This window comes from Physella acuta, unplaced genomic scaffold (genome assembly GCF_028476545.2).
Source record: "Physella acuta isolate Inbredline_101_S28 unplaced genomic scaffold, ASM2847654v3 ptg000106l, whole genome shotgun sequence".
NCBI lineage: Eukaryota > Metazoa > Mollusca > Gastropoda > Physidae > Physella > Physella acuta.
This window is the reverse complement of record NW_026731626.1, coordinates 140280-212368: the sequence shown is the minus strand read 5'-3', so window position 1 is coordinate 212368 and position 72089 is coordinate 140280. Positions and strand designations below refer to the sequence as shown.

The 72089-nt window shown below is 39.3% G+C and overlaps 2 protein-coding genes across 2 annotated transcripts; both read left to right on the top strand.

The window, feature by feature from the left end:
* Window positions 1-547: 547 nt before the first annotated feature.
* On the top strand, window positions 548-8990 carry LOC131933145 (uncharacterized). The gene is made up of 10 exons (XM_059289950.1): window positions 548-674; window positions 1181-1291; window positions 2659-2772; window positions 4761-5078; window positions 5415-5587; window positions 5996-6173; window positions 7169-7325; window positions 7547-7683; window positions 7939-7953; window positions 8575-8990. Exons 1-10 carry the CDS (start codon window positions 548-550, stop codon window positions 8637-8639), a joined length of 1395 nt encoding a protein of 464 aa, XP_059145933.1. The 3' UTR covers window positions 8640-8990.
* A 17017-nt stretch (window positions 8991-26007) lies between these two features.
* Window positions 26008-55998, top strand: LOC131933135 (uncharacterized). Its single transcript, XM_059289940.1, has 4 exons — window positions 26008-26111; window positions 51558-53225; window positions 53905-55035; window positions 55975-55998. The coding sequence occupies exons 1-4, from the start codon at window positions 26031-26033 to the stop codon at window positions 55996-55998; spliced, it is 2904 nt and encodes a 967-aa protein (XP_059145923.1). The 5' UTR covers window positions 26008-26030.
* Window positions 55999-72089: the final 16091 nt, after the last annotated feature.

Sequence of the window (72089 nt, the reverse complement as noted above, 5' to 3'; positions counted from 1 at the left end):
AAGGTTGGTGACATATCTCTCTTCACTATGAGACTGGCTAAAGACAAGCTGTTACTATCTGTGCTATTTCAATTGATATTGTTGATTGAAACGATCACGAAATACAATGAAACTACATGTGTAGCATATGTTGAAAAATGCAATCATACACATAAGATACGTGAGTATAAATATTTTGAAGTTATAATCACTCACTTAGTTAAGGTGTAAACTACAAATATATTCCATTTCAGGTTGCTGAAAAGAAGATTCATGAGTATCAAAACACTGAAAGAAACACATGCAGTTAAAATTTTAAATATAAAAAAATAATTGTTCTAAAATATTTTCTATCATGACCGTTTGTTCAACATTTTATTTTTCTGTTCATTGTCAAATTCAAATTTCAAATTCAAATTTATTCAAAAAAGGGTAACAATTGTAGGCACGAAGGCCTTTTTTCACATTGGCCGTTTAAAGAAATAAAACAACAATTCAATAACACATAGCAGTAACATAGCACTAAAAATGTCAGTGTTTCTTGTACATTTAAACAGCATAAGCCAAAATGGCTTCAAGGGAACTTCATTTGCTGATCACAGCTTTGATTTTGGTTGTGGGGGAATGCAAGGAAGACGAGCAGTACCAACTAAGGGCTAACGATTTAAAGAAAAGCGTTTTCGAAAAAAGGAAGAGTAAGGCATTACAAGTTAAATTTATACAATAAATATACTATACTGTATACTAAATTTACACAATACTCAAACTGGATGATACAAGTTAACCACTGCCTGATATTTATTTGGTCAGCATCAAGTTTCATGTTCATAAATTTCCTGATCACTCTCATATTCATAATAGATAAAAAGCCCAAGGTCAAAATATATTACTGAAAAATCTTAAGTTTAAAATATAAGATAGGTGTGGGCGGCTGTATACGCTACAGAATCTCCAGGATCTGATACATCAGTAATGTTTTAAAAAGCTGAACATATTTTATTTTAATTGTATATAATTATATTTTAAAAATTATAATTAATAAATGAGGAATAGGATTTTTGGTTTTAGGTATTTAAGTTAATGGCTAGGTTATGTTCGGAATTAAGTTTAAGGTTCCGGCTAGGTCTGAGATTAGTATATTGTGTCGTAAAGATTTCTGATACTTGAAATGACTAATGAATCAAGTGCTAACTCATCACAGATCCTTGCAAACCAGACGAGTTCAAGTGCGACATCGAGACCTGCTTACCACGTGACTCGACCTGTGATGGCCACGTCGATTGTAAGGACTCGTCCGATGAAACTTTCTGTAGTAAGTGTCAAAACGTCTCTGCTAGTATGCGAGAAACTCACAACTCTTTATACATAAACAACACACACACTCATACTTACATATATATATATATATATATATATATATATATATATATATATATATATATATATATATATATATGTGTATGTGTGTGTGTGTGTGTGTGTGTAGGGACAGAATGAGAGATAGAAATAGAGAGATAGTTACAATACAATCATACCGAGCAATAAGTTATTGAAGAAGTTAAAATTATTTCAACGACAATATTTCTAGAGCTATTATTTACTGACATTTAAATGTTAAATATTTGCTTAATTAAAGATTTGCTTCATTAAAGATTTGCTTAATTAAAGTTTACTTGTGTAGATAGTGTGAATGTGAATGTGAACGTGTTTAAAAAGATGTTTGGATATGAATGTTTGTGTCACTAACTTGCAGCTGTTGCTATGTAAGGATGTTTCTATCGTGTCAATAGTGATCTAACTTGCAGCTGTTACTATGTAAGGATGTTTCTATCGTGTCACTAGTGATCTAACTTGCAGCTGTTACTATGTAAGGATGTTTCTATCGTGTCACTAGTGATCTAACTTGCAGCTGTTGCTATGTAAGGATGTTTCTATCGTGTCACTAGTGATCTAACTTGCAGCTGTTGCTATGTAAGGATGTTTCTATCGTGTCACTAGTGATCTAACTTGCAGCTGTTACTATGTAAGGATGTTTCTATCGTGTCACTAGTGATCTAACTTGCAGCTGTTACTATGTAAGGATGTTTCTATCGTGTCACTAGTGATCTAACTTGCAGCTGTTACTATGTAAGGATGTTTCTATCGTGTCACTAGTGATCTAACTTGCAGCTGTTGCTATGTAAGGATGTTTCTATCGTGTCACTAGTGATCTAACTTGCAGCTGTTACTATGTAAGGATGTTTCTATCGTGTCACTAGTGATCTAACTTGCAGCTGTTACTATGTAAGGATGTTTCTATCGTGTCACTAGTGATCTAACTTGCAGCTGTTACTATGTAAGGATGTTTCTATCGTGTCACTAGTGATCTAACTTGCAGCTGTTACTATGTAAGGATGTTTCTATCGTGTCACTAGTGATCTAACTTGCAGCTGTTACTATGTAAGGATGTTTCTATCGTGTCACTAGTGATCTAACTTGCAGCTGTTACTATGTAAGGATGTTTCTATCGTGTCACTAGTGATCTAACTTGCAGCTGTTACTATGTAAGGATGTTTCTATCGTGTCACTAGTGATCTAACTTGCAGCTGTTACTATGTAAGGATGTTTCTATCGTGTCACTAGTGATCTAACTTGCAGCTGTTACTATGTAAGGATGTTTCTGTTTGAACCTCCCACCAGTTCCCTGCAGCCAGTCTAACAGTTTCCTGTGCACCAACAATAAATGCATTCCCACCTACAGTAGATGCGATGGTGCCAACGACTGCGGCGATGGATCCGACGAAGAGAAATGTAGTAAGTGTCAAGTATGAGACTACCGCGTTATCCGCGGGATAATGGTCTATCGGCTGAAAAAAACCCCTATTGTTACTCGCTCTACTCCCTTCCATATGTTTCTCTGCCCCCCCCCCCGCCCACCATCATACGCCATAACACCCGAACGAGCTGTGTGCTAAATTCGATAATTTAGAATAATAAATCAAACCAGAGGCGTAGCGAGGGGGGGGGGGGAGTGCGGATCGCACCAGGTGACACCATTTAGGGGGGTGAAACCAAGGCAAAAAAATAGCAAAATATATAGAGAAAAACTTGAGAGGGGGTGAAATTTGAAAGTTTGTCCCCGGGAAGGGTCGCTACGCCTCTGGGAGGTGACACTTTTAAGTGCCGCACCGGGCGACACCCGACCTCACTACGCCACTGAATCAAACATATTATCATTAAGTACAATCAGTGGGTTTAATAAAGTAGCCCTGTCCTTCACCTTCCTCTCCACTCTCCTCCATATACCTCTCCCCAGAATCCCCTAACCAATGGCGGCACGTTCAGCCAGCGTACACAAGGTCCTTCCGTGTACACATAGTCCTTCCATTTCATGTACATTAAACTCTCACTGTACAACCACGTGACCGCGTACACATACCGTACACACACGCATATGTACACGCACATGCATAAGTACACACACGTGCTCATGCACACGTACACGTACTCATAGACGCACGTGAACACGTACACGTACACGCTATTGTAATTTCCCGTATAGCTCAAGCTATAATTAAGAATTATATCTGTGTTGTATTGTTTACCACACTTCACGCAGAAGCTCAGGTATTAGCAGTACAAACACCTGTTACATCGCACTTTATATATTTTTAATTTAAAATTACAAAGAGATATGTTACTACCATTTGTTATAAAAAAAAGTGTCTAAAATTAGCTGTATTCGACTAAAATGGCGAAAAACTATCAGTAACTCCAGCTAAAACTACTACAGATGTGTTGATGGTGTACATGTAGACAGTGGCGTAGCGAGGTCGGGTGTCACCCGGTGCGGCACTTAATGGTGTCACCCCCCAGAGACGTAGCAACCCTTACCTGGGACAAACTTTCAAACTTTCGATTTGCACCCCACCCCCTCAAGTTTTTCTCTATATATTTTGCTATTTTTTGCCTTGGTGTCACCCCCCTAAATGGTGTCACCCGGTGCGGTCCGCACCCCCCGCTCCCCCCTCGCTACGCCTCTGCAAGTAGACCCTATCTAAACAAAAAAAAAACCAAGAAGGCCATCAATTCTCAATGTTTGTTATCTTCTGCCTTCTGCTAGTACGGTTGTAGAGAGGATTGGGGTAAAACGGACCTTAACATTACAAAAAAAAACGAGATTTCACTAGTTGGCCATACAGAGGTGTATGCAGCTTTGGGTTAGGGGGAGCGGCGAGTCGAAATAAGAGAATTAAACTTGATATCATGTTTATACCATGTTTCTGTGTGCCAATTTGGATATGATCCAAGCTTCCGCTGGTGAATCTGTCATATCTTTTGTATTGTTATCTTTTGTATTGTTAAAAATGTGTTGCTTTGATCCTCATTGCTTCAACATGTGGATGACCTATATCTAAGGTGATGTCGGTGCCCGATCTTTGATCAAATATAACCCTGGTCACTCCTCGACTTTCTAATAGCATGCTTTTGTGTAGAAACACTTTTGTTAGTCGTTAAAAAAAATACATTAATTTAAATTTGTTTTTTTTTGTTCTCATCATCGTCATTATTTACTTATATAAACCTCAGTCAGGGGATTATTATCCAGGGGGTTTATGTCGCGGGGGGGGGGGGGGGAGGAAGGGGTTGTCCAGGGGATTCATATCGCGGGGGTTAATGTCCGGGGGTTTATGTCCAGGGGGTTTTTGACCTGGAGCCTACTAACCCAGCCAAATAATATTTCAAACAATAATTCTAACCCCACATTATTTGAATCATAACCCGAATGTTTGTCATTCCAGATGTATCAATCGTGTCCTTAGAAAACGAAAGTGCCAATTTGACGTTCACCATTCCCAACACAAAACAAGCGAATGGATCCGTTTTAATTACCATCGGTAACGGAGTCCCCCCGGCTGGTAGCAATTTTGTTTTCCTGTACCCAATGACCTGGAGCTTTAAATTTAAGACTAACCACACGGTGAGGGTGGATCAGGCAAAGAGGAAAGTGGAAATACAAATTAAAAATGTGACTGCTAAGGATGCTGGTCATTACAAATGTTATGTGGGAGCCAGTGATATAGTTGTGGATGATTGTGGGCTGACATTCGTTGTACTGCGTGAGTATACAACACGATTTTCGCTGCTCATTAGCATATTGATACTTTTCAAAGTGTTTAAAAATCTGAATGTTTAATCTTTGGACTTTGACCATAATATAGTTAAATGATGTGATTGGCTACGTTTAACCAATGATCACCGTGTGAATTTTTTTTTATATTTAACGAACTTATAAAAACACTACTTGTTCTTCTTCTTTGTGGACCTCTTCCAAATGAACGAGCCACGAAATTTGATCAAAGAGTTATCTCCCTTATGTAACTATGAAGATTTAATTCCCTTTGATCGTGATGTAAAAGATTCTTCATGCAATTTACTTCTTCATTTCCTGACAGGCAAACCCAATCCCCCAGAGGTCATCGTACTGTCCAGACCGCTGGTTGGCGACACACTGAAACTCTCCTGCAAACCTCACTCCACGAGCCTACCCCCTGACCACGGGCTTCCCTCCCGTATTTGGTGGTTGGACCAGATGGGTGTTAGCCTGGTTCCAGGGTCTAATCAACGAGTACGATAGTTAATCAATCTTTAATTGTCCATTTGTAATTAACACATATCTACGTATTGTGTAGACCTATGGTAAAACAAATATGTTTTTAAAAATATAATAGAGCTAAAACATTTTGTTTGCAACACATGCTATATTTTATAGGGCTGGTAAGTAGGTCACCAACCAGTTCTATGGCTCATGCAGGTTTTATTGAGCCGTAGAACTGGTTGGTGACCTACTTACCAGCCCTATAGCCGAAAATTTTCTTTGAAAAAAAAATAAAGTTAAATAAATAAATACCATTGAACCTACACTGTTTCTGCAATCTTTAAAGCCAAAATATAAATCTAAATGCTTCTTTATTATTTTTAGCTAATACTGCTAGAGATAACCTAATATGGTATTGCATTAAGATAAAACTTCCAGGGTAATTCTCCACGCTCGTTCCTGGTAAATGCTAGAAATGAATTAGAGCTGAGTTCAATCAGTTCAACAGACAAAGGCCTCAAATTTTCTTGCAAGTCTGCGGACGGAAAACCGGACTATCCTAAAGAAAAGCTTCTGATGTCTGCCGCAAGTACTACGTATGTTTTGGTTCCAGAATGTAAGTATTACCAGAAGCAGCATGAATGTAATAAACATTTGATCACCCTAATGTAGGGAGGAACGTAGAACGATGTAAGGACAGCCAGACATATAGTTAGAGGCCATATTATATTGTTGGTCTGCCTAAAATTACATTGCTAATGTATGTTAGAAAACTAATATATTATAATGTAATAAATCGTTTACAGTTGAACCCCATAGCGAACCCCTCACATTTAGGATTTGTTTAAATTAGACAGAATATTGACAACGTTAAACAATTGAAAGTTGTAACAAATAAGAAAATGTACACAGTAATGCAATGAGCAGGACATACCCCAGCATTAATTACCTCCCCACCCTCGAACCTATACCCCCTCGACATTACCCCCACCCAAGAAATTACCCCCTCCCCCTCCTTGTCCGGAGGCTAGGGCTAGGGCTAGGGCTAGGGCTAGGGCTAGGGCTAGGGCTAGGGCTAGGGCTAGGGCTAGGGCTAGGGCTAGGGCTAGGGCTAGGGCTAGGGCTAGGGCTAGGGCTAGGGCTAGGGCTAGGGCTAGGGCTAGGGCTAGGGCTAGGGCTAGGGCTAGGGCTGGGGCTGGGGCTAGGGCTGGGCCAGATTTGATGGGAGGTCATGTTGGGGTGATGTCCTGGGCAAGGGTTAATTGACGGGCTTTATGTCCTAGAAACGAGAATGCTATATAGCTTTACCTCGTGGAGTAATGGGTGAAAAAATGTCACATTACAATACGTCAAGGTCACAATTTTATTTACATTTTGTGGAATTTTATCTGCCAGTTAAACCACTTGTAGCTAACATGACAATAACATTTGTATAATTTTATCTGCCAGTTAAACCACTTGTAGCTAACATGACAATAACATTTGTATAATTTTATCTGCCAGTTAAACCACTTGTAGCTAACATGACAATAACATTTGTATAATTTTATCTGCCAGTTAAACCACTTGTAGCTAACATGACAATAACATTTGTATAATTTTATCTGCCAGTTAAACCACTTGTAGCTAACATGACAATAACACCACCGGCTACTCCCAATGGGCAGATTTCTAAAAACATTGGAGACCAAATCAGCTACACCTGTGACATTCAATGTTCCCCTCCGTGTGAGGTGAAATGGTTGTTTAAACCCAACGACAAAATCAAGTGAGTACAAGTTCTCCCCTTAGTAAAAACAAATATAACTACAGATAAACAACATGCAAACACCATACGCATTTAGAAAAAAAGAAAAATAATAATAAAATAATGATGCATTACTTTAATAAGCTATTTAAACAAACCATTGTTTGCGATGATCTAAAGTAGACCACTTAAATGAGCTAAATTTGTCTTCCTTTTGATAAAATTTCATGAATTTTCTAAAGTTTTACCCAAGTGGTTTCACAAGTGGATACCAAGATTTTGAAAGTTGTGGTCAACTCTTCTTCGATTGGAGTCTACAGGTGTCTGGGATCCAATCCACATGGGTCTGTTCTAAAAGATTTCAATCTTAATGTCCAAGGTAAGTACTACACAGGTCGTTTTGTAGTTTAGCTTCATTTTTAATGATTTTGCCTCGCATATACGATTTTAGATAATAAAGTCAAGGTGTATTAAAGAGGTGAATTGATTGGCTGAGTTAGATTTGGATAAAAACAATTAATTGTATACAACTGTGTCTAATATACATATACATTTTTATACATATATATATATATATATATATATATATATATATATATATATATATATATGCTTTTCTTTTTGTCTTAAACAGTTCGGTGGGTTGCAGGTACGTAAGGGCTCTCAAATATATAAACCTACATTTTTCAGTGATTGCAACAACCTATTGCATATATATATATATATATATATATATATATATATATATATATATATATATATATATATATATATATATATATATATATATATATAGGCCCCTATATATATATATATATATATATATATATATATATATATATATATATATATATATATATATATATATATATATATATATATATATATATATATATATATATATATATAGGCTATATATATATATATATATATATATGTGTGTGTGTGTACGTATATATTATATAATTATATGTGTATGTTGGAATTTAATTATGTTTACATGCATTATATTTCATGGGTACGCGAAAACCTGTCTTCAAAATGAATGTACAATAATATTCAGACACACACACACATATATATATATATATATATATATATATATATATATATATATATATATATATATATATATATATATATATATATATATATATATATATATATATATATATATATATATATATATGTGTGTGTATATATGTATATATATATATATATTTATTTATTTATATATATAATTATACATAAAGTTATGGTTTTTACATAGATCTACCTGAAGTTGTGACGAGGCGACCGGGTGCCAATGGACAGAGCAAGGAGATCATTGCGTGATAAACTGCGTGCAACACTTCTGTTGAAACATTTGCTTTTGGAACAGTTTCTATTATTTAATGTCCTTATTTTCTGTAATTATATTTAGGAAATCAATTATAATTTTTAATAATTGAGAGTAAAACACCAGAATGTAACATGTATGAAAAATAAAATTTAAATCTTTTATCCTATTATATGTGTACTTGCTATAAAGCCAATCCGAAAACAGGCAGCCAAAAAATGTTTTCAGTTTTTCATGGTCATTTACGAAGGATGTTATTTGATGTGAAAAAAATTATACAAACGTAACAATTTTATTGTCAATTATTTACTACAAAGAAACAAACTAATTTATAATCGATGCCACACGTAACTTAATCCTGATTTTTCGGAGCCCAAAAATTTTCTCTACCAATCGTAGTAAATTTCACTATGCAACGCCATTGTTGGTTTTTATTATAAAAAACGTTATTTTAATGTTTGAATCACAAGTTTATTTCATTTCTTAAAAAATATCAAACACCGGCACACACTTCGGTATAATAACCAGCTGTCGCCACCATCTATTAGACATTGTTTACATCAAGCGTAAACTCCATAAAATAACCTAAGCTAGACAGCGTCTACTTGTGTCAATACAAATCAACATACACGCCAGTTATGTAAGTGTCTTTACAGCATTTATCTTACGTGCGTAAGACATCGAACTGAAATAAATATCCATGAGAATGTCAAGGTCAGAGAGCAAACGATAAAACCTGTTGGCATTTCTTTAATATCCAGACACCAATATATATATATAAATATATATATATATATATATATATATATATATATATATATATATATATATATATATATATATATATATATATATATATGTATGTGTATGTGTGTGTGTGTGTAAAAGTCTGCATGTATGTATATGTGTGTGTGCGTGTATATATAGATATGATATATATTACAAGGGATGCAACTACTGCAACCATTTAGTATTTTAAAAAATAATGGATTATGTCCCTTACTTTATTTTAACTGTTTAAAATGAAATGATGACCTACTGATTAAATTTCATTGATAATCAACAGTATTAACTGACACATCCAAATCAAAGCACCCACCCCCCTCCACCATCACCTCCCAACCTACCCCTACACAAAACGAAATAAACCACGATCTCTAATCACCGGCCCTAAATTCATAATAATTAAAATTTTAAAAATTATTATAAAAGCATTAGTTGTTTTATACCTACTTTAGACACATTTTAAGACAGAAATTCATCCACCGGCTTGCGACATTTAGATGAATATCTAAAGCTAAAATAGTCTTGCATTGAACACGAAAAATGCTAATATGTGGTTATTTTATGGTAACGACAACGCCACCACCTGATACGTCAGACATTCCTTGGTACCTATAATGAGGTGCAACATTTTTATCCTAATTATCGCTTGTAGTCAATTAAATTCAGGGCCTCATTAGGTTACGTGAACAGCGTGTATCTTTTTTAAACTTCGTCATGGGTAAATATTTGGCAGTGACCGATATGTCAGTGTGACATGGCAGTGTCTCCTTGTCAGTATTAGATGTGACTGTCATATGAACAAGATCAGTATGATGAATTACGTAATCAAAATCAACTTCATAGTTTATTCAATATACAAACAATACGTCTTCATCATCATCATCATCATCATCATCATCATCATCATCATAATCATGATTATCATCATCATCATCATCATCATCATCATCATCATCATCATGATTTTCATTATATCATCATCATCATCATAATCATGATTATCATCATCATCATCATCATCATCATCATGATTTTCATTATATCATCATCATCATCATCATAATCATGATTGTCATCATCATCATCATCATCATGATTATCATCATGATCATGATCATCATCATCATGATTATCATCATCATCATCATCATCATCATCATCATCATCATGATTATCATCATCATCATCATCATCATCCTCATCCTCATCCTCATCCTCATCCTCATCCTCATCCTCATCATCATCATCATCATCACCATCATCATCATCATCATCATCATCATCATCATCATCATCATCATCTTTTCCTTTTTGTGCCCAAGACACACGGGGCCGCCAATACCTGATCACATATATCCCAATCATTACACCTGATAGCATGAGCTTAAGGCATGAATCTGAAGCCATACATCGCCATTGTTGCAAAACTTGAAACCACCCAATTTGGAAGGACAAAACCGACCAAGTGCAAGCATATGAACAACCAATAGAAAAAAAGAACATTAATGGAAAAAAAAACATGTATTAAAATATACTCTTACGTTTCTGCTAGTTTTTACAATTTTTTTTTAATTAGATAAGAACGAAAATTTGAAATTGTGTTTTTACTGGTTGCAATGTGAAGGTAAAATAAAGAAAAGAAAAGACAGTTATGGTAAACAAAGCTGTTTCAGTGAATACGTATATTATATTACATGATTTTAAGTTCTGTGTAGGATAGGACGGGTAGTGTGTTGTTGAGTTGTATGGTGTGTGGGTAGGGTAAAGTAGGAGGGCTGGTGTGGGGTAGGTGTAGTGTGTTGTGTGGTGGGGTGGGTTGGTGCGTAAGGACTATGGTTGATGTCAAGTATGAAGTCTGGTGCGGGGTATGGGGGGTTATTGTGTTGTGGGGGTGGGGTTTGATAATGTGTAAGGACTAGTGTCGGGCGGGTGTGGGGTATGAGGGTAAGGCGACGGCGTGGTGTTGTAGTGTGGGGTGTTGTGATATAGGAGAGTGTGTGAGGGTAGTAATGTGTGGAGGGGTGTGATGGTGAGATAAGGGCGGGTGCAGTAAAGCCGATGAGGTTGGGTATGTAGGTAGGGTGTAGTAGGGTGTAGTAGGGTAGGGTGGGGTAATGTAGTAGACTTGGGGGGGGGGGGGGGTAGAAAGGGTAGGGTGGAATAAAGGACAAGAGGGCGGGTTGGTGTTGGGCAGTTGGTCGGTGTGTGTGGGGGGGGGGTGGTGGTGGAGGTGATGGCGTTGGATGGGTGTTGTGGTATTGGGCAATAGGTGTGTGTATGGAGATGGTAAAGTTGGGTAGGAATGGGTGGGGTGGTGTGGGTGGGTAGCACAGGACAGCTAAATACTTCTTCGTCCCCGGCGATATTTTTCTATCAATGTATCAACACTCACACACACGTGACTAATGCCTAGAGGTTACCGTGGGGGGGGGGGGGGTCGTCCTTGAATCACACAGACACGTTTAGCCACCAGTCAGCTACCGGACAGTGGGACTGGCCAGTGGTCACCTGACAGAAGTCACGTACTACCCCCTAAGGGTGTTGGGGGCGGGTGAAAGGGGGTGGAGTCACTGCTCTTCCACGCATCACTGAGCAGAGAGCCAGCACTTGGCCAAGGTCACGCTCGAGTGAACACACGGAATCCTCCACACGCTCCACTCCAGGTGGATAAAATTTACCCCCACCCCCTCCCCCTCCCCTAGCTCACTGTACCCTAGATTCAAAGACATCCTAGCATGTATACACTGCTACTTATTTACCCGAGCGGCTGGGATATAGATCTATATGTGTAGACGCATCAAGTGAATACAGTCTTTAGAACCACTGCAAACTTTCGCGTGACCGACTCTTCTATAAATCCGATTTCTTAATTTCATCACTGAGACATGGATTAAAGCGGATATTACGTAATGTTTTTGAGCCTCCTCAGGCATATCAGGTAAGTCAATTTCTATATTAAAGTAGCATTACGTAACCACGTATCCATTTTACCAACTCAGTAGAACTACCAAAAGCTGATAACCAATATTTAACCATAGAAAGAAAAAAGTCATATGTCTAGGTAAATTTGATAGTAATAGTTAGATCAATAATTGGGATTATATTTTTCTCATTTCAATGATGCACTAGAAAGACGGTTAAATTTTGTATAAAATGGAGGATCAATTTCAGGCAACTCATTCTGGTTCTTATTTCTTAACAACATTAGATTACGATTAATTAATTAGAGACATTAAAAAGTGACATATTTATTTAAAAGTTGATAAAATATCAGTAATTGGTCTCACAGTTCAATAGTGCTCCAACTAGTTGGTTAAAATCTGTACAAACTAAAGATGAATGGACGATAATATACAATTTAATCAACAGAAAGCCTTAACAATATTTGAGGTTATGACTATTTAAAACAGGAACAAAACACACGCTTACGTATCCTTTTACATAGTTAGTATTTAACTACGCACAAATATAGAACTAGTTGTATAAAGTAGGGCCTACCTTTTTCTGACTTTATATAATTTTTTAATATCTTTATAACACCAAACCCTAATCTTGGGTTTTACATCTGCATCGTCACACTTGTGAGACATTCCGTACTTCCAATATCCTCGCGTCTTGACCAAAACGTTCGTTGTTTATTCAGCTTACGTGTGTTATTTAGCCTGGGCTGCTTGTGATAGATACATTACAAAATTAATCAAATTTATATATTGTTTTCTCATGTTATCAGACACTTTGAATACAATTTTTAGACCCACTAACGTTAATCAACATGCAATTCTAATGGACTCTACTTTGTAATTTTTCTTTGACTGCATTACTTTTAGGCCAAAGCTGTTTCCAGTCGACTGGGAATAGACACTTCGTTAGGCTACTAATTCCCCACACTAATTAAACAGTATCACTCTCTTATTTATAGGGTGTTAGATATACCAAACTTTTCTAACCTGATTTCTAGACGCAACACTATGAGAAGTGGCTGTGCTAATGACTTGACACCCCCATTTCTCGACATTCCGTGTTTCGGATCGGGTTATTTAGAAGTCAGTCATTCAATGATTTAAATACTGGCGTAGGAATGTTTTAATGCAGGGGGTGGGGGGAGGGAGCTATCCGGGTCTTAGTTCATACTTTAAGAGCAATACCCCTTCAGGATATACACACATTGCACAAATCAGGGCCAAACAATGTATGCCAAACATATCTCAAACTAGTTCAAGAACTAAAGTTGTTTCTCTACTACGCAGCGATATTATTATAATGTATACAAACGTAATGTTATCAGTGAATGATAAAATACAATCTAATGTTGACAAACACAAGTTTATTGTGACGGTTGACCGAGGTTGGATATAATTACAAGACAGCGTAATGAATAATCGTACACAACCGTATATAGTATATAGTCATATCATACATCCATATCAGTGTATTTTAAGTAAGGTGGTGTATACAAAATGCTATAATAGGCCCATTATACACAACAGCATATAGATCTAGGTCTAGCATATCATAAATTGTTGTGAGTGTATTTTAAGTAAGGCCGTGTTTACAATATGCGTGAATACATTCATCATACACAACAGTATATAAGCCTAGCAAATCATAGATTGAAATGAGTGTGGTTTAAGTAAGACAGTCGGCACTGTCTTCAAGACAAATTAGACTAGTGTAGTTGTGGACTTGTTGTCTCCAAGTTACCTTGGAGATAAATAATAGCGGCACCTTCCCAACATTTTCATAGTGTATATTTCCTCTCCATGCCTGTGGACAGCATACCTACAAAGTCGCGGGTCATTTACACATTTAAATTTACTATATAACAACAACAAAGACAAATGTGAATAGTAAATTGAATGAATATTTAAAATATAATTAAATCACTAATAGACACTAAACAGCGCTGATCATGACGTCACCCCACCTCTGATTGTGTGCAGGAACTCAACCAATACTCCTCTGAGGCTACTCACACTTCTAGAATATTCTCAAAACCATTCAACAGTCACATCACACAGTACAAAGATTCAATCACACCCCCATCACATCCCAATCATACCCCAATCACACACCAATCACCCCTACTATAGACTCGGCCTCGACGGCTACGTAATTAGACCTTTCTTACGCCACTGGTCAGTAGCAAAGCGCTAGGTGTTTATGACACATTGATTAACAGAAAGCGGTCGTTGTTGGATGGTGTCGATCAGTAAGGCCAAACGTTGATGTGGCTGGGGAAACCAAAAGGTTTGAACGGTAAGTGTAAACCTACAACAAGGTTTGAACGGTAAGTGTAAACCTACAACAAGGTTTGAATGCTAAGTGTAAACCTACAACAAGGTTTGAACGCTAAGTGTAAACCTACAACAAGGTTTGAATGCTAAGTGTAAACCTACAACAAGGTTTGAATGCTAAGTGTAAACCTACAACAAGGTTTGAATGCTAAGTGTAAACCTACAACAAGGTTTGAATGCTAAGTGTAAACCTACAACAAGGTTTGAATGCTAAGTGTAAACCTACAACAAGGTTTGAATGCTAAGTGTAAACCTACAACAAGGTTTGAATGCTAAGTGTAAACCTACAACAAGGTTTGAATGCTAAGTGTAAACCTACAACAAGGTTTGAATGCTAAGTGTAAACCTACAACAAGGTTTGAATGGTAAGTGTAAACCTACAACAAGGTTTGAATGCTAAGTGTAAACCTACAACAAGGTTTGAATGCTAAGTGTAAACCTACAACAAGGTTTGAATGCTAAGTGTAAACCTACAACAAGGTTTGAATGCTAAGTGTAAACCTACAACAAGGTTTGAATGCTAAGTGTAAACCTACAACAAGGTTTGAATGCTAAGTGTAAACCTACAACAAGGTTTGAATGGTAAGTGTAAACCTACAACAAGGTTTGAATGGTAAGTGTAAACCTACAACAAGGTTTGAATGCTAAGTGTAAACCTACAACAAGGTTTGAATGCTAAGTGTAAACCTACAACAAGGTTTGAATGCTAAGTGTAAACCTACAACAAGGTTTGAATGCTAAGTGTAAACCTACAACAAGGTTTGAATGCTAAGTGTAAACCTACAACAAGGTTTGAATGCTAAGTGTAAACCTACAACAAGGTTTGAATGGTAAGTGTAAACCTACAACAAGGTTTGAATGGTAAGTGTAAACCTACAACAAGGTTTGAATGCTAAGTGTAAACCTACAACAAGGTTTGAATGCTAAGTGTAAACCTACAACAAGGTTTGAATGCTAAGTGTAAACCTACAACAAGGTTTGAATGCTAAGTGTAAACCTACAACAAGGTTTGAATGCTAAGTGTAAACCTACAACAAGGTTTGAATGGTAAGTGTAAACCTACAACAAGGTTTGAATGCTAAGTGTAAACCTACAACAAGGTTTGAATGCTAAGTGTAAACCTACAACAAGGTTTGAATGCTAAGTGTAAACCTACAACAAGGTTTGAATGCTAAGTGTAAACCTACAACAAGGTTTGAATGCTAAGTGTAAACCTACAACAAGGTTTGAATGCTAAGTGTAAACCTACAACAAGGTTTGAATGCTAAGTGTAAACCTACAACAAGGTTTGAATGGTAAGTGTAAACCTACAACAAGGTTTGAATGGTAAGTGTAAACCTACAACAAGGTTTGAATGCTAAGTGTAAACCTACAACAAGGTTTGAATGGTAAGTGTAAACCTACAACAAGGTTTGAATGCTAAGTGTAAACCTACAACAAGGTTTGAATGCTAAGTGTAAACCTACAACAAGGTTTGAATGCTAAGTGTAAACCTACAACAAGGTTTGAATGCTAAGTGTAAACCTACAACAAGGTTTGAATGCTAAGTGTAAACCTACAACAAGGTTTGAATGCTAAGTGTAAACCTACAACAAGGTTTGAATGCTAAGTGTAAACCTACAACAAGGTTTGAATGGTAAGTGTAAACCTACAACAAGGTTTGAATGGTAAGTGTAAACCTACAACAAGGTTTGAATGCTAAGTGTAAACCTACAACAAGGTTTGAATGCTAAGTGTAAACCTACAACAAGGTTTGAATGCTAAGTGTAAACCTACAACAAGGTTTGAATGCTAAGTGTAAACCTACAACAAGGTTTGAATGCTAAGTGTAAACCTACAACAAGGTTTGAATGCTAAGTGTAAACCTACAACAAGGTTTGAATGCTAAGTGTAAACCTACAACAAGGTTTGAATGCTAAGTGTAAACCTACAACAAGGTTTGAATGCTAAGTGTAAACCTACAACAAGGTTTGAATGCTAAGTGTAAACCTACAACAAGGTTTGAATGCTAAGTGTAAACCTACAACAAGGTTTGAATGCTAAGTGTAAACCTACAACAAGGTTTGAATGCTAAGTGTAAACCTACAACAAGGTTTGAATGCTAAGTGTAAACCTACAACAAGGTTTGAATGCTAAGTATAAACCTACAACAAGGTTTGAATGCTAAGTATAAACCTACAACAAGGTTTGAATGCTAAGTGTAAACCTACAACAAGGTTTGAATGCTAAGTGTAAACCTACAACAAGGTTTGAATGCTAAGTGTAAACCTACAACAAGGTTTGAATGGTAAGTGTAAACCTACAACAAGGTTTGAATGCTAAGTGTAAACCTACAACAAGGTTTGAATGGTAAGTGTAAACCTACAACAAGGTTTGAATGGTAAGTGTAAACCTACAACAAGGTTTGAATGGTAAGTGTAAACCTACAACAAGGTTTGAATGCTAAGTGTAAACCTACAACAAGGTTTGAATGCTAAGTGTAAACCTACAACAAGGTTTGAATGGTAAGTGTAAACCTACAACAAGGTTTGAATGCTAAGTGTAAACCTACAACAAGGTTTGAATGGTAAGTGTAAACCTACAACAAGGTTTGAATGCTAAGTGTAAACCTACAACAAGGTTTGAATGCTAAGTGTAAACCTACAACAAGGTTTGAATGCTAAGTGTAAACCTACAACAAGGTTTGAATGGTAAGTGTAAACCTACAACAAGGTTTGAATGGTAAGTGTAAACCTACAACAAGGTTTGAATGCTAAGTGTAAACCTACAACAAGGTTTGAATGCTAAGTGTAAACCTACAACAAGGTTTGAATGCTAAGTGTAAACCTACAACAAGGTTTGAATGGTAAGTGTAAACCTACAACAAGGTTTGAATGCTAAGTGTAAACCTACAACTATAACACGAGCGTTGTTGCTTCAGTTTTCTGACACCGTGGTATAATTCCTACACAATACATATTGGCCTACATAATTTCAAACGATTAGAAAGTAACACACAGAAAGGTCGTTGTGAGGGGGGGGGGAGGGGGGGGAGTGTGTTCCTTCCACCCGCTCTTGACCCACTTTCAACCCACAACAAAAGAAAACATGGCTCAGGCTCTTAAGTGTAGTAATGACGTCATGCCGTGTCTCAACGAGCGCGCGCACTGTGACGTCTGAGTCATAGCTCTTGAGGGTTCAAACTCCATAGCCCCCTTCATATTCAGACCTATCGAATCACCCCACCACCCTCTTAACGGCTTCCCCCCACCCCGTCACCATCAGGACAAAGGTGAAGCAATCAAGGAACTCCTGGACAATGTGACCAGTAGTAAGTGGGGGAGGCTGGACGAGGGGGGTGGGGGATAAGGCTTGACTTAATCTAATGATTACAGGGACCACGACACGTTTCCCCAAGCCGTCGTCACAGGTTTCATCTCTACTTCAGAAAACCCCACTCCCAAACCCACCCCCACCACACACACACCATACCAAAGTTTCTACGCCCGCCACACTTCAGAAATCACCCCCAACCCACCTCACACACACACCATAATTAACTTTCTACGCCCCTCCACACTTCAGAAATCACCCCCACCCCCCCCCCCCTCCATCACACACAGACCATACTTAAGTTTCTAGGCCTACAACACTTCAAGAGAAATCAACCCCCCCCCTTTCACATTATAAATGTATATTCCACTTCAGATATAACCCCAAACCACAACTCCCACACGCGATTTCAATCTAGATCGTTCTATGATTCTGTGTGTACTAAACTATCATCCCACCCAGAAGTGATTTGTACAAACAAAAACCTTTGACATTAATGCACGTATCAGCCTGTATCGACGGTCAAGGTAGCTTCTTTCAGTTCATCCATTATTTATTGCAAATGCTCCTGCATTATCCACTAGTTTAAACTACTCGTACCCACATATAATTAACAACATCCACTAGTTATTGTAAACCTATATGCCATTGTCTAATATATTCAACGTTACCGTACATTTATCCTAATCAGTGGCGTAGCGAGGTCGGGTGTCACCCGGTGCGGCACTTAATGGTGTCACCCCCCCAGAGGCATAGACACCCTTCCCAGGGACAAACTTTCAAATTTTCGATTTGCACCCCCCCTCAAACTTTCGATTTGCACCCCCCCCTCGAGTTTTCGATTTGCACCCCCCCCCTCAAACTTTCGATTTGCACCCCCCCCCTCGAGTTTTTCTCTATATATTTTGCTATTTTTTGCCTTGGTGTCACCCCCCTAAATGGTGTCACCCGGTGCGGTCCGCACCCCCCGCCCCCCCCCTCGCTACGCCCCTGATCCTAATATATAAAAGGCCATGTGCGCTCTTCTCTCTCTCTGTCCGCAAAATATTTTCGCCGGACATCACGTCAGAATCGGCAGCGATATATGGATACCTTTATACGGACTTTTGTTGAAAATAATATGTTAGATGTTTTAAATGTATAACCTTAATTTTATTTAAAGAAGAAAAATAAAAAATAAAGGCGTATTCGAATGTAGAGAAACAGTATTATTTATGCAACCGGAAAAGCATTTTTAGATGTGAAAAAGAACGCATAAAACTGTGTCGTCACTAATGTTTATACATTAACTAATGACGTCATCTGCCGTGTTTACAATAAAAAGTAATGAACTATTTCATTCAAATTTGATTTAGATCTACGTACACTATGAAATGTATACAATACAATTTTTCCGGCCTAAACTCATAAAATTTATTTTATTTATTTGGATTCTAGATCTAGAATCTCTAGATCTAGTCTAAATCTACGCAATAACTAGACGTAGACGCTAAGATCTAGATTTAGACTCTTAACTTCTCTAAAATCTATTCCAAAAATAAATTTCTATATTAGGACTAAACTATTTCAAGACTTATTTATTCTATACAAAATCTTTGTTTGGAACTGGCTAATTTGGGATAAAAAAATTAATTTGAAAGAATAGGCATATTCGCGTAAGTTAAGATTTTAAAAAACGTGTTTCATTCTCCGTATTTTATAAGGTGCCTAAATCGCGGAAATGTTAGTGTACTATAAACCACGCAGGTGGTTCGGGTTCGAGACACACCAAGTCAACTTAGTTAATGTATTTTTTTTATTATGCTCGGGCAAAATTTAAAAAAAGAAAGACTCTATTAGGATTCTAGACTTACACAGATGTAGACCCTACCTAGATCTAGAATCTATTCAAACAATACATTTCTATACTAAAGTATTTCAGGCCTTAATTACTTTATTGAAATCTTTGTTTATCTTTGTAATTTGCTAATCTCTATAATATATAAAGCAAAGTTGTCAGGTGTCCGATAGGGCACTTCCCGGCGCCGCAGGCGCTTCAAATTTGGCAGTATCTTGCCTTGGGGCGACAGAACACGGGGGCCGGTTGGCCGAAAAGTCTACGATGAGGGGGTCAAACCTGACCTCGACTGACCGGTGCCTTATATGAGCTATAAATCGAAAAAAAATGTCCACGGAGGAACCTCTTCATAACTCTTGAGGTCGTAGACCGACCCTCGGGCGAATTAATTAAGCATTCAAATTCTCAATGTTTTCGAAAGCCTAAGCGAAGCTGGGCAGCATGCCTAGTTAGAAATAACCATGAATCCATTTTTATAACACCCACATAACGCACAGTACCCACTAAATTAGATCTACATTCCACAGTATCCATATTATCCATTATTGAAATATCTTCACCATATAATTTATATTATCCATTTTTTATGACACACGGACCCCCCCCCCTCCCACTACACATCGCATAATCCAACATATTTTTTCAAAAATCCGTACACTCAGTACCCACTACATTTCTATTACTTAAACAGCTGACAGATCGAATACAGATTTCACACATTGATAAAAACAAATACGTTACATACAGGTTGTACAACACAACATTTAACAATAATAATTTTCGTAAAAAAAAAAAGAGTTACGAGTGAATACAGTGTCACACCCACACAGGGCAGTTTGATTTATACCAAGGGAACAAAGTTGCCCTTGTTTTTACAACCCGTTTCAACCGCCATACATTTATCTCCCTTTTAAGGTCAGTAAGCAGGCTATTTAATACACAGCGCAATTAACGCTAACTCGCATGGGTTAAAACAAACGCTCCAGCTAACCTGAGACAACACAGATAAATCTTTGAAAACCTATCACGTGACAGGGTATCACATGTTTCGCTAGCGACATGTTTGTGTTTGTGACGTTTGTGTTTGTTGTTTTAACCTACTAGTGTAGAGAAACACGGTCAGGCGGGGGCGTGTGAAACATGAGCTGTTTCTTTCAGCCTAATCCACTGTTTGTTGACCACCCCCTCCCCTCATCCACTGTTTGATGACCACCCCCTCCCCTCATTTACCTCCACCACCCCCTCCCCTCAGTGACCAACCCTCCCCTCATTAACCACCACCACCCCCTCCCCTCATGGATCACCACCACCCCCTCCCCCCTCATTGACCACCACCACCCCTCCCCTAATTGACCACCACCACCCCCTCCCCTCATTAAAAACCACCACCCCCTCCCCTCATTGACCACCACCACCTCCTCCCCTCATTGACCACCACCACCCCCTCCCCTCATTGACCACCACCCCCTCACCTCATTGACCACAACCACCCGCTCCCCTCATTGACCACCACCACCCCCTCCCCTCATTGACCACCACCACCCCCTCCCCTCATTGACCACCACCACCCCCCCTCATTGACCACCACCACCCCCTTCCCTCATTGACCACCACCACCCCCTCCCCTCATTGACCACCACCACCCCCTTCCCTCATTGACCACCACCACCCCCTCACCTCATTGACCACAACCACCCGCTCCCCTCATTGACCACCACCATCCCCTCCCCTCATTGACCACCACCACCCCCCCCTCATTGACCACCACCACCCCCTTCCCTCATTGACCACCACCACCCCTCCCCTCATTGACCACCACCACCCCCTTCCCTCATTGACCACCACCACCCCCTCACCTCATTGACCACAACCACCCGCTCCCCTCATTGACCACCACCATCCCCTCCCCTCATTGACCACCACCACCCCCTCCCCTCATTGACCACCACCACCCCCCCCCCCTCATTGACCACCACCACCCCCTTCCCTCATTGACCACCACCATCCCCTCCCCTCATTGACCACCACCACCCCCTCCCCTCAGTGACCACCACCACGCCCTCCCCTCATTGACCACCACCACAACCACCCCTTCCCTCATTGACCACCACCCCTCCCCTCATTGACCACCACCCCCCCCCCCCTCCCCTCATTGACCACCATGTTTCTGCTGGGGGGAAGGGGTGGCAATTAAATCACTTAACTTTTTGTGAACTGGGATGGGGGGATACGGTCGCATGTTAGGGTATCTTATATTTTCTATATTATTTTTATATATTTCATTTCATTCGGGGGTGAGTAGAGAGGGGGGGGGGCGAAAGAAACACCACACACAGCCTCACACACTTATAAATGTCCAACTCTTAATTCTTGATTCACATATTTAATGAATTCAAAAGCTTGTTATCATACATTCTTTTTATACTAGCTCAGGGGTCGGCAACCTTTTGAAGCGGAAGAGCCAAAAGTTACAATTTTCAAAATTTCCATGGTTTTAAAGAGCCAATAATATTTTTTTTTTTATTTCAAGACTTTTTTTTTATTAAGATTATTAGTATTTGTTCAAGGAGCTGGAGAGCCGCATCTTGATATCAAAAGAGCCGCATGCGGCTCGCGAGCCGCAGGTTGCCGACCCCTGTACTAGCTTTATCACTGAAAGAATTCGGAAGCTATTGTAGGTGGTGGGGTATTGCTGTAAAATTCCTATCTATCAACTGATCATGTTGCAAAAATTGTTTGAACCTATAGGTGGGGTGGGGGCGGGGACGGTTGAAGAAGCCACTCCATCATTACCTACTACCCTTCCCGGGTATGCGATGGGGGAGATAACCCACACCACCTAAATAACCCAGGGACATTTTTAACTGGTTCAAGTGCCGCGAGTTATCTTTCCTTCAATCGTCTCCCTTTGTCCAGTCCAGCTTGGATTGACCGGACTTTGTGATAACTTTTTAAACGTGGAAAAGGGGGGAGAGATTGAGAAACGGTAGACAACTGTTGTGAGCTGAAAGGGGAGGTAAACCACCGGGGGTCTGGCCGATGAAACAGGTGATGTCATCACCGTCGCCCCCTCGTGTCACAGTGTATCGTGTGCAGCGAGGCGTGACCGAGTAAACACGCGTTAGATATACGCGTTTAACGATGCTTGAAATATATCAACCGTTCGCAGTAAGTTGAGATGTCTGTCTTGATATGTTTGTGAACTTTGTGACGTTCGCATGACGTTTTTACTAAATCTAAATTTTGAACTTTGGGAACTTGAAAACATTTTTTTTTTTCATTGAGAGAGAAGCACTTTATTTAAAATAGAAAGGATTTTCTTTATCAACACGTGACAGTGGCATTACAGAGATATCTTTAAGTGCATTGTTGGTAGGGGAATATTTTGTATATATACAATTTTGTCTTGTATTTATACTTAATGTCTTGTGCAGCTAGTGTCTATTTATTGATACTTCAAGTGCTATACTTTCTCGTGTGTATTGCGGTACTTTCTTTCTAGTATCGATACATTATTTTTTGTTTTTGGACTTCATGCTGTATAACAGCGGCCCTTTCTGTCTAGTGTTTGTACTTTCTGGTATCGGTAGTTGATATATTTGATTTATGCTTCATGTACTGTAGCGATACTTTCTGCATTGCATTTGATTTTCTAGAGAGTATTGTATCGGTACTTATGTTTAGCATCGATACAACGTATTTATACATCATATATTGTATGGGTACTTTATATTTAGTATCGATACAGCATATATTGTATTAGTACGTTATGTTTAGTATCGATACATCATCGATACATCAGATATTGTATTGGTACTTGTTATATTTAGTATCGATACGGTATATATTGTATTGGTACATGTTATGTTCAGTATCGATACATGAAATATTGTACTTATTATGTTATTTTAACTACGGCATCCATTAATTACAGTTTCGTTGACACATTAAAACCAACACACAAAAATATGTCAACGAATGGTTTGCCGTACCAAATCGTATGCGCATGCCCACCGGATATAAGCACTCAATGCGTCTGACAATAATTAGTTAATCACCGCCCACTAATTACGGCAAGACTAACGCTTGATGCAACACTTACCAGACGACACAGCTCTGGTGTAGTCTGTGTGTACAGCACCAGACACCAGACTCCAGACATTTTAGGCTTCTGTTTTTTTTGGTGTGTAAACAAAGTGTTTCTGTGCATTATCTGTTGCTAAGGATGATGGTACTGACGTAGGTATTTATTTCTTCAATTAACTTTTTCGTTCTAATACTTGACTAGATTTGTTAATTATTGTAACTAATTATGCATTGTAGGAATATAGTTTTAGGTTCGTTTTTGAATTGTTTACAACGTGATTATTTAAAAACAAAAAACTTGGTTGAACTAAATTTAACTTTGTTTTTATAATCTGGCTATTATCAACTGGGTGTCCTGGTTTTTCGACTAAATTTCCATGTCGCAATCATCCAACAACCTATTAGAATCTGTAGCAAATTATTTATTGATTTGTTTAGCACAAGAGATAACCGTATAACGTGCTTAGGATTTTATATAATATTTGTTATATTATTTTATTTTGAATTATACTGAAGCAACCGACGCTGAATTCCACTAGCTGTTTTATATTTGACCTTTACTAGAATTCTTAACAGCTATTTATCCGCCCGCATCCCCCCCCCCACCTTTACTGGGACGTCATCTAATACAACTATGTATATGTATGTAGTGATGTCTTTACGCTGTTAAAAACCATTCACCCTGTCCGGGTAGTGTTGAAACACAGTGAGCCTCTGGGCGGCTGTAAATAGATAGGTTCTAGCGATTATAAAATAACAAATAGACCCGGGGTCATGCCCCCCCCCCTCCCCCAATAACTCACGTTCATATAAACATCTAACCCATGCGTATAAACGGCCTTGGCTAACAGACTGGTTAGTTTAGAAAGGTGAACTTTGTTTTGATTATTATCAGATCAAATGTTGTGATTAGATAAGCTATCAGGGGAGATCAGCGAGCGGAGAGTCACCGTGTGTTTGTTTTGTACCGGTTATCTTTCTTCATCAGTCCAACATACTTGAATCAAGTGAGTGGAGTGTGAACTTCGATATAATCACTGTATACGCATGTGTTGTGAGCATTACAGCAAGACTCACATAATAGACTCTTCCAATAAAGCCTTTATTAAATAACTATCACATTTTGGGTTCGGAGTTAATATTAGCAGTCTATTAAATGTAATGCTATTTATAGCTTATTCCAAGGCTACGTTACACACACTGGTATAAGAAAATTTCTCCTAGTTGTAAAAGTTTGAAACAGCCTAGCAGTATTATTACTGCTGCCTTTACTTGTAAGATTAAGAAATGTTGACAACTTTGCCTTTGAGTTCACGTTTCACTCTCTGTTTTTATGGGGAGGGCAATTGAGAAAAAAAATTATCTCTCTTATGTTAAATATACATTCTCCATTGTCACCCCCCACCACCATATGACGCCTACCTCCCACAGGAAAAATGTCTGAAAGGAACTGTTATATATATATATATTTATATATATATATATATATATATATATATATATATATATATATATATATATATATATATATATATATATATACATATATATATATATATATATATATATATATATATATATATAATATACGTCCAATCCGAATGTTTTATTAGCTAACACAGCAAACAGCCCCAGGAACTATTGTAACATGTTACCTGTGGTCCCTAGAGTTCAATCCACCACACCTTAGACGTTTCTATCATCAACACGGCATTTATGGCAAGTTTTTTATGTGGATGTACTAGTTAGTACCTTCATAAACCATCACATTCGTCATCCTGTTTTTATACTGCTAGTTGTGGTTTGGGTTCAAATACTGTCCCTCAACATATTAGACTCGAACATTTCGTATGAACGTGGTTTCAATGTCGGCCTATTTCATTAGGATTATTAGTAGAGTGACCATTGTATATCTATTTCAGTGGGATTATTAGAAGAGTGACAATTGTATATCTATTTCAGTAGGATTATTAGAAGAGTGACCATTGTATATCTATTTCAGTAGGATTATTAGAAGAGTGACCATTGTATATCTATTTCAGCGGGATTATTAGAAGAGTTACCACAACATCATGGAGCCTGTCAGCCCCACTGTGATTTCCATGTGGAGAATTTTACATCTGCTAGAGAGAGAAAAACTGGATGCTTCAAAGGTAAGAAGACTTTCAGTTGGTAAACGTAACAGGCATGTGTGCTATTTATTCATTTAGTCCTGGTGCTGACCAGATTATTAATTTAATTCTTAAAATCACAAAATATAAACTATATATATATATATATATATATATATATATTTATATATATATATTTATATATATACACATAATGATCTAAAATTTTAAACCTTGAGAATAAACAGCCTTAGCTTAAGATAAATAGAAAGACAGCTAATTAAATCAAACAAACGATTCTTACATTGTCGATAATTAGTAATGGGTGACTATATATAAATAAGTATATACATAATATATAATATAGGCTTGTTTGGTATGTGAATAAAAGGGGTTGCTGTGTAAATATTATGGCCCTTAGTGAAACTTTAGATTGGTATGTGAGGGATGGTTAGGCTCAAATTGTTTACCAGAGATATCACCTTAAGGGCCACTATCATTGTTGACCTTTAGCCCGGATTTGTTTACATTGTACCAAGGCTCGAAAGTTGTGTCCCCTGATTAAAATGTCGTGAATGGACGATACCGTGTGCCGTCTCTACAAAGTAAATTTTCAACAGATTATGCACCTTGTTCTACCATCTCAATGCGGGAATTTGTTTCGGTATTAGTTTTAAATTCTAAGAAATCTATTCTATTTCACCATTTTTACGTAATTTTTGTATTAAGTAACAAACCCAACCAAATGTTTTAGAGATGCATTCTCGATGTTATTACAGTCCATGATCTGAAATCGATCTCCTAACTTTATCCTATCGCTAACCATACTATTTAATTATACACCCAACCATAACCCATCGATTCGCTTGTTAACGATGAATGAACGGCGTTGGATTTCCTGTAACGGAAATGTATTGGATGCATTTTTCGTCCAGTTTTGTTTACTCAAAACATGAGAATATTATAAGCATTTGGCCTTTCCCCCCCCCCCCCGGGACTAGGCTCCCACCCCCACCACCCACCTCACCCCTCCACGGAGATCTCAAGCTCATTCGTCTCAACTGTGTTTACAAATCACAGATAATTCTCCCACAATTCCCTTCCTTATCACCGCTAACCCACATTCTCACAGATTGTGACCTAGTTCGGCTGGTCACGTGGTCTGTCCTGAGTGATCGTCTTCACGTAGGCCCTTCTCTGTCTTTAAATAAGGTAGCCAGTGGTCACCAACACGTAGGCCAAAGGTAGCCAGTGGTCACCCACACGTAGGCCAAAGGTAGCTAGTGGTCACCAACACGTAGGCAAAGGTAGCCAATGGTCATCAACACGTAGGCCATTGTCTGTTTTTAAATAAGGTAGCCAACGACCACCAACACGTAGGCTACCCATGGTTTAAGTAAGGGACTAGCAACCTAAAATGTTTGAAAGTGTATTTTTTATATCCTGATCTATTTGGGGCCTCATTCATTGTCGGTCCCAGTAAGAGTGTTTGGAGCCCATTAAAATCTTTCCATGTGTCTGATACAAATATTGTTAATGGGCCCCAACACTTATGCTCCCGGGACCCAGCTGTGTGGGGGCCCTATTTACCACAGGTGTACAAATATAGATGGCCACTTTTTCAAGGTTGTGTGGGGGCCCTTATTTTAAAAACTTACAAGCTCATGTATAGGTTCATGTCGATACCACTGACACTAGAGAAATACGTATAGTCTTGTTGAGTAATATGTTTGTAACACACACTGATACGTATTATTATTTACTATTTCAACTGATCAAATCTGCTTCCTCTACGATTCCATGGTTAAAAGTCTGAATGTTAACATGAAAATAAATTTATTTTCTCGAAATTCTTATCAGAAAGTCACATTAGACTATTTATAAAATTCAACACGCTTTGTCGCATGAATATGAAAATTTCTTATTGACCAACAGCAATGTACGAACTGCGACCCCCCCCCCCCCCAACATCCCCCTCGGCTCATACTCGTCGTTATATAAAACGTTATCACTTAAACTATCATAGTGCAAAATGGGCGGAGGGATAGGTTTCATTGCGTAAGACAAATTTCAAGGGAGGCTATCTATTTCTCGCGTATACATATCGCTTACTCGCAGTTGTCAAGAGTTGCGTGTCCTTATTTCAATAAGGTACCCGTGGTTTCTTTCAAAACATTTGATAGTATTACGTGTGTCAGGAAACACAACACTCTATAGTTCTTGTGATTCATATTTTACAAGCCCTGAGTGTGGGTCATGTTATCCCCTCCCCTCCCCTCCATGAAATAATAAACTAAACCAGAAGTCAATTATAGCCACCAACCTTGAACTACCTCAGTTCGTCAAAAGTTGGTGGTAAAAAAAATTTTTTAACCGATTAGTTAAGGTATGTTAGATCCCCCTCCCCAAACATGTACGTACTTGTAAAAAAATGTGTTAAGATACACGTAAAACACACATTATATAGGTGTAACATTGCCTGCATGATGTTGATGGTGTGAAAGTGTTATATGTGATGTCAGATGATGCCTGGTGTCTACACCTACATTACAAATTTTAAAAAGTGGACATCTGTGGTTCATCCCGTGTGGTCTACATATATGTGTATGGGTGTGGCAGTTTTATTTGAATCGTATGAACATTCACACAATGACAACTTTAATTAGCTTACGTAACACATGCTGGAATATAACCCTCAAGAGCTCGCTTTAGTTCTGGAATATAGACTGGCAATTACAGCTCTCCAGAGTTCTCGGTCCTGTTGAATTATGGGACACCAACAGCAGCACTCCATCGTTCCATGTAGTGTTGGATTATGGGATACCAACTATGGATTCCTGAGTTCTCTATCCTGCTGGAATATGGGATACAAAGATCTTTTCTCCACAGCTCTCTCCCATTCTGGAATATGGGACATTAACTGCAGCTTTCCAGAGTTCTCTGCCTGCTGGAATATGGGACCTCAACTGCAGCTCTCCAGAGTTCTCTGCCTGCTGGAGTAAAGGTCGCTCACTAAACTACAATTCTAGTCCCGAGTTATGTTTCTTGGGTAATTCTATCCAGCTTCTGCTGTATGTTATCCATCGTGATCATTTCTTATTGTAGACAGACACATATATCCGTCTGCTTCGGATGGTTCAGTTAAAGAGAATTCTGTTCAAGTTGTAAGGGGATCTACACAGTTTGTCCTATCCAACCCCATCTTTGATTACTTTATTAGCCGGCCTGAGCATGTGCCCTCCTAAAGATTACACATACGATTGCCGAGTTAAACATTTAAAACATATTAACATAAACTTGCAGATACAAAGAATCTATTTTACATAAGATAGATAGCGCCGTATAAACCATTGATAGAAGTTGAAAAGATCGTATCCCACTTCATCTTCAGCCTTTCATATCCATTAGAGCTATAACATACCCTTTCTTCTGCCGGCTTCAACCGGCATCAACCGGCACGAAAATGCTCTCATGCCTGAAGGATCGTAGCAGGATGGAGAATCCAACATTTACAGCACTTGTGTTGCCGTGGTTCATTTGAGCGATTTGAGAATGTTGTGCTTTAAGGAGGGGGTACTGTGATGTGGGGGTGCTGCTGGTGGTTGGGATTCTGTAGGAGAGGTGCTGGGATGTAGGGGTGCTTGAATGTAGGGGTGCTTGAATGTAGGGGTGCTTGAATGTAGGGGTGCTTGAATGTAGGGGTGCTTGAATGTAGGGGTGCTTGAATGTAGGGGTACTTGAATGTAGGGGTGCTTGAATGTAGGGGTGCTTGAATGTAGGGGTGCTTGAATGTAGGGGTACTTGAATGTAGGGGTGCTTGAATGTAGGGGTGCTTGAATGTAGGGGTGCTTGAATGTAGGGGTGCTTGAATGTAGGAGTGCTTGAATGTAGGGGTGCTGGGATGTGGGGGTGCTGGGATGTGGGGGTGCTGCGATGTAGGGGTGCTGGGATGTGGGGGTGCTGCGATGTGGGGGTGCTGGGATGTGGGGGTGCTGGGATGTGGGGGTGCTGCGATGTAGGGGTGCTGGGATGTAGGGGTGCTGGGGTGTAGGGGTGCTGCGATGTAGGTGTGCTGGGATAGAGGTGTGCTAGGATGTAGGGGTGCTGGGATGTGGGGGTGCTGCGATGTAGGGGTGCTGGGATAGAGGTGTGCTAGGATGTAGGGGTGCTGGGGTGTAGGGGTGCTGGGATGTCGGGGTGCTATGGGAGATCGATGCTACGGTTTCAGGACCGAACTCATGACTCTATGGCTACCAAATGTGCGTTCTACTGCTATACCATCCAATTCCACTTCTGATCTCAAGTGAAACATCGAGCATCTCCGTATATTTAATCTTTAATGACCAATAAATATTTTCACGAACTACGTGTTGAATAGAAGAATGGTTTATGATTAGAACAAACCTTGCTCGAGTCACATATTTTGATCAGATTACCAATGAACGAAACATCAATGGCGGGTTTAAAATATCTTATTTTATATTTTTAAAACAGTATAATTAGCCTTTTTAAAATCATTCTTTCCTCTGGTATTTATATGATTTTAAGCAGGCTTAAGAAAATATGAATTAAAAATCGAAAAGAAAAAAAACCGAACGCGTAGCACATACACTATTTTTGGCTTCCATTTTTATGCAAATAGGGTATCAGGTTTCATTGGCGAACTTGAATCAGATAAAAAAACTGTAGGAAACGAAAGTAGGTTGAGATGGTGTCACGATAGATGGCACATGACATATGTCATGGCTTTACTTTGAGAACTGATCAACGCTGCAACTTTTATTGCCTGTCTAGCAGATAAAACTTGTCCTTTAATGTTTTGTTGAACATAGATTCGGCTTGAGACTTAGTTTGACTAATTGAAATTTACTCAATTGTCACGTGCGAAATGGTCACAGTTTGTAATACGTGTGGTTAATCACATGGGGCAAATGAAGTAGAGTTAATCTGTTTTAATGACCTCGCCGTACAAGGAGAAAATGTGCTCAGTACTATGCCCTTCCGTCTTTGTTTCCCTAACGTGAGTTATGTACCCTGGGTGGATTCAGGGATATCCTACAGTTCCAAGTCCGAACCGAGATCTGAACTCGAGACCCTCTTGCTAGAAGCCAATCGCTCTACTATTTGACCACGCCGCCCCTAAGAGACACAGGGTGCTGGGATAGTACTCAGCGAGTCAACCAAACATTTATCCTAACCTGAGATTCTTGAATTACACTCTAATTGCTAAGTGTATCGCTTGTCTGTTTGTATATGTCACTGCTTTAACCAAATGTTAAAACAAAACAAAATCGTTAAAAATAGTTCAAGTATTATTTAACCAGATTAAAATCGATACCGATTGTCATGATCGATACTCTGTACATATTGTTCGATATTCAGCTGACCTACATTGATCACCACCGCCTTTTTGACCCCTCCCTCGTTGCTCCTGATTCTCAAATGCCACGGACGCGTGCCTTTATTAATCTCAAATAAATGAGGTACATAGATCCCCCAGCCTACCTGTGTACCATAGCCTCTTGACAAAAAAAAAACACCCTGGGGCCCAATTGTGCTTTTATTAACCTCAAATAAATGAGGTACCATCATAGACCACCCCCCTCCCCCCAGCCTACCTGTGTACCCTCGCCAGTTGACAAAAAAACACTCCGGGCTCAATTGTGCTCGAATCATTTCATAGCGACATTGTGTATGCGTGGTTTTCAAGTATATCTTTCACCGCGGGACTGTATATCTGTTTGATTCAACTGATTCTTACGTGGTGACGTTGAATACATGTGATATAACAGTGAAATAACAACCGTGATACAACAGGCTTAGCTTCATCCCGTAAGACGGAGATTCTTTTGAATTATATTTTAATTTAGTTAACGTGTTTTTTTTTTCACTTCTGTGTGAGACAGCTAAGTTCAACTGAACTCAGTATATTTATGTCGAGAGTTAGTGTTAAAATTCATTTGAAGCGGCGGACTGTTGGCGTTAGTGCCGTTGCTGGAAAACATTTTAGCTGAGCGTTTGATTACTCTGCCTGTATTAATTGATTCTTCTGTTTTCTAAATGGAGATTTGATAAATTGTATATACTGTTTAGAGTGTTAATTTTCATAACTTAAAACCAGTTATTGATAATGTTTCGACACGAGGGAAATTGAAACTGTACTAAGATATTATTGCTGAAAGGCTGTGTGTTTGATTAGTTTTTACACGAACTAAATAAACCTCCCATAGACTTCGATGAGAATAGACTGTGTTGTGATGTGTTGGTATCCCAACATGCACTGGAAGCCCTTAACTAGGTGGGGTGATTGACCTTCACCGTCAATGATTTCATGACGTCAGCTTTCTATTAGTCAGCGATGGTAAGGTTTATTTGTTTCATTTAATTAACAAACATAATGAGTCAACAGTTTTAGAAAAAGTTATATCTATCTATCTATATAATTCTCTTCTGGGATCAGTTAGAAAACAAGCTGCAAGCGCGCCTTTGCAGTCCCCTCTCTTCCTCTCTATCACTATCACTACCACCCCCACCCCACCCCCATATGATCTGGTGAGCGGTGTTCACTCTGTTTACATTTTACAATCATAGAGACGGGTTTGGTGACGGCTATTAGGGGCAGATAATTTAGTTTGAAACGATTTTAAACTTAGAGGAGGTAACTAAGAGGAGGCTGCTTTCACGTGGGGGGGGGGGGGGGGGTAGTGTTTTTAAGCAAATATTTTCAATGGCAGCATTGGTACTGTCGAATTCACAAATTATAAATTACTGAAAAGTAGAAAAAAAAACAACTAAATAGCGGCGTATGATACGCAGCGGGTCGGCTCGTAAACAATATTTTATGTAGCCGTGGTCTAGTGGTAGAGCAAACGATTGCTGACCCGCAGGTTTACGTTCTGGGGTTGTGTCCCAAAGTCGGGAACAATATATGCAGCAGGATAGTAACCACATTTCCCTTAGCATGAAATCTATTTCAGAGGCGTAGCAAGTGGGGGAGGGAGGGAGTGCCGACCCTAGGGGCGCCAAAATGGGTTGGGAAAAAAAATAAAATCTCATTTTAGCTGCAGTGTTGAATTATAAATATAAAAAATATATATGTGGGGGGGGGGGCTAATTGAAAGTTTGTCCCCGGGCGCCAGGAGGGGTTGCTACGCCTCTGCTCTATTTCCTCTACTATGCGGACTTTAGCAGTGAATTCTTACAATACTTGACTTAAAACCCCATCCCGCACAATAACATGCACAAGTGCACCCTGTAACCACCTCTGAAACTTGCCCATGCACACATACACATATACGTGCATCAACACACACATCCATACACACAGACGCACAAAAAAATACGTATACAAACACACATCCACACACAAACATACCACAAAAGTTTGACACAACACACATACAACACATATACCACTCACATACACAAATACACCCCCGCCCACAAAGGTTGACCCCACACACAACACACATACCAGACACATACACAAATACACACACCCCCACAAAAGGTAGACCCTACACAGTAATCCAGGCATTTAAAAACACACCAGCCCCCACATGTAACCAAACACACCTATTACATTTCCATTGTTCCCTTACGTCTAGACCTCAGCTATTGATCCCAATGCATTATCACAGCGGATTATTGACTTATTGTGTCCTACCTGCGTCATTATGCTAGAAATCCCCCTGTAATTAGTACTTAGTATTTTTTTTTAAATACCACTCGCTTGAAATTTGAGAATTAAAAAATACATGTCTTTTCTTTAACAAAGACGGTTAAAAACAAACTTTCAACATTAATGGTTTTAACATTTTACCTTCATGTTGTGTAGGAAAATATCGTTCGAGCATATGTTTTATGTAAGATGATACATACAGGTTGTATTTGTATAGTTGTCTGTGTGTTTAATGTGTGTGATGAATGAATACACTTTTCGTAAACAGCAATACTGCCGTTACAGGTTCTCTACTAATGTTCCGAAGGGGCCCCACATATTGTTGTAAATAGTCACTATTAATATTCAACCAGGGCCAACAATATTCTAGTATTGGGCCCTCATTCATGTTCAGCCAGGGCCCCATATATTAGTCAGTCATATGTACGCTTTAATATTCAGCTAGGGCCCCATATAATTCAGTAGAGGGGTTAAGTTAATCTTCCACCAGAGTCCAAACTCAGGCTATATCCATCCCTGCTTTTCCCCCACTATCTTCCCCACCATTCCCTCCCCTCTGTTAGCTCATGTTCGCTAAATTTTCCTTTCTTCATATACAGAAGCAACATGAGTAGAAGTTTTAACACAAAACAAATAAACTAAACAAATACGACTTATTGGTAAGTTATCTATAAATAGAACTTTATCAGCCGCAGTGTGTATTTACTTAGATTAGATATTGTTTGCTTATTTCGACAACAGAATCGTGGTATTGGGGTCTACAGAAGTGTTTGTTTGATTTGTTGACGTTTATCCAGTTGATCCAGATTTGTTAAAGGTTTAGATCTGGATAACTGTCTTTGACGCGATTCGGTTCTTAGGGCCTGAAACATTTTGACTGTTAGAATTTTTCAGGGGAGTCGTGGCATTATATCGCAGCCTTTTGATGTATACTAAGGACATAATTATGTACTTCATTCGTTATAACAGGCACTTTGCGCGCAGTTCTGGGTAGGCATTGAATTTAAAAAAAAAAAGAGTCTGACGTTGTTTTAAGTGCGTTAAATAGATCGTTAACTTGCTTCAAAGTTGATAGTGAAAAAAAATATGATTCCGGATCAAAGGTTTTGTTTGAGGGGTGTTCAAACTTGGCTTAATTGGCAGCCCCCCCCCCCCCCCACCCTTCCAATTTAACTGCTGGCGTCTATACCAGTTGACTTTTATTCATTTTTTGCGGTGTCATAAATAACGGCCTTCTCAAGGCACTAGCCGTGAACTGTAATTCAAGTTAGTATCACATACACAACTACTCAGTGTGTCAATACAAACATTCAATCAGTTTTGTTCACACCTACTGAACCAGTTTAACTAGGGTTCGGCGTGGTCGAATCGGTAAAGCTCATGGTTGCTAAACCGAAAAGTCTCGAGTTCGAACCCTCGGGCAGATGAGGCTCGTTAGCTGGGGACAGCCACTCTTCTAGGAGAGACAACTCCAAAATTAAACAACTGCTGCCTTGTAGTTTGTTCTTGGTTGGACAAAGGCTATGGAAGCAAATCCAAAAAGAAAAGCAGGCAGAAATCGGAGTCAATGGCCTCAATGACGCATAACCAGTTGACACGTAATGCTTAATTGTGTTGGAGGCGTGGTCGAGTCGGCAAAAAAGCTCATGGTTGATAAATTCGAACAACGTCTCGAGTTCAAGCCCCACTGGCAGATAAATCTCGATCCCCTTCAACACTAATAATTAAGAACGAAGAAGAAGAAGAAGAAAGAGTTTAACGTCAAACTTAGAATAAATACGTGTTTTAAAGATGGAGCTAGGAATATGTGTATCTCAGAGATTGAATTTGGAATATGTGTCTTAGCGGTAAAACTTCAAACATATAATTGTCTTAGATGTGGAACTTGGAACATATATGTGTCTTAGAAAGGAAATTTGGAGAATGTGTATATTCTTTGACTTAACAACTTTTTTGTTCATCTTCGTCGCCTAACGGAAATTGTTAAAATTATCAACTGTAATAACGTCATAGTGTTTTAATTTGGTCGTATTTGATTGATTTCCCATTCCGTACGTGGAATGTGAACGCTGATAAAACACATCAACAAACCCCAGGTTAAGTACATGTGGCCAACCAACCATACTACATACACACATTTGGCCGAGTCGCTCAAATGTGGCCAACCACATTCAACACATTTTGGCCCAGTCACCCACATGTGGCCAACCACACTCCATACCCACATTTTGGCCGAGTTCCCCACATGTGGCCAACCACACTCCATACCCACATTTTGGCCAAGTCAACCACATGTGGCCAACTACACTCTAGACCCACATTTTGACCGAGTCACCCACATGTGGCCAACCACACTCTAGACCCACATTTTCACCGAGTCAACCACATGTGGCCAACCACACTCCATACCCCCATATTGACCCAGTCAATCAAATATACCCAACCACCTCAATAACCCGCCAACCATGAAAGCCAGAAGTCCCGTGCTTATTACTTTAGCCAGTGAAGCGTGCCGCTCAGTGTGGGGTATGGTTGTAAGTGCTATTAGAAAGGCCACCGACGGGCACATTGTTGGGGCACAATGCCATAGAAAGAGGCACCGCTTGTGCGGGTTATTGGAAGATTCTGGAATCCTGTTGGCTTAGAGATTAGTGGCACACCACTTGACGATACATGAAGTAAAAAGTCATTAGTTCAATGCCACTTCAACTGATATCTATAGTTTATGTTGTATTCCATTGGTTATATATATATATATATATATATATATATATATATATATATATATATATATATATATATATATATATATATATATATGTGTGTGTGTGTGTCAGCGATAGGAGGGAAAAATTCCAGGTGTGTTGTTCGAACCTTGAAGTATAATGGACACATGCTAGTCCGATATTAATAGAGTTTTTATGTGAACGGATTTTACACAACAATTCAACAACTACAATATTATGTTAAATATCCTAACACTAGAGTACTACATGTCTCAACCATTATCACAAGATGAGGTCAGGTTTTTTGAAAAAAAAAACGAACGCAGGTGTACACTTGACCGGTCAAAGGTCGAAAACATCCGCTTTCTGGCAACAGCCAATCAGTGGTCAGAAAAACTCTTGACATTTCATCAGCGTAACCTCCGGTTGGTGTCTGAAATCACGTCCGAAAAGGTGGCCAAGTTGCGATAGACCATATTATTATAAAGGTGTGGAGAAGTGGTGGGTGTGAATTGGTTATAACGGATCAGAGTCTAGATATGTATAGGATTGTCTACACAAGTGGGAGCGCGACTGTAGATGTAATGCTATGGAAGATGCCCAGTCAAGCATGCAAGAACGGATTGTGCTTGCAAGTTTGGACTTGCAAGTCTGTGCTTTGTTTTCTAGAAAGCTAATTTTGGGGCAGAGCGCTAAATTTTTGTGTGTCAGTTTTTAGCTCACATACGAAGGTTTGGGAGTTGAGTCAATTATGAGCTGGTCATGGGACAATGTAAATAACTTTTTTATACTACACGAAGTAGAATATAATATTTGGATCTTGGTATACAGTTGACTGTGAAAAAACGATTAGAATTTTAGTTTTTTGCATTACCCAAACAGACGTGATACACTGTGTGGTTTAAAAAGATAGAAGCTTCTGTTTTACACCTTTTCACATGCAACGCTTCATTAAACTTACGTGTGAGATCATGCAGAGACATGAACAGTGCATGCTCTTGAACTTTGTTGTGCAGAATATCATGTCAGAAAGGGTGGTATTGTGTTACACTCTGTGCTGTGGCATTGTCTTCCTAGACACATACATAGACATTTGTCTTTCTAGACACATACACAAACATATGTCTTTCTAGACTCTAGACACATACACAGACATTTGTCTACCTAGACACATACACAGACATTTGTCTTCCTAGACACATACATAGACAATTTACTTCCTAGACAAATACACAGACATGTGCAAATAAAATTACTCAATGGAGTCCCCGTACAGTCTAGTGTATGTAGTTTAGCTAGTTAGGTTTGTTTTTCTATCGACATCACTGAGTCTAAGGGACACCAGCGAGTTGACGAGATTCCTTCCGTAATGTTGTTGACATGGAATAAAAATGTGTTTTTTTTAGATTTAGGACCATAAAACTAATAAAAGATAAAATTTTATTAAAAACTTAAGCATAAAATTAATTCAGAAATGTGATATTTTTAGAATCAATGCTATAAAGTTACAGATGCAGAGAACTTGAAAATAATTTGTTGAGTTTAAGGCTACATTTCTATTTATTTTCATCAAGCCTAAGTTATAACCCGATGTTTCACTTTCGTAAGACTAACATTGATTGGCTGTAAAGGAACTCCGTGATCGATTTCTGACAGCCCCACTTTATAGTTATTTTGTTTACAAAACTTTGCAGATCAAGTTTTTAAATAACTATGCAAATTTAAACACCATGACCTATTTTTTCTATTTTCAGCTTACAATGTGTACAATAAAATTTATGGCGGCCATTGTTTATGTCGCCATTACACGTATAAACCAAATTGTTTTTGCTTTTTTTTAAATTTTTATTTAGTTACCGAAAATTTTAAAAACATCAAATACACCCAATCTTTAGTTAAGTCCGAAAAAAACCATACAGACAGGATTTTATAACCATACTAGAATACCCGTCATCCGTTGGATAACTGTGGGTTTCGGGGGTCATCCATCAAAAAACATCACATCTGTTACTCAGAGGCATATCGACCCTTCCCGGCGCCCGGGGACAAACTTTTCGATTTTAACCACCCCCCCCCCCCAAGATTTCGATATTCAATCCCCCCCCCTCCAACTTTTGATGTGCACCCCCCCCCCCACTCAAACTTTCGATTTGAACCCCCCTCAACCTTTCAATTTATTTTTCCAAACCATTTTGGCGCCCCAACATATGTCCCCCCCGCCCCCCCCTTCCCCCCTCCACCTCCCCCCGCCTCCCCCCCCCCCGCCTCCCCTCCCCTCCCCTCCCCCCCCCCCCTCCTCGGTACGCTACTGCAGTGTCACTTATCGTCACAAAAAACAGACCCCACATTCAAAAATATGTTTTTTATCTTTTAAAAACACCGAAAACACCGATTTCGGACTATCCCTTCATATACTGACGTCACATGTGACATACTCAACTCTACTTCACCTGCCCAGTGTCCCGCCAAGTCTCAGACAACATGTATTTATCGTTTAAAAAACGATTCCAGCCGAGCATGTCTCTGATCACACTATCCTTTCATATGCTTTGGACAAAGAAACAGATGAACTCTACTTCACCTGCCCTGTATCTTGCCAAGTTCAGATAGGCAACTTTATCATTCACATCTAAAAAAAAAAATTGAAAAAAAAAATATCATAGACATATTGGTCTAGAACCCGTGCCACCTGCATGAGAGCCGACTACGCTACCATTTTAACTATTTACTCGTGACGTCACTATGTGTCTCCTTATGCAACTTGATTTACGCCTATAGAATCTAGATCTAAGTCTAGTAGTACTAACTTTCAAATTAAATTTTATCTTAAATTAGCCAAACAAAGATTTATATAAAATAATTAAGGCCTGAAATAGATTCTAGATGTAGAATTTACATTAAGTCTAGATCTAGAATTTACATTGAGTCTAGTGACCTACATCTAGGCTAGATCTAGATTCTAGATCTAGGCTAGATTCATAACTTTCCTTCGATAGCTGATCTTTAGATCTAGAGAAATTTATCGTAAAACTAAATGAAAAAGACAGTTGAAAATTGATATAAGTGTTGGAACGTAATCAATACAGCAAACGGACGTATTGTTTAAGTTATAGCCGGCAGAAAATTAGCTTTGTAACGCGTTAAACTTTTGAATGGGCCACAAAGTCTATGATGGAGTCCGCCATTTTTATTGTACAAAAAAGTTAACACATCAAGGGACGTCACTATCCCCACAAAGTTTATTCAAAGTATTAACATTTTAAAAAAAATACGGTTAATTTAACTATGAATAAATCAATAAATTAATTAACGTCTTTAAATAAATTTGTGATTAACAGTCTGTCTGCATTAAAAAATTATTCTCTACCTACATACTATTTTACAGCTCTCCAGATAGAGTCGAACATATCACAATAGTCGATCAGGCAAACAAACAAACAAACAAAAAAATAAATATTCAAACATGTAAACAAACTTGACTTTTAGTAGTATACTAGAATACCCGTCATCCGTTGGATAACTGTGGGTTTCGGGGGTCATCCATCAAAAAACATCACGTCTGTCACTCAGAGGAATAGCGACCCTTCCCGGCGCCCGGGGACAAACTTTTCGATTTTAACCCCCCCCCACCAAGATTTCGATTTTCAACCCCCCTCGAACTTTTTATGTGCACCCCCCCCCCCCCCCCCCCCCACTCAAACTTTCGATTTGAACCCCCCTCAACCTTTCAATTTATTTTTCCAAACCATTTTGGCGCACCCAACATATGTCCCAACCCCCCGCCCCCCCTCCCCTTCCCCCCCCCCCCCGCCTCCCCTCCCGCCCCCCCCCCTCCTCGCTACGCTACTGCAGTGGTCACTTATCGTCACAAAAAACAGACCCCACATTCAAAAATATGTTTCTTATCTTTTAAAAACACCGAAAACACCGATTTCGGACTATCCCTTCATATACTGACGTCACATGTGACCTACTCAACTCTACTTCACCTGCCCAGTGTCCCGCCAAGTCTCAGACAACATGTTTTTATCGTTTAAAAAACGATTCCAGCCGAGCATGTCTCTGACCACACTATCCTTTCATATGCTTAGGACAAAGAAACAGATGAACTCTACTTCACCTGCCCTGTATCCTGCCAAGTTCAGATAGACAACTTTATCATTCACATCTAAAAAAAAAAAAAATTGAAAAAAATATATCATTGACATATTGGTCTAGAACCTGTACCAACCGCATGAGAGCGGACTACGCTACCAACTTAGCTATTTACTCGTGACGACACAAATGAATTTTTATACTATACTATGAGTCTCCTTATCCAACTTTATTTACGCGCGTAGATCTAGAACTAAGTCTAGTAGCAGCAACTTTCAAATTAAATTTTATCTTAACTTAGCCAAACAAAGATTTATATAAAATAAAGAAGGTCTGAAATTATCTAGAAAAAAAATCTAGATCTAGATAGAATTATCTTGATCTAGATTCTACGACTCGTTTGCTTAAGTCTTAAATTTAGTTTTTCTTGCTAGATCTAGATCTAATCATTAGCTACGCTCATAGGCCCGGAGCGAGCATTTCAAAATTACCATATTCCAAACAAAGATTTATATAAAATATTATGGGTCTAAAATAGTTTAGTATATAGAAAATCATTATTAACTAAATCTAGATAGAAAATTATATACATTTTAGATCTACGACTGAGCTATATTTAGAATTTACGTTTATAATTTAGCAAACTTACCGGCATCGAAGCCGCGTATTAATCTTAAGCTACGCCAATAGGCCCGGATCCAGCATTTCAAAATTTGCATATTCGAAACAAAGATTTATACAAAATAATAAAGGTCTAAAATATTTTAGTATATTGAAACTCATTATTATCTAAATCTAGAATTATCTATATTTTAGATCTACGACTGGTTTGCTTAAGTCTTAAGTTTAGTTTTTCTTGCTAGATCTAGAATCTAGATCTAGATCTAATCATTAGCTACGCTCATACATAGTCATAGGCCCGGAGCGAGCATTTCAAAATTACTATATTCCAAACAAAGATTTATATAAAATAATAAAGGTTTAAAATAGTTTAGTATATAGAAACTCATTATTATCTAGTTATTATCTAGATCTAAATCTAGATAGAATTATCTATATTCTAGATCTACGACAGGTTTGCTTAAGTCTCGTTTTTTTTTTGGATTGTATCTATAAATAACTTTCTTGGACAAATTTTAGATCTAGAGAAATTTATCGTAAAACTAAATGAAAAAGACAGTTGAAATTTGATATAAGTGTTGGAACGTAATAAATACAGCAAACGGACGTATTGTTAAAGTTATGACCCACAGAAAATTAGATTTAGAACGCGTTAAACTTGTGAATGGGAACACAATTTTCTTCGATAGACGCCGCCATTTTATTGTACTAAAGAGTAAACAAAAACCTGTGACGTCACGGTCCCGCCGAGTGTAGTGGTCGTTTTAATCTTTTTTAAAAAAATGGGTTACTCTGCATATGAATAAATCAATAAATTAATTAACGTCTTTAAATAAATTTGTGATTAACAGTCTGTCTTAAAACAAAAATTTTTCTCTACCTACATACTATTTTACAGCTTTCCACGATGAGTGCAACCATGAGCAATAGTCGATCAGGCAAACAAAAAAACAAACAAAAAAACAAATAAATATTCAAACATGTAAACAAACTTGACTTTTAGTAGTATATAGATAGATAGATAGATAGATTAATTGTAACAACGCCGTGCCTGATTTTTAAATTAATTTATGCACCTCTCAAATACCTTTGAGACTTTTCTTGCTGGTGTCCAGTGAAGACTGGGATAAGTGATTCTCATATTAATAATCTGGGGGGGGGGGTGGATTGAATAGGTTGTCATATTACTTTACGAAACGCGAAGGTTTCTCTGGTAAAACATTAGGTTGATTGTGGAAGCCATGTATTTCAAGTGTGTGAACTACTGGTTTATGATATTGTTGACACCACCTCTATGTTGAATATTGCTTGCTGTGTCTACCTATTTCCATTCACATAGGGGTGGGGGTGGGATGTCTAAGTTCATGTAAGTATGTCTTAGTGTGTCTGTGTATCTGTAATTATGCTTTTATTAATGTGTGCTTAGCATTATTGTATGCGTTTGTGAACGTTATCACGTTTTAACTGCATTATTCTCTTTCTATATCTCCGTGTTGTATATGTGTTTGTATATAATCAGTGAGTGTGTTTGTGAGTATTGTGCTTATGATTGTATGTGTTTATAAGCTTAGAAGTATTTGTATTTGAGCGTGTAGAATGTATAAAGAGGTATATGTATGTGTGTAAAGGGTATCGTTGTATGTTGTGTTTATGTGTGTGTTTAATACCTATACCTGTGAATATGTGTATGTGTGTAAAGGGTATCGTTTCATTTTGTGCTCATGTGTGTTTAGTACCTATACCTGTGAATATGTGTATACTTAGATCACCGAACGTGAGAAAGCCATAGTTTACCTTGCCACAAAAAAAAATCCATGTCATTACTGTCTGATAGACAGGTGTTAATTAATAAAATACGTGGTAAGCTCGGCCCATACCTGTAAGGGCGGTGGGAACGGGTCAACGAATCAGGGACGGTACACCTACAGAAGTCGATACGTTAATCACAGAAAGCTAGAGTTCGAGTCTACTTGTTGACACACTCGTGTGAATTAGAACATGCTGCAATATCAACAAGTCACGTGATACGGTTTATTTTTAGCCCAGCACACGAGAACAGCTGGAAGACATCTAATACGTATGTAGAAAGAAAACTAATGTTTCACACAGTATGATTACTCAATACACATTTTAAGCCGGGTTTTTCAAAATATCAGACAAAAAAAGTAATTTGGATTTGAATTTTTCTTTTTTTTTTATAGTGTAGTCAAGATTCCTGAAACTAAAAGCACACAACTCATTGTATGTGCTAATAATAAGACTATGAGCGAAGTAGGTGTAGCGTTATACTTATCAATAGAACTCTTTAACATGGCAAAGTTAACATGTTGTTAACAATAATGTTAACCATGAGGCTAACCTGAAGGTTAGTTAATTTAACCCTTCTGATCTGGCGGTCAATAGGGCAGATGAAGTAGAGTTCATCTGTTTTTTTTTAACCATGTCCAGGTGTTAATAACGTGAGCCTGGTACCCTCCAGAGCTCGGCCCATACATTGTCGGTGTACGGAATTAAGCCGGGGATCGGAGCTCGAGTCTTTTGGGATGGCAGTCGTTCACGTTCCCGCCCGACCACACCGCCCCTAACCAACTTTGTTATAAACAATGGTCCCTATAATCAGGGGCGTAGCGAGGGGGGGGGTGCGGACCGCACCGGGTTGACACCATTTAGGGGGGTGACACCAAGGCAAAAAATAGCAAAATATATAGAGAAAAACTTGAGGGGGGGGGTGTGCAAATCGAAAGTTTGAGGGTGGGTGCAAATCGAAAACTTGAGAGGGGGGGGGGTGCAAATCGAAAGTTTGAGGGGAGGGTGCAAATCGAAAGTTTGAGGGGTGGGGGTGCAAATCGAAAACTTGAAAGTTTGTCCCCGGGAAGGGTCGCTACGCCTCTGGGGGGGGGGGGGGGTGACACCATTAAGTGCCGCACCGGGTGACACCCGATCTCGCTACGCCACTGCCTATAATATATGTAGTCATATAATATATGTAGCCCTATAATATATGTAGCCCTATAATATATGTAGTCCTATAATATATGTAGCCCTATAAGATACGTAGCCCTATAATATATGTAGCCCTATATTCTATACCGTGACACATATAACCACACAGTGTACTAGTTAGATTATACACTAGTTAAAAAGCTTCCTGTTTGAGAGAAAACACACAATTTGTTCCGTCGCAGTTGCTTGTATACTTAGGCACGAATGTTATATTTGTCTATATGAACCTATGTAATTGTTTTATGTGTGGGTGTGTTTCCCGAACCCTTAAAGAAAATAACAAGGTCTTCAGACGCGATACGGTCTAGTGAATTGCACATTACGAGGTTTACCTAGCTACATCGCATTATATTTCAGTTCTAATTCTTGATCTAGTTGACAGTAGGAAGATTTGTTTTACATCTCAACTCATAAGGAACTACCCCCTCCCACTCACTATAAAAGAATACAATGGCATTCCTAAGGGAAAAGTTCCATGTTAGAGGAACATAGTTGCTTCCTTTAACCTCATCTACTAGGGAACATTTCTCCCATCCTAATAAGGAACCTCACCCCCCATGGGGACACCAACACCCCAGGGAAGCTTCTAAGGACATCGGGGGGGGGGGACCTCTAATTCCTCCAGTAAAAAATTCATAATTAACAACACATCAGTAGGTTTAGTATTACAACACATCAGTAGGTTTAGTATTGAACACATACACACCACTCGATTATACATTAGCAGTAGGCCTCCCTCCCCCTTCCTTCAACACGTGTCATTGATCAACAACCTCATTGAAACTATGCTAAATCCGGACTCTCCCCAAAGTGGTTCTCCAAATCTCCTACAAGAACACAACCAGTATTTCTTCTGAATAATTATCTCCAAATTCTAGAAACCAACACTCCTGTATAAATAAAACTGTGTAACAAGTTCTAAAATTTAAAAGAAAAAAATGTATAAAATGTTAGAACCACGTAATGAAGTTATTTATGGAAATTTTAGAACCGTTGCGTTCAAATATTTTTCTTACTAAGTATGGAATTAAATAGGCACCAAACACTACAGTTAGAGTTTAAGCATTCCATGGAATTTAACGACCACTTCTGTGCAACTATGTTCTCTATGTAACATAATATAACGGATAAATTTCGGCACTTGTTTAAAAAAGTAGGTATTAAATATTTATATAGCTAGGAATTTTGAATACACAATAGAAATTGTTATACAATATCCGAGGAAGATATGTTTTTTTTTCTTACGTAAGCTACCGTTCGATTCATTCGTCCTTTTCGTCAGGGGGAGAAAATACCACCGCTCCTTAGAGCGCGTCATTTAATCTTTACTGCACATTCCAGTTCATTGAAACGGTTGACAGGAGACTACAATATGGCACAGATTTATAATTTTATGCCAGGCTTGCGTGAAAGCCTGCCTATGAAATGAAAATACGGAGTTCGGAGACTGTTTTATTTTACAACTATAAGAATATATGAAACCTAAGACTAGTCCAAGCGTAACTTAGTTTAGCTCAAACTTTGCTATCAATACACCTCAACATTGCGTAGTCCTTGCACTTTCACATTTTATCTTTTAAGAAAACCAGCGAACATCTGGTACCTTGTAACGGAAAAGATAAGGACAGATTGCAATACTAACAGATGAATGTATACTGACGTTTCAATAAATCCCATGACAAGCACTTGCATACACTGACGAACTATATTTTGACAAAGAATCTGCTTTTAGATTTATTTCTTTTAAAATAAATTTTGCAACTAGATCTAAATTTTAAATATGTTAATATCAATTAACTAGAACCTTTTTTAATATATAAAGCAGAATTAAGAGACTAAGCTACACAGGCTTACAAATAAACAAAAAATACGAATTATTATTAAGCTAAGGAATTATCATAGAATTAAATTATTTTTTAATCAACAAAGCATTTTTTCTAAGTACGCACATACATTGCTTGTCAAACTTAACTTACGTATTCAATTTATGCCTGTTCAGCCATTTTTTTAGCAATTAAATTGGTTGTCTCCCATTAATAGACCAGAGTTTTTTCCCCTGTTAAAACCTACGCCTACTTGTTCGCCACAAAATTTGGTCCGCGTGACGTACAACGCGAGAAGATTTAAGAGGGTAAAAAAACATTCACTTTAAAGCCCAGTTTAATTCAACAGGTAGATCCACCTATTGGACGCTTATCGATCGACCGGCTGATCAAGCTTATGTTCGATATAACTGCGTCATAACAGTGTGTCAAAACTTCATTCATAACGGGCAGAAAAAACTGCGGATAAATTATAAAGTAAACATCCACACGTGTATGTTAGAAGATTATACGGGCTACATACGCCCACACAAGAACCTACTTTCTCTACGTCAAACACAAATTTCATAAAAGATTGTTACTTAACTCTCTAAGGACCGTAATATATATATATATATATATATATATATATATATATATATATATATATATATATATATATATATATATATATATATATATATATATCGATGGTCTCGGTCGCAAACCGTCTAACTCAAAAAAATTCAATTTTCTTTTTTTTACATAAATCAAAAGCCAATATGATTCCCCATAATGCCTGAAAATATTAGAGAAATCTGTAGAATGATTATTGAGATATAATCATTTGAACAAACCGCCTATTATTTCTAGCGCTAAAAATCTCGGCGCAAAACGAATATCGCTATATTTGTCAGTACGCTTTTGATCGGGAACGCAGTCGCACGCCATAATCACACAATTTTACAGCACAGCAGTCACAGTACTTATACGTAAGGATATTTGATTAATTATGTTCAACTATTCTATTACATTGTATCATTTTAAAGAATAATAAACAAATATTATTTGTTTAATATAGCCTATTTCCAGATTGTCAATAACCAAACTGATTTGTTTACAATATTTTAGGCTAACACAATGCTTTGAAACTAGATCTTCATTCTAGAATATAAATATCAATCAAAACAATATAATTCGAATTATATTTTTACACAAGAATGAGCAATAAATTTAATAATTGTTAATTCACTACTAGCTTTAGATTGAGGGTTTAGATACGTGATAAGAAATGTTTATATGGTAGGCTACAAAATGTTTGGCGTACATGTTCAACGACATGGTTAGTTGTCTTTAGTAAATGCTTTTATGATTAATTTTTCAACAGACAAGCCTATCTCAACACACCAGATTCTCTCAACATACCAGCCTCTTTCAACAGACCAGCCTCTCTCAACAGACCAGCCTCTCTCAACAGACCAGCCTCTCACAACAGACCAGCCTCTCTCAACAGACCAGTCTCTCTTGACATACTAGCCTCTTTCAACAGACCAGCCTCTCTCAACAGACCAGCCTCTATCCTAACAAACCAGCCTCTCTCAACACACGTCTTACCACATAACAGACCAGCCTCTCTCAACAGACCAGCCTCTCAACATATCAGCCTCTCTCAACAAACCAGCCTCTCTCAACATACCAGTCTTACCACATAACAGACCAGCCTCTCTCAACATATCAGCCTCTCTTAACAGACCAGCCTCTCTCAACAGACCAGCCTCACTCGACAGACCAGCCTCTCTCAACAGACCAACCTCTCTCAACATACCAGTCTTACCACATAACAGACCAGCCTCTCTAAACAGATCAGCCTCTCTTAACAGATCAGCCTCTCTTAACAGACCAGCCTCTCTCAACATACCAGCCTCACTCGACAGACCAGCCTCTCTCAACATACCAGTCTTACCACATAACAGACCAGCCTCTCTCAACAGACCAGCCTCTCTCAACATATCAGCCTCTCTCAACAGACCAGCCTCTCTCAACAGACCAGCCTCACTCGACAGACCAGCCTCTCTCAACAGACCAGCCTCTCTCAACATACCAGTCTTACCACATAACAGACCAGCCTCTCTCAACAGATCAGCCTCTCTTAACAGATCAGCCTCTCTTAACAGACCAGCCTCTCTCAACATACCAGCCTCACTCGACAGACCAACCTCTCTCAACATACCAGTCTTACCACATAACAGACCAGCCTCTCTCAACAGACCAGCCTCTCTCAACATACCAGTCTTACCACATAACAGACCAGCCTCTCTCAACAGACCAGCCTCTCTCAACATACCAGCCTCTCTCAACAGACCAGTCTCTATCAACAGACCAGCCTCTCTCAACATACCAGTCTCTCTCAACAGACCAGCCTCTATCAACAGACGAGCGTCTCTCAACAGACCAGCCTCTCTCAACATACCAGCCTCTCTCAACAGACCAGTCTCTATCAACAGACCAGCCTCTCTCAACAGACTAGCCTCTCTCAACATACCAGTCTCTCTCAACAGACCAGCCTCTATCAACAGACGAGCGTCTCTCAACAGACCAGCCTCTCTCAACATACCAGCCTCTCTCAACAGACCAGTCTCTATCAACAGACCAGCCTCTCTCAACAGACCAGCCTCTCCCTCTCTCAACAGACCAGCCTCTCAACATATCAGTCTCTCTCAACAGACCGGTCTTACCATACAAGACACCAGCATCTGTCAACTGACAAATCGTAAAGGCACCAGCATCTCTCAACAGACAAGCCTTTCATAACAGACCAGTCGTAACCTTAAGGCACCAGTAACTCACAAGAGACCAGTCTCTCTCAGCAGACCAGTCGTTATATACAAAAGACCAATCTCTCTCAACTGACCAATCTTACCCTCCAATATACCAGCCTCTCTCAACAGACCATTCTTACCATACAAGAGACCAGCCTCTCTCAAAAGATTAGTCTTACCCTACAATAGACAAGCCTCTCTCAACACACCAGTCTTACCATACACGACACCAGCCTTTCTCAACAGATCAGTCGTAACATACAATAGACCAGCTTCACATAACAGACATTAGACACCAACCTCTCAAAAAGACCAGTCACACCATACAAGAGACCAGCCGCTCTCAAAAGACCAGTCTGACCTATCAAGAATTCAATGCGACAAATATTCGTGCACTGCAGTACAAGCCTGATGCTACTGTCTACTTCAAAGTGAATTAGCAGATAGCAGGCAATTGCTAAGCTAGGGTCGTAAGATTTTGATCTCATCTGTAGCTCCTGTCAAGTTGTACAAGATCAGAAAAAAAAGATAAAAGCTGTCATATTTGAGCACCTAAAAACAAGTCATAAACAAACCTTTTTATGATGATTTCCCTGATTTTAAAAATATGTTGCCATTTTAATTTTTCTTTATGTGACGTTTATTCAAAGAATAAATTTTAAAAATAAACACATTTTTTTGTGTTACATTTTTGTAAAATAAGTAAACATTAAGTCAGTATTAATGTGATTAGTGTGTTATGTCTCATTCATAATATATCTGACAATACGGTTTCTGTTTTTACTATTATCATTCTACAAACCCAGCACCCACCAGATTTAGTAAAATAAACTGTGAGAATAGAAAGATGTAATAAATAAAGCATAACCTTCAACATTTAACAAGTCTAGTGCTAAATAAAGACATAATGAATACAGCCGAAAGCGATAAAGCCATACTAAAACATCTCTACTAAAAATTAAACTGACCCCATAATGTAGAATAAACTTAAATAATTAAAATATGAGCCCAAAACTATAATCTAAATATTATGAAGTGTTAATTATAACTTAAAAACATAAACATAACTAAATCACGTTCATTGGACAAAACGAACGAACGCGGCTGAGACCGAAATTCTCGGCTCAAAACAGCTAAGTCTGCGCGCGCACAGATAGACGGTTTGTACCGAGAATTTTAGACCGAGCAAACCGTCTATCTTTTTAAACCTGCTATAATTTTGTAAATATCAACAAAACCCATTTTAAAACGCTACAGTATAGTCGGTAGAGAGTTTCTTCGGAGATATCTTTAAAGAAATTTGTGTTAGAGCGATCGAGAAGGAAATAATCAGTTTTTTGTCTCTCCTGTAAAATTTACATTTTCGGAGTTAGACGGTTTGCGACCGAGACCATCGATATATATATATATATAATGGGGCTGTACAGTTTAGTCATACACATCGCACTATTTGATGATTGGATTGATTATTGTTACATCTTTCCTTGATCTAGTTGGAACATAAGTGAGTTATATTCCGTCTTATATCGAAACAGCACAGCGTAATATCTCAACTAATAAGAACACGCTCGACCCTCTCTACGACGTCGTGGGTATGCAACGCCTTCCCACGTATTAGTTGGGTTTTCTTATTGGCTTCGAGTGTTTTCTGCATTAAATGGGTAGAGTATGAACAAGTAAAGCTGCAGTTATCTAAAAACAACTGTGCCAAATCAAAGTGTCATTTTAGACACCTCTGTTTATAGTTCTTGAGGAGATATAAAGACAATCGTTCACTATTTGTATTGGGTTTTTAAAAAGCTATTATAGAGTTACATGAAACTATTAAAACTGGGTTAATTATTTTACAACAAAAAACGAAAAAATTTGGCTTCACAAGTTCAACCAGCAACAATACACCCTCGCCTGAATGTCGGTTAACCTATAGTTAACCCCAGCAGGGTTAAAGGTTAATGTTTAACCACTGTTTACAACCGTATATAATGTCATGTTTTTTTTACGAGCCCCCGAGAGTTATAAACCCTGACTAGAGAGATCGATGATTTCCCTATCAATCGAACCGCTCCAATAAACCTAGGTCACCGTGTGGCATACCTCCGTGGTTTATGTTGGTGGGGGAGGGAGGAGGAGGGGGGGGGGGGGTGACGTATTTTTTTAACACGTTGGTCAGGTCGCAGTCTGTATATCAGGTAAGTCAGTCTTGCACAGGTAACAGCTTGGAATATTTCCTGACTTTCTTGTGTGTCGCCGCGGTGTCAGGTGTTTCTCATGCGGTGGAGCCGTGTGGTGTCGGGTGTTCGTGTGTGGGGAGGAAGGTAAAAAGTGACACAACTGTGGTTAAAATTTATTTTGTAAGTCTTTATTTCTTTATTGATATTGTTTATATTTTACCGGATTGATCTACATTGTGTAAATAACGCAAAAACCCTCACACTGGTGTATTACCTAGTTCATATAAGTAATATACTTAATCTAGATCTTTTTTTTTTTCATTATTTTTTCTACTTAAATGTTCTCGTTGAATGACATGTGTATGTCGCGTCGTGTGACTCATGCGCTATCAGTTTCTCTCCGGCATACAACACCACGTCATTTTTCAGCCCAAATGACGTAGATTTAGCCTGGAGTTCTATTTCAATGCGCTTTGGTTTTCTAACTTTAGTAGACGGTGAATGCTGAAACGTCATCATTTCTGAAAGGACGCTCCTGGTAGACTGAGTTCAGATATTTTTTTTTTGCAGACGACTGTAGAATCTTCACCAGTAGCGCCGCCCAGAAGAAAGCACCTCCAAAAACAGAAGAGCACTGGAACCATTGGCAGCAGACGTGACGATGACAACAGGCACCACCACGACTGGGGCAGCGCGGCAGACGACGTCGACGACAACAACAACGCCAGCTGCTGTGGTCAGAGGGAGGCTACCGTGATGTCCGGCACCACCAGAGAAGGACGGAGCCGCACGCGCAGTGCGTCTCGCGCTGTGACGTCAACGCCGACCTCACCGCAGCAGCAACCTGCCACCCCTAGTCTGAACTTGAACTCGTTTAGTGAAGTCAGCACCGCGGATCACCAAGGCTGGCTCATTGACAATTTAAGGGGTGGCAGGGTATGGTGTGCTCTGTGTGGAGATACGCTCTGTATCTTCGAGGCTGACGACACTAGTGTTTCCAAAAAGGCGATACCTTTGCAAGGATGCAAAGTTCGAACAGTGGAACAATCTCCGCTGTTTAAAGACAAGCCAGTTTTGGATAACTTCAAACAAAAAATCTCACCAAGGGATTCAAATGGTGAAAAATTTCGTTTTATCCTGGAACATCCCAAAACTCGCCAAAAGCACCTGTTTGGTGCCACTTCAAAAGCAGAGCTAAATCATTGGGTTTTGGCTCTCAGCAAAGTGTGTTTATGTGACCCTGCTGATATTGATACTCAGATCAATTTAAATCAATCGAACGGGATCAATAGTTCATCGATACACCACCACAATGATAACGCAACCTGCCAACCTCCCACACACAATCTGCCCCCACACAATCTGCCCCCACCAATCCTGGACACCCCCTCGAGGTCGCTGTCATTTTCCCAGCCGGCTGACTACAGTAAAGACACAGTGGTCGAGCTGCGCAGAAAGATGCGCAAGGATCACCACGAGCTTGACCACAGGTCAAGTCCAATGAAAGCGACGTACTACGTCGACCAAAACATTCAACAACTGGCCAGGTCGTCTTTAGACGAGACCAGCAAATCAAAAACATTCTTCGGGATGAAATCGCCTATGGACATCTTACGACGGAAGAAGCGATCGTCTTCAGCTGACGATGCCGGAAGTAGAAAAAAACTACAGCACCCAACTCCTCAAGACAAGCCATCAAGTCCAAAACTACAGCATGAGAATCGCGCGCATCGTGACTCCACCAATAGTGAGGAGAGTTTAGACTCGTCCATCTCCACATCGCCAGTCTCACTCACCAAACCCTGGGATAAGAAGAGACATTCCATCAACTTCGGAACAAGTATCCGGAAATCTTTTTCCGAGTTCAAAGACCGAGTTTCCAACAGCGGCGGAGTCAAATCTTCTGAGAGTCTAAGACTCCGGGACTTGAAATCCATCAAGGAGTCAGGGTACCTCCAGTGCCGACAGGAGTATAAGTTCGTCAAAGTATTTTGTGTTCTGTCTAGAGGCTGGTTGTACGGCTTTAGGAGTGAGAGACCGGCAGAGGTGCCGGTTTTTTCCGTGATGTTGAACCAGTGTTCCGTGGGGTACTTGATGGAGCCGGAGAACAGGAAGAAGACGTTGTTCGCGTTCAAGCTCAGCCAGACTCGTTGTCCCAGCATTTACTTCTGCGCTAGCGACCAGCAGACGTTGGTCAAGTGGATGATGTCACTGCAGACGGAAGCTGTCAGGGTTCAGGCAAGTAGGGTTTTATATTGTTAGGGTTCAGATAAGTAGGGTTTTAAAATTGTTAGGGTTCAAGTAAGTGGGGTGTAAAACTGTCAGAGGCTAGTTTAAGTGGGGGTCTAAAACTAGAACTGTTAAGGTTCAAGTAACTTGGATCTGAAACTATTAGGGTTCAAGTAACTTGGGTCTGAAACTGTTAGGGTTCAAGTAACTTGGATCTGAAACTATTAGGGTTAAAGTAACTTGGGTCTGAAACTGTTAGGGTTCAAGTAACTTGGATCTGAAACTATTAGGGTTCAAGTAACTTGGGTCTGAAACTGTTAGGGTTCAAGTAACTTGGATCTAAAACCGTAAGGGTTCAAGTAACTTTGGTCTAAAACTGTAAGGGTTGAAGTAATTTGGGTCTGAAACTGTCAGGGTTCAAGTAACTTGGGTCTCAAACTGAAACTGTTAGGGTTCAAGTAAGTGATTGTAATTTGAAACAAATGATAATTACAGTACTTAAAATATATCATCCACTTTATGAAAACACGATGTGTTTTGGAGGATAAGAGCGTAATCTAAATTAGAGAAAATAATTAGGATGATAAAATTTAGAGTTATTAGGAGAACATTTTAAAATGATTTTAAGTGATTAAAAAATGCGAAGGAAACACACATAGGCATTATATAAAATACAATTATATTTCAGTTGGAGAAAAACCTGGCAAGCGAGCTACGAGAAAACAAGGCGTCCCAAAAGGCAAGACAAGCGGAAGAAATTGGCATGTCACCGACCGACAAGGACCTGGCACGTCATGTTCAGCTGCGCATGAAACGTCACTCGTGCCCAACTTTCAGCCAGGAGGAGCTTAAAATTCTGTACGACAAAACTTCAGCATTTGACGACATGGGACACAACTCATCAAATACGGAATGTCACAAGGGAAAGAACTTAAATAATGAATTTCACGAAAAGGGACACAACTCAATAAATACCTCACAAAACATGCATTTAACTAACAATTTGAAGGTTGAGGACGAAAAATACTCAAGATCATCTAGTTATGATTCAAATTTCTCTCAGGAACTAGTACTGGTATACGAAGACGCCAACCCTATCCCTACCTTAGTTGAAGAGACTCCGGATATGCTTGATGACACAATAACCGTTGGAAATAAAGACAGTTCCGGTAATATAAACATCCCCAGCAGGAACTCCGTCAAAGACAGCCCGACGTTCAAACCCGGACACAGGCGAACCAACACGGCGTACTCCATAGAGGTGAAGAACATGAGCGAAAAAATGTTCCAGAGAGCCGGAATCGCAGTCAGACGTGCGGCGTCTTTAGATAAGACGGTGATTCAACGACCGACGAAATTCGAATCTCGGTATCCGGAAAAAGTGACAAAATTCTCGGCATGTAATCTAAGTGTATCCTCAACTGAGAGATTATCGACTTCCGGGGATTTGTATGATTTAGATGATGATGCGAATGATGTTCCGGATTCCGGGTTGGCGAATTTCGCGGATAGCGGGATTGAGATAAGTAAACTGGACATGGATACGAAAAGTTTGGAGTCGTGGGACTCGACTATGTCGTCGATGTGGAGCTCGTCACACGATGACGTACCGGAAAACCGGTTCCGTGTGCTGACGTCACGCCACGAGCCGGTCGTTGCCGGCAAGTTGTCGACGGATGAGGATTTCCTGATGAGCGTCATCCAGGACCGGTTGCGTCAGAGGAGCTTGAGGGGTTCCAGCGGCCGCGGCAATGACGTCACGTCTAGAAGTTCAGTCATGGTTGTGGAGGAGGATTGGAGCCAGATGACCAGAGCAGGGGTGAGTCGGCGTTTGGTTTTTCCCCCATCACCATCACTCCATTTTGGCACACTTCACTCCATCATTTCTGTAATCAACTTAATATGCATTGTGTCATTATAATCAACACATCCTGATCTAAAAAAAATCACTTTGTTAATACAATATCATCATGTTCTACGTGACGATACACACACTCTCATGGTAACTAACATTGGTTTTGATCAACTCTACTTCCTCAATATCAGTATTAAAAATTGTCATAAATATATTATTTTAATCGTAATCTACGACTAGCAATCCAGACTAGGACTGACCCCTCAGACTAGGACTGACCCCTCAGACTAGGACTGACCCCTCAGACTAGGGCTGACCCCTCAGACTAGGACTGACCCCTCAGACTAGTACTGACCCCTCAGACTAGGGCTGACCCCTCAGACTAGGGCTGACCCCTCAGACTAGGACTGACCCCTCAGACTAGGGCTGACCCCTCAGACTAAGACTGACCCCTCAGACTAGGACTGACCCCTCAGACTAGGGCTGACCCCTCAGACTAGGACTGACCCCTCAGACTAGGACTGACCCCTCAGACTAGGACTGACCCCTCAGACTAGGACTGACCCCTCAGACTAGGGCTGACCCCTCAGACTAGGGCTGACCCCTCAGACTAGGACTGACCCCTCAGACTAGGGCTGACCCCTCAGACTAGGACTGACCCCTCAGACTAGGACTGACCCCTCAGACTAGGGCTGACCCCTCAGACTAGGGCTGACCCCTCAGACTACGGCTGACCCCTCAGACTAGGACTGACCCCTCAGACTAGGACTGACCCCTCAGACTAGGGCTGACCCCTCAGACTAGGACTGACCCCTCAGACTAGGGCTGACCCACTAGACAAGAATATTCTGGCCTTAAACTGACATTTGACAGAATACTGACACTCTATGACTGACCCTTTAGCCTAGGACTTACCCTTTAGCCTAGGACTGACCCATTAGCCTAGGACTGAACCTTTAGCCTAGGATTGACCCTTTAGCCTAGGACTGACCCTTTAGCCTAGGACTGACCCTTTAGTCTATGACTGACCCTTTAGTCTATGACTGACCCTTTAGTCTATGACTGACCCTTTAGTCTATGACTGACCCTTTAGTCTATGACTGACCCTTTAGCCTAGGACTGACCCTTTAGCCTACGACTGACCCTTTAGTCTATGACTGACCCTTTAGTCTATGACTGACCGTAACTACCTATTAATCCCCTGTTAATCTCATCCAGCATTCACTACCTGTTATATTTGTAAGGACAATCCCGTAGATTAAAAGTTCATGACAAACATTACACACGCTAATTATTTCTGGTGCCCAACACATAAGACCCGCTCACTACACTTGTGACTGTAAATGACCCTCTCACTAGTTCCCCCCCACCCCACCACACCCCATCCCGTCTTGCCTATTGTGTTTCCTATCCCCCTCCCCACCTCCACACACACATTATCTCAAAGACTCGGCGAAACTAAACGTTGGGGGGGGGGGTGGCTTTGTTGTCTGTACCCCCCCCCCCCTTTTTTTTTTTCTTGCTGAGATTTCAGAAATATTTTTTCTAGACACACACACACACACACACACACACACACACACAGACATATGGGCCGAAATACAAGCAGTACCCACAAGTTTAAACGATCACTCAGTGTCACATTGATGTCAACAAAAGTGCCAATATGTGACTGAGTCACAACATATACCACTCCGCATTAAAAAAAAAAAAAGAAATGGTGAGTAAAGGAGTGTTTGGCTACAGATTTTCCGCATACTTTGTTTCCTCACCCCCTCCACAGATTGTCTGCGTACCTGGTTCCACCACCGCACCCCATCTCTCTCAATCAATTTATCTTTTTCATAGGAGAGGTGTAATTTCCCTGAAGTCTTTCTGACAATATTTACAGTGTGAGTTATCAGTTATCGTGTGGGCTAGGTTTGGGGTCAGAAGTAATAATCTCAGCGAGCTATCAAAATGAGGCAGTGGAAAACCTGTGGTAAATTAGCACGTAAAGCCAGACCAAGAATAAGCTTTATAACGTTGTTATGTTACATCTATCAAGAAATTGTTTTATTTTCTAATGCGCCTCCCCATTGCATATCCCTATCTAGTAGATCTTGATGCGAACGTATTTATATAGGTTCAAATTAAATGACTTGCCAACCTATTCTAAAAATTACATCAACATTTACAACTTATAAAAACGGGTCTCAATAAGTATTTTTTAACATCCTTAACATTTTAATTGGGTTTTAAGACCCATACTGATACTCTCCCTTTGTCAACAAGAACTAATCGAACTCGTTAACACAGGGAGATAACTCAATGAAATGAGATCACATGGAGGAGATTTACTACCTCCCTTTATTGCGCCGTTGGAAAATAACGAAACCCACAGCCTGAAGTTAGCTTCCTCTGAAGAATTAACTTAATGAGCTAATTTTAATTAGCAAAAATACACGGGTATTCAAAGAATAAACGCAAAAGAGAACGCTAAAAATAAAGTGTATGGTGGGAGAGAACGAAATGGCATGGGTGAGTGGAGGAAGTAGAGTGGGTCTGGTGCTAATATGGGTAGGGGAGGGAGAGTGGTGCTAACATGGGTAGAGGAGGGAGAGTGGTGCTAACATGTGTAATGGAGGAAGAGGGTATGCTACTAACATGGATAGAGGAGGGAGAAGGTATGGTGCTAACATTGATAGAGGAGGGAGAGGGTATGGTGCTAACATGGATAGAGGAGGGAGAGGGTATGGTGCTAACATGGATAGAGGAGGGAGAGGGTATGGTGCTAACATGGATAAAGGAGGGAGAGGGTATTGTGCTAACATGGATAGAGGAGGGAGAAGGTATGGTGCTAACATGGATAGAGGAGGGAGAAGGTATGGTGCTAACATGGATAAAGGAGGGAGAGTGGTGCTAACATGGATAGAGGAGGGAGAGGGTATTGTGCTAACATGGATAGAGGAGGGAGAGGGTATGGTGCTAACATGGATAGAGGAGGGAGAGGGTATGGTGCTAACATGGATAGAGGAGGGAGAGGGTATGGTGCTAACATGGATAGAGGAGGGAGAGGGTATGGTGCTAACATGGATAGAGGAGGGAGAGGGTATGGTGCTAACATGGATAGAGGAGGAAGAGAGAGAGTCTGGTGCTGTCTAGGTAGAGGATGGAGAGAGAGAGAGAGAGTCTGGTGCATTGTTGCTTAAAGCCTATATTAAGCTATGGCCTGCTGCACCACTTTCTGTCACTGAGACTTGTCTGCTGTCTATTTCTTGCATGTCTGTAGAAGCGTTCCCTCTAAGAGTGTGTGCAACTGTTTACTTTGTGTCCGCGCTGTTCTTAAAGTCTTACACAAGGATGTATGTATTATACAACATTGGTCTGTACTCCGTACTGCTGTAGGTCTGTCTCCACATCCTCTATCTACCTCAGCCTGCCTTTTTGTCTTTATCTTTTAGGTTTTTGTTGTATTCAACTTTCACCATTCAGTTTGACATCCTTCCCAGATGACCTAACTATCAGCCTTTCTTTGAAAAACAAAGTCTGTCAGTTGAAGGTGTTTGTACATTAAAAACTTTTTCCAGTTTCGATCCATGATTCAAAAGAAAAAAATAACATTAAAAAAAAGTTTAAAAACTACTTAAAATTTAAAATTATTTTTTTTTAAAACAAAGAGTTCGTTAAAATATAAAAATTGAATTTAAAAAAAAGTTAAAACAAAGCTTAAAAACTCAGGTGACTGGGGGATATAAACAAACGTGTCTCACCGATTGAACTTACCTGTTGCACACGTATGGTGAAATATAGAGAATGTTAAACCTGCACGTAGAAGGAAGGGTGGGGGAGGGAGAGGGTGATCGTAAAAATGAGATTGGGGCGGTGAAGGCGAATCTACAACTATAAAGTGTGCGCAGGTCATTAATTAAATGGGCTAATTGCCTGAGGGCTGCAATCTCCTGATCAAATCAGTTACATTTGAAGGCCACCGTTCACTCTTCATTTATATATATATATATATATATATATATATATATATATATATATATATATATATATATATATATATATATATATATATATATATATATATATATATATATATATAATGTTTGTGTTTGTGTTTGAGAGAAAAAGACACACTTGACAGTCAGGAAAACGTTATTTTAAATTTGAATTGCCTCCCCAGACAGACAGACAGACAGACAGACAAACAGACCGAATCTTCGACTTGTCTTGAAACTCATGAGTCAGACTTGACTAGCCTTCACCGACACCCTGAGGAATGACGCATACAAGCGGCAATAAACATTCTGCTTTCAATTAAAACATGGGTTCCCTCCGCTCAACTCCCCCCTCCCCCCCCCCCCCCAGAACCACCAGCGATCAAACAAAACCACCAATTAAGATGAAGCGTTCGAGTATTTTTTTTAAGTGGACGGCTGTAAATAAGGGGAGGTTAACAGGGACGACTACTCTGGTTTATGCCCGATCACAAGTCAAGTTAACAGCTGATTTTTAAAAATAGATCCTTGAACACACGATCTTATAGTCACGGTTTAGCTTAATCAAAATGAGAATATGTATTAAAATTAGATTGTAAATGGGGTAAACGTGTTATTGCTTACCGACACTTTTGTGTTGTATGATAACAGGCGGTTGCTATTTGTTGATGTAACCCTAAGCTAAGGTTTAAAATAAAACAGTCTAACCCTAACCTAGCACCTAACGCATAGATCATTAACTTATGTGACCAGCTATAGAGGTAAAGCAATGTATGAATTACAATCGTGCACATCAAATTTAAAGCACATTGGATGTGTTCAAGTTTAAAGCAGGATTATTTACCATTAAGGGTCAACGCTATGGCGTCTCTGAGTCCACTCAGTTCTAATGGGTACCTAATTCAAGTATGGGACAGTGAAGGTAGATGTCATCATACTGACTGGATTCATTAGCAGCGTCATCTGCATTAAAGTGAGTCCACGTGAATTCTACTTCCTCTTCTCTGTACACTTAACTCAATAGTCCCAGTGTATTAGCTGGTGGACGTGCTAATATTGCCAGTATATCAGTGGCGTAGGCAGGGGGGGTTAGGGGGGGGGGTCATAATCCCCCCATAGACCCCTCGGTATATATAAAAAGTAAGAGGGGGGGTGCAAATCGAAAGTTTGAGGGGGGGGGGGATGCAAATCGAAAGTTTGAGGGGGGTGCAAATCGAAAGTTTGTCCCCGGGTAAAAATTGGAACCCCCCCTTGAGACGATCCTGGCTACGCCATTGCAGTATATAACCCAGCCAAGTCTAGCTACGCTAAAGGTCTATTTGATTTGAAGATAGCTGGATGTATTCAGACCTGTTCTTTAAATATTCCTTCAAATATCCCTACGCCACTCAATCCCATGCTCACGATACACGGGCTGCTATACGTGGGATCAGATATGTACTATGATAATAACGCCTCTATGATATATGAGCAATCTAATATACAGCAAATAATAGGGTAGTTTACCGATCTGTATAGAGAGATAGTATAGATAGCGAATTTTTTTTTAACCTGACCTTTAGCTAACTGATGAAAAAAATTCTATCATTACCTGTAATAAAGGGTGAAGAATGGTATCGTGCTTACATTTCTATCCTAATATATAAAACCCCACGTTCGCACCTCTCTCTCTCTCTCTCTCTGTCCGCAAAATATTTTCGCCGGACATCACGTCAGAATCGGCAGCGATATTTGGATACCTTTATACGGATTTTTGTTGAAAATAATATGTTAGATGTTTTAAATGTATAACCACAATTTTGGTTAAAGAAGAAAAATAAAAAATAAAGGCGTATTTGAATGTAGAGAAACAGTATTATTTATGCAACCGGAAAAGTATATAAACTTGGGACCAGAACGCATTTAACAATGACGTCGCTTATTGTTTACACTAAAAAAAGAGCACGAAACTGATGACGTCATCTTCCGAGTTTAGAATAAAAAGAAATGAACTATTTCATTCAAATATGATTTAGGGCTATGTACGCTATGAAATGTATGCAATACGATTTTCTCGGCCTAAACTTAAAAAAAAATATTTTATCTGTTTGGATTCTAGATCTAGAGATTCTAGATCTAGATATTGATCTAGATCTAGATATTCTAGATCATCTAGATCTAGAGATTCTAGATCATATAGATCTAGAGATTCTAGATCTAGATCTAGATGATCTATAGAGCTAAGTTGTCGGGTGCCCGATAGGTCACTTCCCGGCGCCGCAGGCGCTTCAAATTTGGCAGGATCTTGCCTTGGGGCGACAGAACACGGGGGCCGGTTGGCCGAAAAGTCTACGATGAGGGGGTCAAAACTGACCTCGACTGACCGGCGCCTTATATGGGCGAATTAATTAAGCATTCAAATTCTCAATGTTTTCGAAAACCTAAGCGAAGCTGGGCAGCGTGCCTAGTACAAATAAATCCAGGTAAAATATCGTGTGATACTTAATTTTCTGTCTAAATCCCCCCTCCGCCCTACCTTTTAGACATGAAAAAAAAGGAAACCACAGTTCTCTTTGTACAATTGACACAATGACACGAGGCAATGAATACGCAGGTATTAAATGTCACATTGAGAAATCGATGTCACAGATGTCAAGTGACAATGCAAGATATTGCCAGATCATTTCACGACATCTGTCTATATCCTTTTGAGCAAGTGGGCAGTGACGGATCTATAAGAGGGCTAACCGGTCCTCCGCCAGAGACCCAACATTTTAGTACCCCTACCTAAATGCTGACGTTAACACGTATATATGTCACACAATATATAAGATCCTTTGTGTTCTTCAAAACAAGCATCGTTCGCAACTAGTATTTAGCCATTTCAGTACAGAATTTGTACAGTTTTGTCTTTTTGGTTGGTGCTCAGGTTTTAGAAATAAGTAGTTTATAGCTGAATATGCGGGTATAGGCTAGTCAACAAGCTCCGAAAATATCAAGTAACACACACACACTTATATATATATATATATATATATATATATATATATATATATATATATATATATATATATATATATAATATATGCAGCAAAAATACGCTGCTCGACCTAGGCTCCGAAAATATCAAGTAACACACACACACTTATATATATATATATATATATATATATATATATATATATATATATATATATATATATATATATATATATATAATATATGCAGCAAAAATACGCTGCTCGACCTAGGCCTACACTTGATATGCACTTTACAATTTTACATTAACAGGGTATTAAAGTTGGCTTAAGGTCTATTTCATCAGACAAGTTTTCGAGTAAAAACCTGAAACAATTAGTTAAACGTGGGGAGAGGGGTAAGGTGGTGTGTGTGTAAAGGAGAAGGGGGGGGGGCTGTGGGAGGGACAACGAGGTTAGCGGTATATGGAGATGTTAGGAGGTTCTTTAATAGTATATAATTACAATAATATATGGTCTCCTTATAAAACACATAGATGGTTAAAAGTCGGTCATATGTAAATTCGACATAACATTAAACGAAAAATTGATAATTTATTTAAATTCTTACCCGCGTATTCTATTTACGGAAACCAATAATCTCAATTTAACTATGAGTTAGGCTGAAGTGGAATTGTAATATTGTTATCAGCGATTCTAATTCTATCAGTCCATGAAGAGGGGGGGGGGGGATAATCAAAGAGAGAATAAAATTGCAAAGTAAACTGAAAATTACAAAATTCTTTGTATAAAAGTGTTGGGAAAGAAAGAAAGATGTGAAATGAAATGAAAACATGCATCCCTGCATCTCACATACTATCGCCCCCCCCCCCCCCCCCCAACCCTCTACCCACCCCCAACACAAAGATTAGAATTTTTGCAAATCTAAGCCGTCTCTCCTGACGATAAGCCACGGCGATGGTTGAGTCTGTGTTGACGATGTTGTTTTGGCTAGTGTTAGCTACTGCATTCTTCTAGCTCAATCTGGTTATTTTTTCTTTAAAAGAGATTTTTTTTGGTGCACATTTACGGTGATTTAAAAAGAATATAACTGATCTCTTAAAGTAGTTTTTACATTTAACTGTCAGTAAATGAGATTTTAAATGCTTTTGGGGAAATTCTCGTATTTATTCACTACCTACACTATACATTGAAATAGTGTTTCTTTCAGGCATCTCTACGGTGGGGGAGGGGGGACGTGAAACCACTCCCCTAAAATTACGTACACCGCCCCCCCCCCCCCACCCGAACGAAATAGAATTTATACAGTAAAAACTTTAACCAGTATCCGGTCCCCCCCCCCGCCCCATTTTTAAGTGCTCAAGAGCAGTAGTATAGCTTAGTCTCGTGCAGTCTAAATTTAAAAGTAACCTCGTAATTAAAAGTAACATGTATCATTAACTTCATTCAAATTAATATTTTTTTTATTTTAGAAAACTATCACCTTGTAGAATTTAGTTACAGAAAGCTCATAAATTTTAGACCCTTGAACGTAGCAGTAATGTATGTACAAATCTAGGCGTGGTAGTGCATGATTTAAAGCTGATCCTTCGCTCAATGGCCGCGGCCTGCGTCCCCGGTGTCGAATGAAAAAAGTGTTCCTTAAATTAGTTGTTGGGGCAACAGGAACCCTGCGCAGCGTGGAGGGGAGAGAGTAATCACCGGGCACGTCCTCAGTTTTTCTCACCACGCTGCCGTTTGTAAACAAACGCTGGGATTATTTTGGTAAATATTTTCTCGCTAAATTGGGACTTCGTGTTTAGATTTTAAAAAAAAAAATATTATCTGTGTCGTATTTTGTTGATTATAGTACTGTAATTAATAATTTAATTATTATTCTAATTGTGTTTTAGTTTAAACAAGGAGATTCGGTTCCGTTAACATAAATTGTTACGTAAATATAATGTGAGCCTATTAGTATTACTGTAAGACTTAATACAATTTGAATATTCCTATTTTAAATGGTTTATTTTAAATAAAATAAAATAAATTTTAAATAAATTAGTGTTAAAAAAATTCAATGGTTTATGTACCATGGCTAAAAGGTCTAAGACGAATCTTCCAAACAAAACGTTATTTATTGGAAGCGATTTTTAAAATTTTAATTACAAATGCTTTATTTGTCAAGTTGTGTTTTTTCAATCTATTTTCTTAGTTTAGTATAACATTGTTTGAGATGATATTTTCATGAGTGAGTTTACAAACACATAAATACATGCATAGTTACAACAAAGGAATAAAAAATAGGCTAGGAATCAAGTGTTTAACATAACTGGTGGATTCTGGGCTTCAAGAGGTGGATTGTGTAAGGTGGATTGAACTATCAAGTGGTGGATTATGCTGCCGTCCTACACTTGAGCCTGGATTGTATGGATTGTAGGAATCCTACCTTCTGATGGCGTGTCGTGTGAATAGCTTCAACTTGTGTGTCGTGCGAATAGCATATATTGTGTTGTGGGAATAGCATCAATCAGTGTGTCGTGTATAAGTTCAACAGTTGTGTTACGTAATAGCACTAACCGTTGTGTTGTGTGAATAGCTTTAACCGTTGGGTTGTGGAAATAGCATAAACAATTTTGTTGTGTGAATAGCTTCAGCTGTGCATTGTGTAAATAGCATCAACCACTGCATCCTGTGTACAACTCCCACGATTTTGTCGTGTAAATAAGCTACAACGACTTCGCCGTGTGAATAGCGTCAAATTAAAAAAAAAAACAACAAAAAACACCGTGTAAACGACAGCTGTGAGCCGAGTGGTTGAGCCGTTACGTTTGACTGCCGGGCGGGAACAGATCGTGAGCCGTTCTTCAGTCTGGAACATTCTCCCAGGGGGTGAGGCTGCGTGGGAACTATCTTGGGCGTGGCCTTGAACGACGTCACAGCCGGCGGATGATGGGTGAGTTCAAACTGTCTTGATATAAACTGAGTAGACATAGTTCTAGAGCTATGCACGTACATACATAGTGTTTGTTTTTATTAGCTCAACACAAGTTGTTTAAGGTAGACTAACATCCACACTGGATTGCAAATATTGACGATAAGATTAGGACTTAAGCGAGGATTAGGTTGGATTAAAGCTAATAATTGGGTCAGGTGGGGATTATGTTTGGTGTTGAGTTGCAAGTAGGGGCGATAAGAACGCTTAGATTTTAGAGCAACAATTGAACCAAGTGTAATGGTTAATTATCAGTCTTATTTTTGTGTACCAAAATAATAGTTTTAAAAAGTTAACTAAAATGTCAAATGCGAAATAGGTTTACTGTGTGCAGGATACAAAATTTAATATCATATACATACATACACAAATATTAATATATATGTTCGTGTATGTATGCATGTGTGTATACTTATACATAGTATAATTACTTTACCAAACTAACCTTCACATAACACTATCACTGAAGTCAAATAATCTTCGACATATACCGAAAGTAACTTAACATAGTATCCTCTACCAACGCGATGACTGGTTATAAATCTCTTAAGTAGTCTAATCTTCTTGAACCTGGTCGATGCAGGTCATTCAAGGGATCAGATACTAGGGTATATTTGACACGTGTAAGTTGGTCAAATATGTCGTTTACATACAGTTTGAACATTACATTTATCTGAAACACTTGCCTACATTTAACCCGGTACTTATTACAATTTTTGTAGCACATCATTGTTTGAGAGTATCGCTACTTACACGCTAACTCTGGCATTAAAACTAGCCTCAGCAGTAAGCCTTGCTATGACCCTAACTCTAATCATGAGCCTATTTCTTATGTTCGCCTTGAATTTAACCCAAACCCTAACCCTAACAGCGATACCTAAACACAAACCTAAAAACTAGCCTCATTCATACAAATTGCTATAACCCTAACCCAATTCCTAAGCCAGTGTGTACCTTCGTCCTGACTTTAACCCAAACCCTAACCTTAACAGCGATACCCGCAGAAAAAGACGAGATTCGATTCTTTGTTGTATTATATCCTACACCTCAAGGATTAGTATAAAAATATTTGATTGTTTTTAGATATGTGAGGGTATGGCTAATCAACGAAGCAGCCTAACGTACCAATCCATCCATTTTTAAAAGTTTGTTTGAAACATACACATCTAACGTACTAGTATTTCATAAAATAATGGGTTATTGATTTTAAAAATAATCGATAAAATAGATCAATCACACCCATTGTTAAAGGTATATACCATTAAATCTGAGCTGTGCCTGAGCTAGATTCACAACAATTGTGTTACACAATACCTGAGTACAGAAGGATACACAGCAGGATACTAACACCTGTCAATCCCCCCCCCCCCGGGGGGGTCATTTACCCATGATATCACCCCCTGACCAGCTACCCCCCTGTATATTACCCTCGACCAAAATGCTAAACCCATGTCGATTAAAATTGTATCATAAACCTAACCCTAGCCATCAAGTACTGTTAAGATTAGTTTTGAGATTAGGGCAAAGGTATGAGTTAAGCATGTGTCCATAGGTAATAAAATAGTTCCACACTTTGCCGGTTTTCTATAAAAATAAAATTTAAAACTATAAACTATTTCGTACACTGTTGGCCGATTTCGAGCTTTCTACAGAGTGCCGTGTTGCTCACTTTGTGGATTGCATTGTGGGGCTTACGATGGAAGGACATAAGGAGGGAATGGCCAGTTTAATCGACAGGGGTACAGACCTGGATTCAGGTTTTGAGACGTTATTGTGTGGACAGGGGTACAGACCTAGACTGGTGTTTTGGGGCGTTCTTGTGTGGACAGGGGTACTGTCCTAGCAGAGGCGTAGCGAGGGGGGGGGGGGCGGGACATATGTCCCCGGGCACCGACCTTAGGGGGGGGGCGCCAAATTGAAAGTTTGAGGGGGGGGGGTGCAATGAAAAGTTCGAGGGGGTGTGCAAATCGAAAGTTTGAGGGGGGGGGGGGTGCAAATGAAAAGTTCGAGGGGGTGTGCAAATCGAAAGTTTGTCCCCGGGTGCCGGGAAGGGTCGCTACGCCTCTGTGTCCTAGACTGGGGTTTTGAGGCGTTCTTGTATGTGAATCGGGTATTTTGTCTGATAGTATAGGTCCAGGGTTAAAATCAAGTCCGAAATGTTGAACATTAGGGTTTTGTGATGTACCAGATTTAGGCTCAGAATCATGAATAATTTCACGGATTTAATTTTGGCATCCTGTTTATCAAATATCGAGGCGATGGTTAACGTTAGGTATAGGGTTAAGAGTCATGGTTACTGTAGAGATGCTACAAAAAATAATCGAATACGCCCTCCAAGCTTTTGAATAAAGTGCGTTGTTTCAAACACTGTTACCGTTAATCTTCTAAATAATAATTCAATTCATTAACACCTGGGTCATTAATGGGGGCCTGTGTGTGTGTGTGTTCCTTGTGTCGTAACCAAATTATCTTTCATCAAAGACATCTGACACGTGCAAATATCTCGGAGCCACGGTTTGTGTATTTTCACCTCTATTTCTGATGTACACTGCTATTACTTTGTGTATTTTCACCTCTATTTCTGATCTACACTGCTATTACTTTGTGTATTTTCACCTCTATTTCTGATCTACACTGCTATTACTTTGTGTATTTTCACCTCTATTTCTGATCTACATTGCTATTACTTTGTGTATTTTCACCTCTATTTCTGATCTACACTGCTATTACTTTGTGTATTTTCACCTCTATTTCTGATCTACACTGCTATTACTTTGTGTATTTTCACCTCTATTTCTGATCTACACTGCTATTACTTTGTGTATTTTCACCTCTATTTCTGATCTACACTGCTATTACTTTGTGTATTTTCACCTCTATTTCTGATCTACACTGCTATTACTTTGTGTATTTTCACCTCTATTTCTGATCTATACTGCTATTACTTTGTGTATTTTCACCTCTATTTCTGATCTACACTGCTATTACTTTGTGTATTTTCACCTCTATTTCTGATCTACACTGCTATTACTTTGTGTATTTTCACCTCTATTTCTGATCTACACTGCTATTACTTTGTGTATTTTCACCTCTATTTCTGATCTACACTGCTATTACTTTGTGTATTTTCACCTCTATTTCTGATCTACACTGCTATTACTTTGTGTATTTTCACCTCTATTTCTGATCTACACTGCTATTACTTTGTGTATTTTCACCTCTATTTCTGATCTACACTGCTATTACTTTGTGTATTTTCACCTCTATTTCTGATCTACACTGCTATTACTTTGTGTATTTTCACCTCTATTTCTGATCTACACTGCTATTACTTTGTGTATTTTCACCTCTATTTCTGATCTACACTGCTATTACTTTGTGTATTTTCACCTCTATTTCTGATGTACACTGCTATTACTTTGTGTATTTTCACCTCTATCTTTGGCCTACACTGCTATCGCTTTCTGTATTTTCCCTCTATTTGTGATCTGCAGTGGTATTACTTTGTGTATTTACTTTCCCCTCTAACTGGCCAACACTGGTATTGTCGAAGTAACCACAGTTACATTTTAATGTTGTGTGTAAACCAGGGGCTATAACCCTGACATTGACGTTTATTTCTCTATACAAAAAAAAAAAAAAAAAGAGAAATTTGATAGAGGAGATTCAAGTTTTTTTTAAACAGTAGACCGTACGTTTGACTTGAATGTTTTATCTACACCTGAGGGGGGGGGGGTGGCTGTGGGCTTTCGTTTCTTACCGACACTGAAGGTAGAGCGCATGTATGCAGACGCACGGTTTAATTTTTATGTCCGTCTCTATCTGATTCGGTAATATTCAAGCGCATATGTAAATAGACATAGACGTACATAAACAACATTTACATAGACACACACACACATACTCAAACACATACGCCTTAATAAATATGTTTATGTACAAAAAAACATACATAGATGTAAATAGACTTGAACTTACATAAGCATAAATGTACATGCCTACGTATACACAGTCTAATTTGTATATACATGCATCTGTGTACACATCCACTCACACAAAGCATGCAGTAATCCCACAGGAATGAAATCCTCTTTAAAGGTGTTAGCTACATATGTGTTGAAGGATGCTACTGCGGTGGATATGAAACGAAACGAGCATACGGACTATAAGAATGTAAGATTTAAACAGACGGACTATAGGAATGTAAGATTTAAACAGACGGACTATAGGAATGTAAGATTTAAACAGACGGACTATAGGAATGTAAGATTTAAACAGACGGACTATAGGAATGTAAGATTTAAACAGACGGACTATAGGAATGTAAGATTTAAACAGACGGACTATAGGAATGTAAGATTTAAACAGACGGACTATAGGAATGTACGATTTAAACAGACGGACTATAGGAATGTAAGATTTAAACAGACGGACTATAGGAATGTAAGATTCAAACAGACGGACTATAGGAATGTAAGATTTAAACAGACGAACTATAAGAATGTAAGATTTAAACAGATGCACTATAAGAATGTAAGATTTAAACAGATGGACTATAAGAATGTAAGATTTAAACAGACGGACTATAGGAATGTAAGATTTAAACAGACGAACTATAAGAATGTAAGATTTAAACAGATGGACTATAAGAATGTAAGATTTAAACAGATGGACTATTAGAATGTAAGATTTAAACAGACGGACTATAAGAATGTAAGATTTAAACACACGGATAGAAAAAATGTACAGAAGAAAAGGAGTTCCCACATGTATACATTTATCATAACTGTATCCTATAGATCTGGCTGTGTGTATTTCTAGCTGGTTTCATAATTCTTTTCAATTTTGCCTATAAATAGGCCTGGACCCTTCATACCCCCCCCCCCCACCCCTCACTTCCACCCATAATACTGCTTAGAGTTTAACTTGAGTTTCATTTTGGCCAGTAGTATCAGCAGTTAAAGGTGTTTTTAGTCGGTCAACCGTTTGTTAAGTGTACTTAGGCCACAGTTAACCACACCCCTCTCCCCATTAAGAAAATAAAAAAAAAAGCAAATTAAAAAAAAAAAAATAGCTTTAGAAACTTTAAACAAAGGAACGTCTAAAGAGCAGAGCAGTTGTAATGTCACGAAGGTACAAATAACATTCCAACCGTTATGTCACTTGTGTTGTGAGGTATGGGTGACATCCCCCCCCCCTCCTGCAGGTATGTCATCGTAAGTTCTAGGTTTATTTGGTAGTCCCCCCCCCATCCTACACCTTCGCAACTGTGTCACCGTTGGTGTTAGGTATATATGGCCCACTTCACCCCCCCCCCCCCGCTTCTTTTTTTTTCTCAAGTTTTGTCACCTTAAGTTCCAGGTATAGGACTTCATCCCTCCCCTCCTCCAGTTATGTAACTATTAAATCTAGGTATAGGTGTCCTGTTTCGCCCCCCCCCCCCTCCCTCCTGTGTACACACAGCGGTTGACCTACCTTAAGATGGGGCTGTTTAAATATGCATTACGTCATACCACCGGTAATACGTTTGTTTTTTTTGAAGACACGTAGGTAGGTTGTGAAAACGTCATGGAGGGGGGGGGGGTCTGAGAGGGAGGGTTGAGTAGTGTGCTTGAAATTGTTTGCATAAAACAACTTATAAATACAGGCGATGATTGGAATGTTACTTCTGGCTATCAAACAATCGGTGGCCATCACTGTGCAATCACTGCTCGAATATTGACCTGTCATGGGTTGTCCATGAGTTGGGTTGTTGTAATGGTTGACTTAGTGTTAGTGTCTGATGATAACGACCAGCAGTGGTTGAATGTTTGGGTCAGGATCTGTTTAGTGAAAGTATAGAGAGGCTTAGACGTAGAGGTTAACTTTTTTTTTTCGTTTTGCAAGTCAAGCTGCTGGTCAGTACTGGACAGCTGTGACAGCTGGACAGTGCAGACAGCTGGACAGTTGTGACAGCTGGACAGTTGTGACAGCTGGACAGTTGTGACAGCTGGACAGTGCTGACAGCTAGACAGTGCTAACAGCTGGACAGTGCTAACAGCTGGACAGTGCTAACAGCTGGACAGTGCTGGACAGTGCTAACAGCTGGACAGTGCTAACAGCTGGACAGTTGTGACAGCTGGACAGTGCTGACAGCTAGACAGTGCTAACAGCTGGACAGTGCTAACAGCTGGACAGTGCTGGACAGTGCTAACAGCTGGACAGTGCTAACAGCTGGACAGTGCTGGACAGTGCTAACAGCTGGACAGTGCTAACAGCTGGAGAGTGCTAACAGCTGGACAGCGCGGACAGTTCTGACAGCAAGACAGTGCTAACAGCTGGACAGCTGGACAGTGCTAACAGCTGGACAGTGCTAACAGCTGGACAGTGCTAACAGCTGGACAGTGCTAACAGCTGGACAGCGCGGACAGTTCTGACAGCAAGACAGTGCTAACAGCTGGACAGCTGGACAGTTCTAACAGCTGGACAATGCTAACAGCTGGACAGTTCTGACAGCTGGACAGTGATAACAGCTGGACAGTGCTAACAGCTGGACAGTGCTAACAGCTGGACAGTGCTAACAGCTGGACAGTGCTAACAGCTGGACAGTTCTGACAGCTGGACAGTGATAACAGCTGGACAGTGCTAACAGCTGGACAGTTCTGACAGCTGGACAGTGATAACAGCTGGACAGTGCTAACAGCTGGACAGTACTGACAGCTGACAGTTCTGACAGCTGGACAGTTCTGACAGTTAGACAGTTAAGACAGCTGGACAGTGCTAACAGCTGGACAGTGCTGACAGCTGGACAGTTAAGACAACTCCTTTGACGGTTTATGGGCAGACATTTCTCCCGACGGAAACCGACGTCCTACGTCAAAAGTTGAAACGTCTTCATGACGTTTTAACGACGTTACGTTTACTGGCCGTAAGGTCGACCTTTAACCTGTGAGGTCGACCTTAAATCACCGGCCTGTAACACAAACCGGCGTTTGATGTCAGGTAACGATACGGTGATCACGTGACCCGTCAGCCGAAATGGATGGGTTCGAGTCTAGTTTGAGGGCAGGATTTGTACGCCAGTTGAAAACAGGTCAGTTATTTGTATCGAGTTGTTGTAGG

Excerpts from the sequence above, each read along its gene's own strand:
- LOC131933135 (XM_059289940.1), top strand. The coding sequence starts at position 26,031 with ATGGAGCCTGTCAGCCCCACTGTGATTTCCATGTGGAGAATTTTACAT. Across the intron at positions 26,112-51,557 it reads AAAAACTGGATGCTTCAAAG|ACGACTGTAGAATCTTCACC; the intron begins GTAAGAAGACTT and ends TTTTTTTTGCAG. Across the intron at positions 55,036-55,974 it reads GCCAGATGACCAGAGCAGGG|CCTAGGACTTACCCTTTAGC; the intron begins GTGAGTCGGCGT and ends CTGACCCTTTAG.
- LOC131933145 (XM_059289950.1), top strand. The coding sequence starts at position 548 with ATGGCTTCAAGGGAACTTCATTTGCTGATCACAGCTTTGATTTTGGTT. Across the intron at positions 675-1,180 it reads CGTTTTCGAAAAAAGGAAGA|ATCCTTGCAAACCAGACGAG; the intron begins GTAAGGCATTAC and ends AACTCATCACAG. Across the intron at positions 2,773-4,760 it reads ATCCGACGAAGAGAAATGTA|ATGTATCAATCGTGTCCTTA; the intron begins GTAAGTGTCAAG and ends TTGTCATTCCAG.